The sequence below is a fragment of the Pipistrellus kuhlii genome, unplaced genomic scaffold, assembly GCF_014108245.1.
Source record: "Pipistrellus kuhlii isolate mPipKuh1 unplaced genomic scaffold, mPipKuh1.p scaffold_m20_p_11, whole genome shotgun sequence".
Classification (NCBI taxonomy): Eukaryota; Metazoa; Chordata; class Mammalia; order Chiroptera; family Vespertilionidae; genus Pipistrellus; species Pipistrellus kuhlii.
Genome location: NW_023425416.1, coordinates 18,569,592 through 18,641,680, shown reverse-complemented (window position 1 = coordinate 18,641,680; position 72,089 = coordinate 18,569,592).

Here is a 72,089-nt window from a genome sequence, read left to right as displayed (position 1 = left end):
GAAAGTGGCAGATAGCTGCTCACTTCTGCTTCTGGAGCTATAGCATCCAGTACCTAGTGCCTCCATCACTGCTGTAACTCGGGGAGCTCCAGGAGGGCAGAGGCTGTCCGTTTCATCAACTTGAGCTGAGGGCCCAGCACAGTCAATATTTGAATGAATAACCAGCCATCTCTTGATCACCAACTATATTTGGGGCACCAGGTCAGGCACAAAACTTAACATGGTCTGAGCACATGGAACTCTATAAAGGCTTAAAATCAACAAAGAATTCTTTGTCCTTTGAAGGCAGACCAGCCCCTGCACAGACTCCATGAGAAGTGGAAAATGGCAGAGCAAGTTCTGAAGTGACATTTTCCACCTCGGGAGGAGAAGAACACAACAAAAGACTAAGAATAAAATACATCAGCTCAAAAGCTGAGCAGAGAAGTGACCTCTAACCCCACTCTTTGGGTCTTTCATTGTACTTTGCTCCTTGGAGAGCAGTGAAAGTCACTTCAGAACACGATCGGACATCTTCCCATTTCTTCCCAGAGATATAAAGTGAATTTCTATTCTTTTTTTTTTTTTTTTTCTTTCTTGACCTCATGTTCTTCCCATTGATTGTGCTTCAGTGGGAATGGAAAAAAAAGAAAAAAAAGAAGAAAGAATAAAGAAAAAAGAAAAGAAAAATCACATGAGTCACCCAACACATTTTATTTTTTAAAAAATTTTTTAATATATATATTTTATCGATTTTACACAGAGAGGAATTGAGAGGGATAGAGAGTTAGAAACGTCGATGAGAGAGAAACATCGACCAGCTGCCTCCTGCACACCCCCGCACTGGGGATGTGCCCGCAACCAAGATACATGCCCTTGACCAGAATAAAAACCCAGGACCTTTCAGTCTGTAGGCCGATGCTCTATCCACTGAGCCAAAACGATTTTGGCCACCCAGAACATTTTAATCTCTTATAGTTTAGAAAAGCAGCAAGTCCTTGAATTGAGACCAGTGGGTGGAATCCTAACCACCCTCAGAGGGATGGTGTTCTATCCCAGAGGTTTAGCTCATAAAGGGAATGTCACTCTGACTACCCTAACGGTGCTGGCCAGCTTTCGTTGTTTTTCTCCTCATTGCCACATGAATAGTTATGCTGAGTTCTTACATGGAGAGAGCAGAGTTGGGAGAAAATTTGTCCTGTGAAATTATATAGGACTATTTTGCCAAGTCTGAGATTTCAAAGATTTTCAGTGGCTGGCTTGAAAGGAAATATCCAGATATCGTTCTGGAAATTTTAACTCATGCATATCTGGCCATGATGCCTAGGATATATAGAAGGGAAACCATCGAATGCCCTCATCCTCCTTTACTTCCTCTTTTCTTTCATTTTTTATTCCATTGGCCATGGCAGACTGATGCTTCTTAGCTTTGATTGTCTCCCTGGGTGTCAATAATAATGCTGTCTGTCACCATGCCCTACACTTTACTGAGTGCTTTCATCCCAGTTATGTGGTCAACTTGCTTTGAAACCCTAAGTGCTGTGTAGATGTGTGTTCTCAAAACTAGTTCATTGTGTTCTCAAAACTAGTTCTCATGTTCTCAAAACTAGTTCATTGACCAAGAAGTAACTTGCCTAATGGCATCATTATTATTTTTAATTTTCATTATTCTCTCTCTCTCTCTCTCTCTCTCTCTCTCTCTCTCTCTCTCTCTCTCTCTCTCTCTCTCTCTCTTTTTTATCCTCATAAAGCCTCTAACAGGGATCACAAGCAGGCATGATCCCATTCTATGTCCCAGCGTCTTGGGTGAGAAGTGGAGGCCAGGTGAATTGGCATCCCACGGTGCTGTCATGTGCCAGAGTCTATGTTAAATCCTCTTAGTCTTCTCACGGAAATTCTGGGGATTGGGTTCAGCATCAGGTCTAGCATGGAGGAAATTTTCTTATCTCCGTGGCACACATTTCTGAGGTATTTTTCTGTGGTCACGATTCCTTCCTGTAAGAAGGCAGCATGACACATGGATAGCACACAGACTTTGGAGACACACAGATTCAGGTTTAAATGGAGGCTCCACCACATAACACAGGGCAATTCACCTTTGCTCTCAGCCTCACCTATCTTCAAATTCTGACAGAAACTAGAAATAACAATGCTACAGTGGTTGTTTGAATAGCTGTGGATGTGTAACAGACACTACATTTGGTGGCATAAAACAACAACTATTTCTTTGTGTTCATGGTTTCTGTGGATCAGGGATTCTGATGGCCATGGTGGGTGGCTTGTCTCTGCTTCAGGATGTCTGGGCCTCAGCTGGGAAGACTCCAATGGCTGGGTGTGGGCATCTTCTGGAGATTTCTTCTCTCACATGTGTGGTGCCGGCTGGGATGACTCTGAAGATGGGCTTAGCTGTGCCCACCGATGGAGCCCACCGATGGAGCCCACTGATTGCCTCTCCGTGTGGTTTGAAATTGTCACAACACAGCAGCTCTGTTCCCAGAGGGAACTCCTGAGAACCGAACAGAAGCTGTAATACCCTTTGTTACTTAGCCTCAAAAGTCACGTGAAATAACTTTTGCCATATGGAATGTGACATCCATAAGACACAGTGGCCACATTGGGGGAAAAATAGTCCTGCTAAAGGTACTGTTTTTATTTTTACAAATCTCCAATTTCACAAGTGGCAGTCCTCAGATCATTTAAAGACATATTAAAAATTGTGAACTATCACCATAGAGAAAAATGCACACACATAGATAAATATACAGCTTAATAATTTCTTATTTAGCAAGTCCCTGTGTAATTACAGGTCAAGAAACCAATGACCATAATGCAGAGTCCTCAGGGTGCCCCCACCTTGATGCCAACCACTTTTTGCCCCATAAACGTGACCATGGGGCCAACTTCTGTGGTACTCACTGGCTATATCTTTGAACTTTAGATATATGGGATAATATTGTATGTGCTCATTTATATCTGGCTCCCCCACCCCCCTTTCAATATCAGGTTTGTCCATCCAATCTATGTTGTGTGTGTAGCCATGACTTGATATATGCCATTCTTGTAGAGTATTCCATTGTATGAGCATTTTTTCATTCCACTGTGTTTTTTTGTTTTTTTAAATATATTTTATTGATTTTTTACAGAGAGGAAGGGAGAGAGATAGAGAGCTAGAAATGTTGATGAAAGAGAAACATCGACCAGCTGCCTCTTGCACACCCCCTACCGGGGATGTGCCTACAACCAATGTACATGCCCTTGGCCGGAATTGAACCCGGGACCCTTCAGTCCGCAGACCGACGCTCTACCACTGAGCCAAACCGGCTTCGGCTATTCATTCCATTGTTGATGAACACCATGGATTGTTTCCAGCAAACAATGCTGCTATGCACATTCTTAAACATGTGTGTGTTTTTTTGCACTTGGCCATGCGTGCCTCTTAAAAGTATCGCCTGGGAGTGTATATTCAACATGAATAGATTGTGATTTTACCAATTCACACTCCCAGAGCAACACCCAGGAGTTCTGGTTGAATCTTTACCAGCACTTGGTGTTATTAGCCATTTTCATTAAAGTTTCTCCCTGAAGTTTTTTCTTGTTCTTTTGTTTGGAACATATTCCCCCATTTCCTCCTTTTGCTTGACTCTCTGTGATGAAGCGTCCATTTCTCCTAGTCTTGAAGGAGTGGCCTGATGTAGGAGATAAAACTGGTGTTCAACCTTGCCCTAGCTCTGGCTTGTCTCTTGAACCTGTGTGATTGCCCTGTTTTGTTTTTAACAGCTCTCGTAGTTGAAGGTGTGCCAAAATCAAAGGGGGGATCTCAGTCAGCACCTAGAATTCAGACTGATTGGCAGCCAGACCCCAGGCAGTAAGTGCAAATATATACAGTTCTGTGAGACCAGAGTATAAGCCCCACTGGCCACTATTGCTACCCTGTTTCCCCGAAAATAAGACAGTGTCTTATATTAATTTTTTCTCCCAAAGTTGCGCTAGGTCTTATTTTCGGAGGATGTCTTATTTTTGGGGAAACACGGTAGGCAATCTAGTGTTGACCCCCATGGGGGCAGTAGCAAAAACTTGGATTCCAGATAAGCATACAAGCTCCTTCCTGGGGAATATGGGTGAGCGAGGCAGGCAGAGAGCACAAAGATGGTGTCCTGTGTCCCCTGAGATCTTGTCTGTAGGCACCTTGGTGTGCCCCAAACCCAAAGCCTGCCCCTCGGCTGAAACTCCAGGACAAAAAAATAGTCCTCTTCCACAGAAAGCCTGGGGGTGTGGGGGGTGTCTGTCTGCTGGCTGTGCAGTGCCCAGGACGTGGCAGCCAGCCAGGAACCAGCTCCAGATTCTTCCACACGGCCCTTTGGATCTCATGGACATGAGCCCTGATGGTTTTCAAGGCCAAATGTTTTGAGGGGTTGTCTCTCCGGTGCCAGTTTTAATAGTTGGGGTGGGTGGGCACCACAAGAGAAGGGCCGGGTGTGTGAGTTCCCTCTTGACTGGGTCATATCATCTGGGGTGAGGCTTATGGTGAGGTTATGCCTTAGCCTGTCCTGCCTGCTTCTATGTGTGCCTTCTCCTATTTGCCTGATGTGAGCTGCTTTAGGTGGTTTTCAGAAGAAATTTTTCCATATGTTGTAGATTTGGGGTGTAAGAGCAAAGAGGTGAGTTCAAGATCCTCCTAGGTCCCCATCTTGGACAACCTAGAGAGCATGTAGTGGTACATTCTTGTGATTTTTACTTGTATTTCCAGGATTACTTAGGAGATTAATCATATTTTCACATGTTTAATGGCCACTTGATATACCTATTTTGTGAAATGCTTATTTCTCTTTCCATTTTCCTATTTCACTTACCGTATTTTTCGGACCATAAGACGCACTTTTTCCCCCCAGAAGGGGAAAAAGTCCCTGCATCTTATGGTCCAAATATAGCCTACACATATACTTTTAAAAAAAAGTTGTTTTACTTGCCCGGCTCTGTGTGGTCTCTGTGTGCTTGCCCGGCTCTAAAATGGTTCTAAATGCTGCTGTTTACTTTACAGGGTTGATTACATGTGTTTATGACTGTGATGTTGGGTTTTAATGCACATAAAATATTTTAGGACACTATTTGTTTCAGAATCTTGGTTTTTCTTCATTTCCCTTCTCTAAAAACTGGTGCGTCTTATGGTCCGGAGCATCTTATAGTCCAAAAAATACGGTATCTTTCTTTTACTGATATGTAGGGGTTCTTTAAGTGCTATATATCTTGATGTGATTTGTAAGAAGAAGTATATACTTGGTGTCTTTATCCCTTTCTGGCACAGAGTTCCTGGAACCCTTGAGATTTTTTTAAGAGATGAGAGCAACAAATATGACATTTTGTGTTTAAAAATACGCCTTTTAGACCACACACACACACCTGAGCATGGGGGCTGGTTACCAGAGAACCCAACCTTGTCATTAGAGGGGTGGAACTTTCATTTCCTTGGAGGGGAGAGGGGATAGAGATTAAGTCAATTGGCAATTGTTGATGATGTAATCGATGCCTCCTTGAAATGCCTGCCTATGTAATGGAGCCTCCATGAAATCCCCAAAAGACAGGGTTCAGAGCTTCTTGGTTGTTGAACATGTCAGGGTGGGTACTGGAAGGGTGGTGTCCATGGAGACAGCATGGAGGTATGGTTGTGTCCCATACCATGCCCTATGTTGTTTCTGATCTGTATCCTTTTGTAATTTTTGTGGGTAAAGAGGGGCCACATACTGAACCTGACAAGCTCAAGGGAGTTCGGCAGGGTGGGCCTTACAAACTCAGACACCTAATGGCCTGAAATTTAAACTTTCTAGCCAAAAGTGAGTCATGGCAGGTACTCAGTCATGTACCAGGCCTGTATCTTTCTTGACAAAGGTCAATCTTTGCCTTAACTGAGCCTATCTATTGTCTTTTTGCATCTAGGATAACATGCATTTGAAATGTCAGAATAAGCCGAAACCGGTTTGGCTTAATGGATAGAGCGTTGGCTTGGGGACTGAAATGTCAGAATAATCCCCTTTTTCTAGACCCCTAAGGAGACAATCTCGCACCAGAATAGGAGACCAGGGAGCACCTCATTGTTATCTAGTTCTCTCGCATATCATCTCTAATGTGTTAATTGTTAACTATTCTGTACTCACAAATGTACAAGAAATATGTCTCTTCATCCCTTTGCTTTCTCCAACTTTCCTAATCTACCACCAGTGAATTTCATGTCACCCCCCTTATGCCTCCTCCTTTAATTGCAATGTGTAAAATAAGGGGTGAGACTGCCATTCTCTAGAGCATTTTCTCAATCCATTGAGATTTTGCTCCCCAACAATTGTCCCCAGACTGGCTGAAGTAAACGCATAAAAATTCTTACAGGTTTGGATGTTTCTTATATCGATAGAATAAACCAGTGATATAGTAAGTAAAATGTTTCCAGGACTCTGTGAGTCCCTGTAGCAAATTAATCAAACCTGGAGGCCCTGGGGACTTCTGATTCACAGCCAGTCGATCAGAGGCACGGACTTGCTTGTGACTTGTATCTGAAGTGGGATGGGCAGTCTCATGGGACTGAGCCCTTAACCTATAGAGTCTGATACTGCCTCCAGGGGCACAGTGTCAGAATTGAGTTTAATTGTAGGTCACACAGCTGGTGTCACAGAATTGCTTGTTGGTGTGGAAAAGACCCACACATAGAAATTGGTTTCAGCACACATTTATGGTTGGTTACATGATCTTTGTTAGTTATATACTAGTAAGTGACACATTTCTTTCCCACCTTATAGCTTACCTTTTCCCTCTCTCAATGATGTGCTGTATATATATATATATATATATATATATATATATATATATATATATATATTTCAGAGAGGAAGGGAGAGAGATAGATAGAAACATCAATGATGAGAGGAAATCATTGAGTGGCTGCCTCTTACTCTCTTACTCCCTACTGGGGATCAAGTCCACAACCTGGATATGTGCCCTTGACCTTAATCAAACCTGAGACCCTTCAGTCTGCAGGCCGACACTCTAACCACTAAGCCAAACCAGCTAGGGTTGCTGATGTGTTTTTCTGTACATTTGTGAGCTGCTTCTTCTGTTCAATGTTATGTTGTAAGTTTTATTTACATGTGTTTGTTGCTATGGTTTGTTCGTTTCATGAATGCAATGTATTCCATTGTTCTTAATTCTAATATAGTCCACTTGTAATTTTTTTCCAGAATGGTGACTTTTTTTTTTTGTTTGTTTGTTTTTTTGTATTTCATTTAAACACTCTGTTTGTATGCTGAGGTCATATATATACTTTATTGGATTGTGTTCCAAAATCTTTATTGGGTTGCCTTTCTTATTTATATCAGGAATCAGCAAATTATGGCAAGGAAATTTGGCCCACCATCTGATTTTGTCAATAAAGTTTTATTGGAACACAGTCACACTCATTTATTTACCTATAGTCTAAGTCTGCTTTTTGGGTACAACAAACAACAGCAGAATTGAGTGGTTGCAACAAAGATAGTAAAACCTGTAAGCCTGAAATACTTCCTGTTGGCTCTTTGCAGAAAATAATCATTGACTCCTGATTTAGTTCCACAACATATTTGGTGAAAGTCAGATTTTCATGGCATCCAATGTTAAAATGTTTTCTTCTTTCCATAAGCATTCTTTCAGTGGCTACTGTGTGAGAGGCCTTGTTGAAGGTGAGCTCTGTGATACCTAGAAGAGAAATACGTTGTGTGCCCTACTTGCATGAGCCTTGTCATACTAGCAAAGCCATATGTAAGTTAAGTCAACAAATGTTTACTAAACAGAACAGGAAGGGATATATGTGATGTCAGGGATAAGAAACTTACAGATAAGTAAGACTTCCTTTTAGTGCCCATGGGGTTTGCAGTCTAGCAGTGTGTCCATGCAGAGAGGTAAGCAGATGACACCATGACCCTCAATGGAGTTGGTGCTCACAGGTGTGACTGGATGACAGCAGGGCTGTGTGGAGCCAGAGGAGTGAGAATAGGAAATATGGCCAAGACAAGTGGCAAAACCCCCCACAAAACTGAAATTCTGATTTTAATATTATTTGTAAAAAGTCTGTGAAGTCTCCCCTTCCTTGTTCCCAGCAAGCCCCGTCACATACCCTGCTCTGTGGGATGTTAACATTGGCTATGGCATTCATTAAATTAATCATTCTGGAAATTATAGGAGCTCAGAAATAACTGTTTGTCAGCCCAAATAGAGAGCTAATCCCAGGATTCATTGACATGCATCTGAGGTGGAGTGGTTAATTCTGCACACACACTTAAAGGAGCCATATATAAAAAAGAAGTTGAGTACTTCTTAGGGCTCTTGCTCACCTATGTGGTATCAGAATGGCAATACCGCACCCTTCCCTCCTGTTTCAGAACCACATGTGAGACTAGATGGCAAGCCACTGAAGTCTCTGTACATAGGGGATTCCCCACCCCCCTCAGCAGATCCCATTGTAAAATGACAGGCATGGGAGAGGTGCCTGTCAGGAGACTGTAATTACAAAAACAAGTGCTAACCAAGTCAGCTTATGAAAAGAAAAGATGGGTGAGCATAAAATGGGTTGTGACAATCCAGTAATTAATTAATGGCCAAAGCCATTTTTTCCCCAGTTGCGTGATGGATAAGAATATCCCTGCATACTATATGCGAAGCCCAAGTTGAAATGTGGATTCCTTTTGCTTTAGAATGCACTCTGATCTTCTGGCCACGGTTGCAATCACTAACGTTTTATTCTGGTTTTCTGTCTTGGTGTCTTTACAGTTTTGCTTCCCAATAACCGGATTGATGACTTTCTTTGCTTTTTATTGACTAAATTATCCAATAAAAATCTAATGATTTTCTCTTTCTGAGCTCTCCCATTCCTCATTTAGCAAGTAGCCACTTGAAATTTCTATTTCTTTTTCTGAAGGTCCCTGGGTTGGGACCATGCTCAATGAGAAAGCGACAACATTACTTCACTCATCAATCGCGTGGTTAGAATGATGACAGGTTCACATTATTTGAAACTCAATCCACCCTGTTTTATCCTCTTAACCTTTGTCCATGTAATCTTTGCAGATTGGCTTCCTTTTGGAAGTTAGAGGAGTGGAATCTTTTATCCATTGATGTTATGAGGTCTTGCATACGATTTCACATGAGCAAAATGAAATTGCAAGTGCTGTCTACCTGCCTCCTCTCTAGGACCTTGAGCCAATATTGCAGTCTGCATTGGTGAGGGAAGGCAGGGAGACTAACTTGAACTGGACAGGAAGTTGATGCTTTGAAATAAACACAACAGAGTCTAAAGAATCAACCTGAGACTGTTTTACTAACCAGGTTATATAATCAGATTGAGATTTCTCACTAGTTAAGTTTCCTTAACTAGATTTAAAACTTTTGAAGACCCTAGTTTCATCCAACTTTACAATTGAGGAATTCAAGAATTAAGAATGTCATAAACTGTGATAGCCCACCTCTGAACAGCACATTTAGTTATTGCCAGAGCTGGTGCTTCTATTCAGCATAGTGACTCTCAGACACTGCTCGGTGCACTGTGCTGCCTTCAGGCCACCAAAATTCCCATTGGAAGGACACACCTTTTATTTTTACTTTTGTACTAGAGGCCGGGTGCATGAATTCATGCATCAGTGAGGTCCAGTGGACTTGGCCAGTGGAGGAGGGGGATTGGAAGGGAAAGGATGTGGGAAGTTGGTTGGCTGGCCTCACCCCCTAGTCAAACTCCTGGTTGAGGGGACAATTTGTCTATTAGCCTTTTATTATATAGGACAACAGCCATGAGCAATTTACTATATAGGACAACAGCATGAGCAATTTTTGAACAGAATTCACAGTTTCAATAGATTATATAACATTTTTCTTGAGTGGGGTTCTTACCCCCACTATACCAACAATTCTAGGTATAGTCCTGTGTGACACGTTTTGAGTTCATGCTCGGTGGGCTTGTCCATGATAGCATCCACACCTCAGATGGTGGTCAGAAAAGGTCAGCCATGTCATTTTCTGGGAGCTGGTGATATCCAGTGTTTATTTTACATCCTTCGCCTACTTCATACAGACGTGCCAGTATTGTGCTTCCCTAAAGACTCTGTTTGCTTCTAGTAAAAGATTGCATTTTAAATTAAAGTTAAAAATCTATGGTACTTTTGGCCTTAATGGAAGAAACTGTACTGCATTTGCCCAGTTGCACAGCAGGGAAAACCGGAGAGCTGGAGAGGAGAGATTTGTTTAGTCTCAGATGCTCAGAGCTGTACTGCCTGGAAGTGGGAGGCCAGTATGGGGGAAGGTCTAATGGGTGAAGACAGTCGGTTACCCACCCATGCACTGCCTCCCACGGGACCCCACATAGCTGCCAACCTGAATCCATTAGGGAGATTTTGCTAAACCATCTAAGAAGGGAAAAGTCCAAACAAATTTTCAACCTGTATCTCCACTACTGAATGCTGCCTAATGAAACCATAGATACAAGTCATTTCAGAAAAGAAATAGAAATGTTTTACTTAGTTAAAGCAAACATTTTCCCTAAACTATAGATTATGTCTATACAGATAGTTTATTTTAGGGAGAGGAAGGGAGATAAATAATATGATAGAAAATTCCATTTCAGATAACCAATTCTAAATCTCTTGTCTGTTGTAAAAAGACCATTGATTTATAGATGTAAATTTAGAATATATATATATATATATATATATATATATATATATATATATATTTTACTGTTTTATTCTTTGGCACAAGGAATATGGTGTTTCAACATCATCTAATTGTTGTACTTTAAAAAATATTTTTATTTCAGAGAGGAAGGGAGAGATAGAAACATCAATGATGAGAGAGAATAATTGATTGGCTGCCTCCTGCCTTCTCTCCACTGGGGATCAAGTCCCCAACTTGAGCATGTGCCTTTGAGTGGAATTGAACCTGGGACCCTTTAGTCCATAGGTTGAGGCTTTATCCACTGAGCCAAACCAGCTAGGGCTATTTTGTTTTTTTGATGTAAAGCATCACCTTGCAATATTCCCTTAGATGGTTCTGTGAGACAACATATAAAAGACTGTCTTGATGAAATTCTGCTGTGTGTATGTGTATTTCTTCAAGGATGTAGTGTGTGTGTGTGTGTGTGTGTGTGTGTGTGTGTGTGTGTTTCCTCAGGGAGATAACATCCAGTAAAATAATTAGGGTTTTTATTTTGATAGATCATATTTGTAATTTATTTGATTTAAGAAAACAGCATCATTTATGTGGGAGTAAAGATGTGGCTTGTGAAAGAAATTTTAAATGTTTTCCTGATGGCTTTTGTGTTTGGCGTATCGTTATTTTTAAATTAACTTTTAGCTAAAGAAGATAATAGCATTATAGAAAGCACTGAAAGAAAAGGGGAAGTATCACCTATATGTTTCGATGACTATAAAGAAATACGTTTAGATATGTTCTATTTCCTCCTAATTTTAGGGCTTGTAATTACAGAGTCCTCCTGTTTCAGAATTCCAGAGAAACCAGGCATGTTTCCAGTCCCCCTCCCTCCCTTCCCCACTGCCTGGAAGACAGATGTGTCTCAAGACTGGTAGGTGAATAAGAATTTAGAGAGCTGAGAAGGGAAGAAGAAGGGCCACCTAATTTGAGGGATAAAGGGGGTGAATGGACGAGCCAGGATATGGAACAGAGCATGGCACATTGGGCAAACAGACAAAGGTTTCATGGAGCTGGCACTCAGGGCCCCTGGAGTGGACTTGTGGAAGTTGAGGTTGGAAAGAGAGTTTTGGATCAGGTTGTGAAGAACCTTAAATGTTCAGCTGAGGAGCTGAGGCTTTGCTTGTTAGGCAGGGAGTGGCGTGAAGCCCCCTTCAGAAGGGCCTCTGGAGCCCCCACACATGCTCCTCAAGTCCATGGAGAGCGTGGTTATGACCAGGCAAAGAAAGATGTCTGTTTCCCTCTCCTTTCTCTCCCTCTCAACACCATGTGTGAAGAAAGCAGGGATGTTCAAGAAACTGCGGATGCTGTCCACTGGCCTCTTCTAGGATCTTGAGTCACCCTTGCAGCCTGTACTGGTGAGGGAAGGCAGAGGGGCTTGCTGGGAACTGGACAGGAAGTTGATGCTTTGAAATAAACACAGTGGAGTCTAAAGAATCAAGCGGAGACTTTTACTAACTAGATTATACAATCAAATTGAGATGTTATGGAGTCTTCTCACCAGGGAACAACAGGAATTCTGTGGCAATTTCTGGAGAAGATAATGCAGTTCATATGTACAAGCCGATGAATGGAGACCCCTTCCTCCATAGGTTATAATGCTCATGAGGCTTAAGTAAAGCAAATGGAAGGGGATTTACATATTAGGGTCTTTGTTATCTCAGGAGATAACTGTTTCTAGGCGCTAATGAAGATTTTAAAAGATCAGGAGAACAGAGTTACTTATTGTTATGCAGAATCTCATCTGCATGCTGCCCAATTTTATAATGCAATAATGTTGTTTTGTTTTCTCAGGAACTTAATAATTTAAAAATCACTCTTCCCCCATTGCGCTGAAATGAATAATTTTAGTCTTATTAGTTTTTCCTTTTGTAACTTCTAAGGACTCCTCTGCAGGTCCCCCCTCCCCCCCTTCCCTCAACCTGATGAGTAATATTTCAAGTACATTTCTCTGTGGAGAAAGTCCTTTAATGGTTGCAATCTATCAAGATGTTCTTTTGAGAGTATTACTTTATTACTAAGAAGCATTGTTGATTAATCAAAAAATAAAGGAAAATAGGAGAGAGTGGAGAAGATGCTGTAAATGCAGCAGTGCCTGCTGGATGCAGGACTGACAGACAAAACCAGTACCAGGAGGGACGCTTCCATGGGGGGCGTGAGTCACTGGTTTCTCAGGCACAGCTTTCTCAGGGAGGTGTCTTTGGGAAATCTGCATTTCATCACCTTTTACTTAAAAAAAAAAATTACACACACACACACACACACACACACACACACACACACACACATATATATATATATATATATATATATATATATATATATATATATATATATTTACAGAGAGGAAGGGAGAGGGATAGAGAGTTAGAAACATCGATGAGAGAGAGACATCTATCAGCTGCCTCCTGCACACCCCCTACTGGGGATGTGCCCGCAACCAAGGTACATGCCGTTGACTGGAATCAAACCTGGGACACTTCGGTCCACAGACTGACACTCTATCCTGAGTGTCAAACTGGTTTCGGCATTATCAGCTTTTACTTTAAGGGAGAGAATGGATTAGAGAGGCAGAAAGAGATTGAGGTAGGAAAAAGGTGACTCAGTAAGTAATTCTGATTTTTGGCGGAAGAGGAGGTGGATAGAAATTTATGCTCTCAAAGCTTACATGTGGGTGGAAAACTCAATTTTTTAAAAACATATCTACACAAAGGAAATTTTTTATCACTGCTACTCATGCAAAAAACAATATCCGTTGTCATACATAGAAGATTGACATTAAAGCAAGCTAACATATATGTAGTTGTTAGAAGGAAAATTCTAGGCTTTGTCTGAAATCGCCCCCAGTGTCGACCGGGTGTTTGCCATTGCTGGAGGAGCACTACTTTTGTTCGCCGCCACCATGCAGCTTAAAAAATGGTATTAATCTCGATTCTATTGTCGAGCTAATTTTGAACAAAGGCATTAAGTCCCGAGTTAGACTCATCAATCATAACACAGGAAATGGTACTGACATCCATTATGAACTCCACAGTTGATTAGCTCCCTTGATTAAACAGTGGGGCTGCTGATGGGAAAACAGGAGCCGAGCCTGCCACTCTGTGGAGACAAGTCCCAGCGCTGAGTCCCCACGGAGTTGAGAAAAGAGACGTGAAGGATAAGAGACAGAAAAGCAAGGTTGCCTCCACAGCCACTTGGTGCTAAATGATCGGGCACCATCTTTACAAACCCTGGGGTTTTAGCCTTTTCCTTTTCTTTCTCCTATCCTCCCTGCTCCCCCGCCCCCTCCTTTTTTTTTTTTTTTAATTTTTTTTGCCAGTGGAGCAGTGGTGAGTGCTTTTTTAATTGGCTTATGGGAAGCTGTAGCAAATATTATACCCAAAGTAAGACCCTAAGTTCAAAAAAAAAATAAAAAAATCACAGCATCTGATGTGAATGATACCTGAGTGCTGACATTAACCAAATGCCACTGTTTTGGACAGCCACATAGAGAAGGGTGGAAATGCGCTGCCATGGTTTTCTTTAAAGAGCAATTTTCCTGAGAGATCGGGAAAGCAGGAGGAGGCAAGCTGATGACATTTTGATTGTAGACCGCCTTTGTGGTCTTTGATATTACATAGACGTAATATCAAAGACATTGTGCGGGTTTCTGCTTAACAAAGTTAAAAAAAATCCACCCAGGCCTGCCACTTTCTTCTTCATCTCCATTCTTTTTTTTTTTTTTTTTTGTTTATGGTAAAACTTTCTAGGAGTGGTTTGCAGAAATAGTTCTATGTTCCTCTGGCAGCTAATGCGCTTGCTTTGAAACAGTAGCTATTTATTAGTAATAAATACTATGTTCTGATTCAGCCTCAGCTGCAAGGCATGAATTAGCCTCCACTCTGTCTTCATTTCCACCTCAGTCTCCTGCTCCAGGAAGGTTGCTGGGAGGTTGCTATCTCTTCTGAACACTCAGTGCTTTTTGGTACCTCTCCCGTGTCATAGTTCCAACAGCTCTAAAGTTATTAAGATGATATTTTTCCAAGAGTTTTGAGATTGACGTGTTGCATTTCATTGATTAATTGAACATTTATTAAATGAAGTTAATGGATGCATGCATGGATAGAGAGGTAGATGGAGGAATAGCTAAATGATGATAGGTGGGTGAATAGATGGATGGTGGGGTGGATGGATGGATGGAATGGATGAATGGATAATGGAGTGGCTGGCTAGATGGATGGATGGATGGTAGGGTGGATGGATGGATGAATGGACAGTGGTATGGATGGATGGGTCAATGGAGGAAATGAAAAATAACTAACTTTTATAATGTTTGACATTACACTAATAGAGCCTTTGCTAACTTTTTTTTAAAAAAATTATATTTTATTGTTTGTTTGTTTGTTTATAGAGAGAAAGGGAGAGGGATAGAGAATTAGAAACATTGATGAGAGAGAAACATCCATCAGCTGCCTTCTGCACACCCCCTACTGGGGATGTGCTCACAACCAAGGTACATGCTCTTGACCAGAATCAAGCCTTCAGTCCGCAGGCCAACGCTCTATCCACTGAGCCAAACCAGTTAGGGCCTTTTGCCAATTTTCTACAGATTTTTCGAATGAGTTAATGAGTAATTATATCATTAAAAAATAAAACATATATAATTTTTATATTTGACTGTATTAACATAAAATATAATAAAAATAATGTGTTTTTTTCCTTTATTCTTTGTCCCCATCTCCCCCCCTGTCTTGAGCCTGCTTTCTATTTTCTCTCAGAATTCAGGTATAATATTTGCTACAGCTTCTCATATAGACTGATTAGATGGGAATCAGAGGAACAGTTTTATTTTAAACTTATGACTTTTTAAAATCACATCTTGAGATGTCGCATAAAAATTTTATGGGATAGTAGTGATATATTGTAACAATATAATAGCCACAAGCTTTTTCATTTCCCCCTACTTCTTTATTTTTTGTTTGTTTTTGACTGTCTTTATACTTATGCTACAGGGTTGGAAAATTAAGTTTTTCTTTCTTTTTTTTCTGTATCCCGTTTTAAAAGAAAAAAAATGAGAGGATAGTTAAAATTTACCATTAAAATTTACCCCTGAAGGAACTGAAAATAAAAATGATTTATCTTTGAAGCCACCTCTATAAGCATTTCTTGAAATTAAATGTACTGTCGTGAAAAAAGGACACTAAACTTTATGCCAGAATGCTTTCCTATTCATACATAGACGTAATATCAATTATGTCTTCTGTTATTGCTTTTGTAAGTATTTTGTTGCTCTAAAAATCTTGCTTAAAACATATTTTCATCTAGTACAGTGTGGATTTTATAAAAAAGCAAGCAGTGGTTGACATGAATAGATATGGATACAAAATCATTTTCTTTGCTTATATTCATATTAAAATGTGCATTTGACATTAAAACAGTCAAATAATTTATTATTTCTAAAATATACAGTTGCACTAGTGATATATAGTGACTACTCACTCTTATCCTCAGAAAGAGTTCTCTTCATTATTTTGGACATTCTGTCCCCACCACATACCACCCACATAGAGCAGGGATTGGGGACAGAATGATGAACTACATTAGTAACTCTCAATCTTGAGAATGGAAAACTGGAATCCACATATATGTGGGGTTTCTTGGTCCTTCTTCCCAAAAAATTAGAGAAGAAAATTTGTGACAATTGTAGTATCCTTTTTGCAGGAGAGAGAAAGAGAAAGGATTAAATCAGTATCTTCTTTAGCGGGCAGGGAGATGAGGAAGATGCTAACTCTAATATGTTAACAATTATTCCATGTCATTATAATTGACAAATACATACTCCTTCCATCAGTCCATCCCACTTTAATTGTACCAGGCCCAGTACAGGGCTCTTGAAAGTCAAGAACAAATCTTTTAGACTTGATTAGCTTTTCCGATTACCCCTCCACTTAGATAGACAATTGTTTTCTCCATCACGTTTTTGTTAACATATTTGAATATTAACAAATGCTGAGTTTCATTCACTTCTGTATCCCCATCATCAAGCCAAGGACGGACTCAGAATGGGTGCCGTAAATGGACTTGGGAGGATAGTGGATAGCCCTCGGAGGCCAGTTAGGCTTGGACCTGAATCTGTCACTGAAATAGTCATAGCTCTATGCACAGCTCGCTGCACCCTGAGGTCTGTAGGCCCAGGAAGTGAGTGCTTCCGACACCAATAGGCAGTGCAATGCAGCCACAGGGGCTTGCTTCTCCACCTCCCCCAAAAGATCCTATTTGATTCAAAATCATTCTTTTGGATAGGAACTATTATCTTAGAAAACTGGGTGCCCCATTTCTGGTCCCTTCACATGACTCCCTGACTTCAGACTGCTTCCCAAAGATAGCCTTTATTTGAAGGAACCCTTGGCCATCCTTCCTCTCATCCCTACCACACTCCTACTTACCCACGGCTGGAGCTCTGACTCCCATGTCTCCACCTTCTATTCTCCCTCAAGTTCAATTTCCCCATCAGTGTCTACCTGAAAATGTCAATGGCATGTCCTACCATGTTCAAGCTCAGCCCTCTCCAAACAGAACCATCCTTCTCCAGCTTCTCTATTGATACCATGTCCTCTCACTCACTCAAACTGCTCTTCCCTTCCTCATCCTTCCACTCTCGGGGCCAGAACACTATTATTCCTCCTTCATGATGCTTCTCCCAACTTGCTTTTTCATTGTCAGGACTATATACTCCTCTATATGCTTTGACTGTTTAACTCATCTCTCTGTATTTTAATATAATTTTTTACTCTTTCTGTTCTTGTTCTTCCTAGAATCCAGCCACTGATGTTTCTAAAACATGACACTTTTCTAATATAATATCTTTGATGGTTCTTTTTACCCTCCAAATAACTTCTAGTTCTTCTTCCCAAAGACTTATTTAAATTGATTAAATGATTAAGTTAATCATTTAATTTTGGCCTCATTTCCACTCTCATGGACTTTAGCCAAACTCCTCTGCTCTTTATGCCCACCTCAGGCATGGTTCCTGTTGTTTTTCTTCCATGGAAGGACAATGTTACTCAGATCTCTATGGAGACATGTTAGCTACTCTTTTAGTACCAGCAATCTCTGCAGCAGGAATCAATTTTTTCTCTCTGTAAACCAGAACTTAAGTGTGGGGAGTAGATTTAATCTCAGGAATAAAATCTGGTAGATTAACAATAGCTGCCTGGAGAGTTGTGTTGAGGATTCTGAGGTTGTGTTTAGGCTCCATGAGAAAGATTGTCAAGATTGGGAGCAGCGTCTGTCTAGAGCAGTGGTGGGGAATGCCTGACCCTCATTGTAGTATAAGACCTGTGCAATCATTTGGTCTGGTCCTGCCAAGGCATTAGGGGTGAGTTAATTAAATGTTTGACCAAATATGGCAGGCTAATTTTTTAAGTTGGAGATTTTGTAAGGCCTGGGAATGATGTTATTCGATATACCGTATTTTTCGGACCATAAGACGCTCCGGACCATAAGACGCACCAGTTTTTAGAGAAGGGAAATGAAGAAAAAAAGATTCTGAAACAAATAGTGTCCTAAAATATTTTATGTGCATTAAAACCCAACATCACAGTCATAAACACATGTAATCAACCCTGTAACATTTAGAACCATTTTAGAGCCGGGCAAGCACACAGAGACCACACAGAGCCGGGCAAATAAAAAAAACTTTTTTTAAAAAGTATATGTGTAGGCTATATTTGGACCATAAGACGCAGGGACTTTTCCCCCCCACTTCTGGGGGGAAAAAAGTGCGTCTTATGGTCCGAAAAATACGGTAAATATCCAAATGACCCTTGGAAGAAAAAAAGATTCCTCACCCCTGGTCTAGAACAAGAGAAAGAACTGAATGTTTCTTAGATGCCTTCTCTGCATGGGCAGACCCTAAATAACAACTGCTCTCTGCAACACAGGTGTAAGTTAAATTCTCCGAAGGCCACAATTATAACTTATTAATGCTTTCACATTCTCTTCCCACCTTTAACAGCTGACAAAACAAATACTAAGAAAACTGATCTTGACTGAGTGAGTGCCTGAACAAATGGCTGCAAAAGGAGGGACTTCGAAATGGCTGCTTAATGTTAAAAATAGCCTTGCCTCTCACTTATCACTTTGCACAATATGGTCCAAAGTAACTTTAGAGTGTCAGTGGTGTTTACAGCAAGGAGAGTAAACGTATAAAAAACCCCATATGTCTTTTATAGGGATGGGATATTTCTGGAGTCCTAGTGAGGAGAAATAATACATCTTACGTGCAGAGAAAGAGGGACGTTTTCTTCTAGGACAAATGACGTGAAAAACAGCTTGATTGACAGCCCAGTAACATTAATAATACCTTGCAGGTGGAGATCGGCTCTTGTTGCAAACATCCTGGAGCAATTCTATCAGAAGAATAAATATTCTTTGTTCCCAATTCAAACACTTTCAGTTGCTTCTGGTTAAGGCAATTCTTTTCCAACAGCCTCATGGCAGCCTTATTTAACAAGCATATTTCAGTTTTTACATAAAATCTCAGTCTCACATAACCCCACACCCTCCTTTCACTGGGGGTAATTTATTTGACACATGTTGTATCTGAGGCTGCAGGCAACCACATCCTGGCCTCTTGGCCATTTGGTGCACTTTTGTCCGACTCCCAATTGCCATCTAATAATACTTTTATTATTAGACTGCTTTTTGGAGAGCCCACTTTATTATCATTGTTTTCAAAGAAGAAAAGTTAGCCATGGCTTTTATAGCTCAGTTGGTTGGAGTTCTCTCCCATACACTGAAAGGTCATGGGGTTGATTCCCAGTCAGGGCACATGCCCAGGTTACGGGAGGCAACTAATCGATGTTTCTCTCCCACTCCCTCCTCCTTTCTCTCTCTTTAAAAAAAATCAATTTATAAAATGTATAAAAGAGAAGAAGAGTTCTTTCCAGTCCCCTGAGTAGGGTAACCAAAGATCCTCATGCCATTAAGGCAGCTATTAGAGTGAAGTCTGGGGCCCCACAGGGCGCACACCATGGCCAGTATGAGAGCATGCTGTTTCACGTGGCTTCCATGGTAGGCTGAGTGTGGGGCAGAAATTGGTTTTCTCTAATCTAAAGCATGAGACCTGATGGCCACTGTCCTAGTCAATCCATGCCCTGGGGGGCTTGGTCCACAGTTCCAGAAGCCACTGAAGATTTCAGTAGCGGTAGCAGTTGATCACTTGAAGGAGCTCAGTGATGTGGATCTGAGGGTTGTTATTGGCGCAGGGAAGATTCAGGACAAGGCAGGGGCCTGAGAAGACAGAGAAAGGTTAGGAAGGGAAGACAGGGAACAGGTGGACCAAGTTTTCTGTTCTTTGGGGAGTGAAGGCAGGAAATGCTAGTGAGCAGAGACAACACCCAACATTTGAGTTCTTAACGCAGCTCGAGCCAGGCATTGGTCCAAGTGCTATGCATTTCCCAACAGCCCTAGGATGTAAGTTCTTCTGATCTCCATTTGACTCACAAGGAAACTGAAGCACCAATAGGGTAACAGCTCACCCAATAGTCAGAGCTGGAAAGCACAGAGCTGGGATGTGAACCAGGCTTCCTGCTCTGACCCAGGGGCTGGCAACTTTTTCCTGGTAAATGCTATAGGCATTGTGGGCTATCCAGGCAATTCCACCTTGGTAGCATGAAGCGGCTATAGATAATAACTAAACCAAGAAGTAAGGCAGTGTCCTAATAAAACTTTATTTATAGAAAAAGGAGAGCTAGATTTGGCACATGGACTGGAGTTAATTGAGTGCTCATCTAACTCCACTGTTTAACAAAAAATATTTTTTTTTGGACTGGGAGCCCGGTCATGTGATTTTGATGTGATTTTTTTGATGAACACGTGTAGCATGACTTTTTGGGGTGAGCTAGGGGGAGAGGCTGAGAAGAAGAGGGCGGTAAGGGTTCCCGGGAGCTAGCCTGGAAGGAGCAGGAATGGGAACTGGAAGTCCAAGCTCCATATTTTTCTTGGGAGGCGGAACTGGGAGAGAGGAGCACTAAATTCTGACCAATACTGTAGGGTGGCTGTAAGTGGAAGGAACAGGTTTAAGAAGTGCCATAAAATTCAACTTTATAGGATATTCGGGCTTTCTAGCATATGTTGCAGCAGCCACATGGAATAAATGTATGTTTTTCATTATATTTTTATTACACATTTAAAGCGCATTAAGGCGCACACAGCCATCAAAGAAGAAAAAAGAGAGGAACTCTGGCTTCACAAGCAATCACATCAGTTTTCTGGAAGGCTGTATTTATGAGACAGAGAAAGATGCCCGCCTCCTGTCCTTCCCAGTTTTGTACCAGCTCATGCTTCTTCAGGGGACAATATTAATAGCTGTTTTGCTACATTTGTCTCCTGTTGAGGGAGCATTTCCCTTTAAAACACACGCACACACACACACACATGCATACATCACATCGTGGATGTTTATTCATTTACTTTTGAATTGCAGGTAATTGGCTGACCGTCTTGGTCTAAAACAAGGTGCTTTGTTGGGCTTTGAAAAAAAATTGAAAATTGTTTCAAGAAATTGTAACTTGAAATTATTTCTGGCTGGAGAAGCCATGCTCTGCTCTGTTCTCTGATGATATCTTCATTTTGAGCCTCTGGGGCTGGGCAGGGAGGGACAGCAGGCTCATCCCATGCTCCTGGGGCCGGAATGCTGCCCAGAGGCTCTCCCTGTTCTATTCATGCCAGTGCACTGTCCCTTGCCAAGCCACAGCCTTTGGGGTCACCTCTGTGCAGAGGTGGTGACTTTTTCAAACGTGTGCTCTCCTGTGGTGTGTGTGTGTGTGTCGGGGGGGAGGCTTTGCAAATTGTGTATCATCACATTTAGGATGCCACTGATTGTAAGAGGCATCCCTATTTAATGTATAACCTAGAAAGACAAGATGCTCCCAATCAAACCTCGATAGGCTGTTGATTATAAGACTCATGCCAATGTCAAAGTCATTCAAAGGGTGAAAGGAGGCAATGCAGTAATTTGCCTGCTGAGCGGGTGCACCTTTGTTTAGCACAAAGGTGCCTGTTGACCTAGCTGCCACCCCACCCTGTCAGGATAAGGTAGGCAAGTCCAGGAGGGAGGTTTCTGCCCGGCTTTGTTGGTTTTGTGTGATGAACGGCATTGCCAACTGCTATGCTCTACCGGAGAATGTCAATTGGTCCAGTTTCAAGCAGAAGTGGGAATGTAAAATATTAGAGTGAAACGGACTTCTGGAGCACCTTACATCTCAACTGGGGCAACTTTGCCCACAGGGGACACTTGTCAATATTTAGGGATGTTATTGGTTGCCATTACTGGAGTGGGTTGCTACTACTAACTAGTGAATAGAGGCCAGGGATGCTGGTAAACATGCTACAATGCACAGGCCAGCCCCACAACAAGAAATCATCTGGCCCCAAAAGTCACAGGGCAGAGATTGAGGATCCCTGACACAGTGGGATGATTAGGGGGTTAGAACCGGAATATTCAACAGGAAAACCTGGGTTCAAGTCGACTGATGGGCTTGGGCAAGTTCATTAGCTTTGCCAAGCCTCACTCTCTCTGCCTGTAAAATGGAGACCAGAGCCTTTTCTTCAGAGGGTTGCTGAGCATATTAAGTGATATAATTAAGGCAAAGGTTGTACCTTGTAGTGGAATGTTGTGTTTTTATGGATTATTAGAGAGAGAGAAGGAAGGGAGAGGGATAGAGAGATAGAAATCAATGAGAGAGAAACATTGATCCACTGCCTCATGCATGTCCTCTACTGGGGATCAAGCAACCTGACGCAAAATTTGCAAATATTTTCTCCTAGTCTGTGGTGTGTCTTTTCATTTGAAGACCAGAAATGTTTCATTTTGATAATATTTATCTTTTTTATTCTTTCATAGAACATGCTTTTGATGTCATAGCTAAAGAAATCTTTAACTGAAGCTCACAAAAGCCTTCTTCTATGTTTTATTCTACAAGTTTATAGATTTAGGGTTTACATTTAGGTCTGTGATCTGTTTGGAGTGAGTTTTTGCATTATTATGCAGGTTGCAAATGCAATTCAGTGGATAAAAGATAGTCTTTTCAACAAATGCTGTGGAACAATTAGATATTCATATGCAAAGAAAAGAACTTTAATCTATACCTGTATTAGTTTCTCACAACTAGGAACAAATGAACCCACTAGGTGGCGTAGGACAGCAGAGACTCATTCCTTCAAAGTTCTGAAGGCTAGAGATTTGAAACCAAGGTTACTCAGGGTTGGTATCTCCTGGAGGCTTTAAGGAAGAATCTATTCCAGTAAGAAAAAGAAAACGGTAACCAAGTGAAATATATTTCAAGAAAGAGTGAAATAAAGATGTATTTAGATAAACTAAAGCAGAAAATATTCATCACCAGCAGACCGTCACTTTAAGAAATTTATTTACCTCCTATTTATTCCAAACTCATCCCAGTTTGGATCCAGCCTTCCCAGGAATAACCATGGAGTCTTGAGCTCATCAAGCCCATCCCCCAGCCAAGCCAAACAGCCACCTGTGTCCCAAAGTGCCCTTTCATGTTCACCGGCCTGGAATGTTTTGACCCAGCTCTGGGTGTTCCTTAGAACTGGCCCATTTATTTATCTTCTGGGAAGGCTTCCTAACAGACTGAGGTGTTCCTTTATGTGCACATCTCCTGAACTTTGTCATAGAGCTTATTGCATCGTAGAACAATGATTCCTCAACATTTCTGGCTGCTTTACTGTCTGTTAAATCCCTCAAAAGCTGCAAACATTTAATTCATCTTAGTAGCTCATATCCTCTGATGATTAAAATATTTGAAACCGTTTTTATGGTTTTTGTATTTTTTTAAAGAAAAAAACACCTCAGTAGATAAATCACATTTTGAATATTCTTTAAACAGTACAAAAGGAGATAAAGAAAGTCCCCATGTTAACCCTCCCAGTCTCTCAGTCCAGGGGCAACCACGGCTGCTGTCCCTCCAGCCATGCAAATGCATGAGTATGTCTTACACGTTCAACTTCCTAGAAAAAAAAATCTAAGTGGGATTATGACTTACCTATGATTCTGCAATTTACTTTCTTCACTGAATATGTTTGACATTTTTTAATTAGCTTCCCCCCCAAATTTGGAAATGTTACTTTTTAAGTGGTTTTTGAGATATTTGATTATTCTTTCTCCTTCTTCACAAAGGAAAAAAATACTTTAAATTTCAAGCATGATCAGTTTGAAAACATTTGGCTTTCACAATTGTCTCCAAACTGTTTTTCCCCATTTTTAAATCCTAACATTTTAAGGCACAATTTCAATACAGTTTTAGATATTGAACTAGTTTATTTTATAAGCTTGCTGACTAGTTGACATTTTTGAAAATGATTATGAAACAACTTGAATGTTTCAAAATAATTCCCTATTACTTTGAAACATTTAAAAACTCATTAAGTTTTAAAAATATTTATAAAACACTTGAATAAAAGTGATTAGAAATTGAAGAAAAAAGCAAAGCATGTTCATTATATAGCTTTATTGTTGCAAATAATTTTTTTTCTCCTAGATTTTGACTTCTAAGGTTAGAAAATATATTTAACACATGTTAGCTATTTTCATTAGAGGAATATGAAGTATTATTATGCCATTTTCTCTGCATTGTTCCCTTTTTTCATTCATTTAACAAATATTTATTGAGTGCCAAGAGCCATAAGGGAAGACCAAACTTATATATATTTATTATAAATCACAATGTCTCCGGACTTTATCTTCATAAAGCAGTGTAATCTTCCTACCAACCCTATATAGTAGGTTGTATTAATATCCCCATTGTTCAGATGAAGACACTGAAGCACAGAGAGCTGAAGTAATTTGCCAAAGGTCACAGATCATGAGTAGTCAGAATCCAAACCGAGTTCTCAGGCCTCCAAATAACTCCGAAATCTGCTCACTGAATTCTGCACTGCACTGAGGCCATTGTGGTTTCCAGACTTTGTTCTGGTTGATGCCAAGGCTGTGGAGTGCAAGACCCTGCCCCCTCAGGGACTCCCAGTCCTCCCCTTCCTCCTGACATCTCCGTGGAATCCATAAAATCCAATAAATAGCTTCAAGATCTCTGGGCTAGAAGGCCTTTCTGATTATTCAGCTTTCACATTCTCCTTCCATGTGACTAATGCAGCACCATGAATACCAGCATTAATTCCTTAGCCTTCCAGGGGCCTCTTAAATAATAGATGATGCGAACTTGAACCCTGGCTTTACAATAGATGATGCTAACTTGGGCCCTGGTTTTACAAAACACAGCAACTAGGAAGTGATTCTTCAGGCTGTTCTGGGGGCTGCCAGGCATGGTGTTTGTTAGTATTTGGTATTTCTTCTCTGGATCCCTGGGGAGGCATCTTTCTCTGGCCTCCTTGCTAAGGGCTTTTCTTGAGCCCTGGTGGGCTCAGCCCATGGGCACTGTGACTCTCATGGCCCACGCCGGCTTCCTTGAAATATTCTCTTCTGAAAAATTCAGCCAAGTCAGTGGAGCAGCCCTAGGAAGCTTACTGACTTTGGTGGTGGCTCTAAATCAGGTTTCTTGTCTGATTTTTCTTCCTGTTAATTTATCTTTCTGAGGCATATCCATTTATGGAAACCACCTCCAATCTATTCTGGAATAAGGTGGGGTATAAATGAGGAACTCTTATTTATTTATTTATTTATTTATTTATTTATTTATTTATGTATTTATGTAAAAAAAAATAATTCCCTGCTGAGGACCGTTATTAACGCTGGCTCCCTAATTGGCTTAAAATCTTGAGTGTGTTTTTTTAATTCTTTTTTTTTTTTAAATCTTTTATAGTATTTTCCAGTTCACTTAAGAGATAAAGGAAATACAGACAATCCTCGGGTTATGTTGGACTCGACGTATGTCATTTCATGGTTATGTTGCCATCTCCCATTTATTTATATATAAAAAAAGTACCGTCATTTCATATGTATGCACATATGTGCTTTGTGTATTTTATTATTAATTTACCACAAGTAAAGGTCAGGAATTGTTATCTTCCTTTAAATTTTTTTTTTTTTTTTTTTTTTTTTTTTTTTTTTTTTTTTTTTTTTTTTTACTGTTTCACTGCATTACTGCGTGAGTGAGGGACATAGGTGCTTACGTGGGTGGGTTCCTTCTTACGGCGGAAATCACTTTACGTTACATGGCGCCGTAAGAGCGGGTCTCTGACGTCACCCGAGGACCTACCACAGGAACATATTATAATGACTTCCAGGTTGTCACACTGCTGATTGGTCAAAGTGGACGGCAAGGATCGTCATTTAAGATGAAGGAATGAGGTAAAGCAGGAGGAAAAGGAAAGAAACCTCAAGAAGAGAACTCCTAGTTGAGTCGTTATTTTGTACCAGGGACTGAGCTTTTTATCTTCTAATCCTCCTAGTAAATGTATGAGTTACTATCCCCATTTTACTGGTAAGGAACCTGAAGTTCGGTGAGGTTTAAGGGGAGAAACGAGAAGGCTCAAGTTAGGAGCTCAAGTTAGGATTCAAAGTGCTCACTAACTGTGTGACTTTAGGTAAATTACTTCTGTGCTTCAGTTTCTTCATCTGTACAATGGGGATATTAATAGAACCTACTATATAGGGTTAATGGGGAGATTTGGCCAGTGCACAGGGTCAAAGCAGAAGTGGTATGTACACTTCAAGCAAGCGTCTTGAAGGGGGAGAATATTTCCTTCTCTTTCCCTCTTCTCCTGTCTCATGATTCAAGTCTCCAACAGCTATCTTGGACCACATTCCAGCAATGGTGAAGTGTAAGTCTGAGAGATGAGTGAGTGCCTGGTATTTGTAAGCTGTCATGTTGATCTAGGACTGTTAATACCCATAAGATTAATGGGAGAAAATGAAACCTCACTTCTAAGCCTCTCTTAATTTGGATTTGAGGTCACATGCAGCAAAACCTAATTATAACCAATACATCTGGATTTTATGGGGCCACAGAGGTCTGAGAAAACAGAATAAAATAGTTGCTTATTTTTTGGGCCCTTAAATTAGATACAGTCAGTATGAGAACTCTGCGTGTGTCTCAAAATTTTCTTTTATTGTTTGTTTTTATTACAAAAGCAATCCATGCTCATTTAAAAAAGAACAGACAGACAAAGAAATTAAAATATAACAATCATCTCATCCACCTAGAAACAGTTAATACAAGGGTGTATTAACCTTCATATATATTTAAGAAAGGATAGTACCTTACAAATAGTTTTGTGACTTACTTTTTTAGCTTAATGTATTGGGAACATCTATATCAAAAAATGTATTTTTGCATTCAAGTCGTTAATGGCTTTGTTGTATACTGTTGGGTGGACATATCATACTTTAACCAAATCCCCACTATAACTAGATATTTTGTTGGTTAATAATGTGATGGATATCCTATTGCATATGGAATCTTCTCTAACTGCCATTCATGGTGATAATCTGAGCTCTTGGCCCAGACAAAGTCCCAAAGGATATGTGTATTTGTGAAGAAGGGCAATGGCTTAATTTATTTTCAAAGTTAATTTTTCAAAGTTATAATGACAGAATTAATGGCACTTTGGGTTGTATGGTCAAATAAATTAGTTTTAGTCTTGATGTATGTAAATTAAACCTTGGTATGTAGGAAGAGAAATGTTCCCTGTGGACAATGCTGGGCCCTCACCCTGCAGTTTATAAATCAAAGGTGCAATTGGAGAATAAAACACTTATTATGAAATAGAATGTCGAGTTTCTTGTTAAATGTGCTGTAGCAATTAAGTTTTCAAGTGAGATAATGCGTCTTTCTCGATGTTTTATTAACTCTGTCATTCAGTACTTCATTTATGGGAGTAACTCTTCATAGTAAGTACACATAGGGATGACTTTTCCATTTAAGTGTTCCTGTCCACCTGCTTGAATAGCAATGGAGACTGGATCTTCACCAGTTTCCTGAGAAAGAGAAGAGGGAGAAGGATAGTAAGTGGTCAGCTTGATCCAGATTGGCTGGTGTTGAGATGGAGACATATTGGGGCTCTATACCATCCAGGGCCGCTGTCTCCTATGCCAATGGCATTTTCTCCTAAATTATGGGAATGACCCTTATTTCCAGCCAAGCCTCAGAATCTAATTGATCACAACTTTGGGGTAAAAATAATAATCAGTTTTGTGCTGCTCACCTTGATTTTTAAAGTAGAAAGGGGGTGAGGGGAGAGAAACATGAGACTGTTTGGCTTCTGTAACTTTTCCAAGGAAAATAGTTGCTTTGAGGAGGTTGTTTACTTCCGGAATAAGGAGCAGTGGGTTTAGAATCAGTCAGCCCTGTATTTAAATCTGGCCTTTGCTGTTGGCCAGTTGTGCTTCTTAGGTAACTTTCCTTGTGCCTTAGTTGCTTTACTTATTGAGTAGTGGTACTAGGTGAGAGGTTAACTGAGTGAATGTCATATAAGTGAAATTGCTTCATAAGTTATAAGGCATGTGAATGGCCCTCGCCACTTTGGCTCAGTGGATAAAGCGTTGGACTGCGGACTGAAGGGTTCCAGATTCGATTCTGGTTAATGACATGTGCTTTGGTTGCAGGCATATCCCCAGTGGGAGATGTGCAGGAGGCAGTTGATGGATGTTTCTCTCTCATCAATGTTTCTGGCTCTCTCTCCCTCTCCCTTCCTCTCCGTAAAAATTCAGTAAAATGTATTTTAAAAATAAATAAATAAATGAGTTAAAAAACCATGGGACTGCCCTCCAGTGAAAGACCACTAAGAACAACCTGCAATTGAACAAGTCGTGTTCATTACTCATCGTTGTGAAGGAGAAGGGTTCATGGGAAACCATGGGGTGTTTCTGTTAGAAGGTGTTAGAAAAGGCTTAGGTCAGATTTAGCCTGGGTCTTATGGTTTGGGGGGAGGGTTTAAGGAAGTGGGGCTGTGCTGTTATTGGATGCTGTCAGGATGCTGGGGTAATTCTGTTTGATGCCTTAATACATTGTATCTAGAAGGAGGGAAGATTAGACAGAGGCTCAAGCTGTAAGTAGTAAAAAAGGAGCAGTTACTCATATTAGCCAGGACAGAGGGATGTCTCGCTATTTTTGTGGTGTCTTGGACAGTGTTGGTGCTTTCTCTGACATGCTTATGGTTTCGTTTTTTGTCCTGACCCATCATGGTCACAAAGCAGCCGTGTCTGAGTCTGATCTTTGTGAAATTGTTTATATTCAGCAGAGAACATCCAAGGCTCGCTGGCAGTGCCAGGCCAGCTGCTGGATGTTAGGGGTGGCTTCCTCTTTCTAAGGCATTATAGAAAAATGGATGTTTTACATTCACATTTGGACAAACACAGAGTTGGTGCTTCTTCATGTGCGCGTGCATGAATGTGTGAGTGAGTCAGCTGTGTGTGTGTGTGTGTGTGTGTTTTATAGCCATAGCAGTATGTGTAGCTACTGTATGTATAGCTACCATTCCATGGTGAAATCGAATCTTTTCATTGAGGCTTTGATATGGTTTTGTAGCTGTGCTAGACATTCCGGTGCCCTCCCTGAACATTTCTTCTCCTGAGAAAACCGCTCTACCGTTTTGTACCAAGTGGCTCTGATCCCAGCTGAAAGCATCTGGGAAGCAACCAGTCCATAGGTTGTGCAGTGACAGATGACTATGTGGCCTGGCTTTAATTGTTTGTTTGCATGGACCAATCAGATAATCCTCCAGGAAACTGAAAAACCAGAAAACTTACCTTGATAATGGTGAGGGCAAAAAGGCCATAGAATGCTATGAGGAAGAAAATGTGCAAACTGATATTATGAGGGTCATGAAAAAAACAGCAGAGAAACATTAGAAGCGGAGAGCCCTGGTGGAGAGAGAGTAAAGAGACCAATAGAGGCAAAGCTCAAGAAAAGCAGAGACGCCCATGATTTGATGGCTGGCCTTTGAGCTGTCTTGGGGCTGGACCACTTTCTGATTCTAACTTTGGGCATCCTATGACAAACTCCTGCCTCAGGAGCCAGCTCAGATGGGCCCCTGTGTTTTGCAACAGAGTGAGACTGGCTTATGTAACTGTCTACATACAACGTTAGAGATTAAAAACACTGTGGACAACATCTAGTCTTTGCTTCCCAGGTGAGGAAATTTAATCTAAGAAAAAAATAAAAGTCACTGTTCAAGATGACAGAACAGGATGGTGGTGAGACGTGAACAGATTTGCATGTCCATCGTCAGGATGTGCACCACACACTTTGTTTCTGGTCGCATGTGGGAGGCGCCTGCTTTCTAGGAGAGTCCTTCATATCCATGGAGCCGATGGCTGTGTACATGGTGTTTGAGGGGCACTAGGAAGTTCTCCCACTCCTTCCCTGCTCTCCCACCACACAGAATGCTAGCACCTCCCTTCTCAGATGGTTGCAGAGGTTAAACGAAGTTTTGTGTATTAAATCCTTATTGCAGTGCTTGGTGCATAGTAACCACTAAGTGGATAGTACTTACAAAAGTGTGTGAAGCCACTGTCTGTCATGTCTGGCTTCGGAGCTAGTGAGAGTGGAAGATGATGCTCTACATGAGTAATGTTGGCTAGGCTTAGCAGTTTAGCTCAGGACAGTAACCTGCTGTGATCAATACTACAGGGTTAATATTACCTATGTTGATATAAACGAACAATATCTCCCACTAGCTGACCACATGGACCTAGCCACTACATTAGCTCCTTTATCAAACACAAAAATTGTAATGTTGTTATCCCCACTTTAAAGATATGGCACCCGAGTCTCTGCGCAGCTGAGGTTAGTGCAGGGGTGTCCTCCCTGTGAGGAACAGTGTGAGCTCCCAGGTGCTTGGGGGTGGGGGGGAGAGTGTGCGGAGTTGGGGAACTTTTCTAACTTCACCGTGTTGTCCGGGACCAGCTCTCTACACCCAGGAACTTGTAAGTAAAGGGCACTGTCACCATCTGGCTGAGAGTGTAATTCTTCTCTGTCCAGGCTTAATGTCACCAACGTGATTAGCAGCTGTACCAGGGAAATCAATCGCCTCCTTGGTGAGTATCCACTCTCTCTCATTCATCTCTGTCTCTGCAGGTGGCTTGGGCTTGGGAAGCTTCATTGCATAATGAAAGCAGCCTGTATGGATCCTGCAGGTCCACAGAGGCAGGGGAAAGGTGGCTGTGTGTGACATATAAAGTTTCTTGGAAAATTTTTTTTTGTTTTTTTTGTTTTTGTTTTGGAAAGCTTGGAAAATGCAAAGCCCCATTCCTTCAAGAGGATGCATTGAAAAGTCAGGCTTATGAGGCCCTATTGCTGCTAATGAGCAAGGCATGCTGGATTTGGGAGGCAGGCTGCCAGGTACACGCTGGTCAGGAGTTTATCCAGGGTGAAGGCCACATATTTGTTTCAAAAGGATCTTTTTATTTTTTATTTTTTATGATGTGGCTCTTTAGAAACTATGTGGACAGAAGGCTTAACTTTTCTAAATTTTCTGACAGTTCTGAAATTAAACCTAGGCATATTTTTAATGCCGTCAAGCTTAAGCTATTTATTTATTTTGATCAAAGTGTTTTTATGCACATGTTAAATTCCCTTAAGAGAAGTCTATTACTAGTTTGAAATTGTATGCATTACCCCACATACTAAGAACTTAAAAACTTAATTATGAAATAAATTTTGTTTGCTTTTTCATGTGTCAAATCATATATTCATTGTTTTATAAAAAAATAAAACATTGCATCCAAAATAGAATATACTGTATATTGTATTTTATATTCATAATGCATATTAATTATGGCTATCGATATTTGCCCAGAACATCAATATGGATGTTAAAAGCTTATCTTTTTGAAATATTGAGACAGTCAAGTAAAATTAAAGCATTTTAAGTAAAGGATTGCTCTCAAGAAAGCATTTCTGAGAATTTTCCCTAGAAAAACTTATTTGAAAAGTTACATTTAATTTTGCTTTATAGAGTTACTTTTCTTTCTTTTTTCTTTTTTTAAAATGAGGATTCCACAAACAAAAAATTTCACTGTTCCTGTGTGTGTGTATTCTTTTTCAAATGTACTACATTTTTTTGTAAAGATAGACAGATGTCTACTTGAACATTTTTAGACTGATGTCTTTATAATATCAGAAGATATCTGATGTTAAGATATCCATTTACCTGACAATTTAACCCTATCTCCTGGTTTCTAACCATTCATCTTTATTTCATAACTCTATGATATTAATAGTATAGATTCATTTTAATTGGTTGCTTTGATTCCCTCTTTTCATAGAGTCTCCTTATCTTGCCAACATGACCTTTTCAGTTCTGCTAATATAAAAAAATAGCCTGTGTTAGTCTTTGGAACGTACCCGCTCTCTGTGGCCTCCAGTGTTTTTATCATGGTTCAGACTCTTGTCTTTGTGCCCGTAGAAATAAAGAATATTTTTTTTTACAAGTTTCAATGTACATGCCAAATGTACAATGATAGCAATGGTTAGATAACCATTATTGTGTGTGGAACATACAAAAGCTCTTTAAAATGAGAGTAGGCTTGTTCTCTAGCAAATATAGCTATAAGACTCAGTTTTATCCATCATTCCATGGCAGCATCCGAGGCGGAAGCTTGACTTGAACCTCTGTAAAGAGATAAGAAGAAATGGACATTAGCGAGAACCACTTGACTGGGTGGGAAGGAGTATGATGCTTAGGAAAACCAGATACGTCGTCACACCTGTGTCATGGGTATTCCATTCACTGTTTTCCCACTCACAACCCCAGGGTGGCAACTGTGGGCTAGGTTCGACAGATGTGCCCATGCACATCTATGGACATTTGTTTTGTGGCCACACAGAATCTTCTGAAAAGTCATTCGTTTGGAGAATTTCCTGCATATGATTTTTTTCCTACTCACTATCTTATTGCTTTAAGTTTGTACCCTTTCAGCCACATCTCCCCATTTCCCCCACTCTGAAGGCTTTGGCATTCTACACCCTGATCATAGGAGTTTGCCTTTATTTTACTCCACATATATTAGTAAGTGAGATCATACAGTGTTTGTCTTTCTGTGTCTGGCTATTTCACTTCATATAATGTCCTCCAGGTTCATCCATGTTGTCACAGATGGTTGGATTTCCTTCCTGTTTTTTTTATTTTTTTTTATTTTATTTAATTTATCTATTTTTTTTTTTGTGTGTGTGTGTGTGTGTGTGTGTGTTTTATGGGACTCAGTGTAAGGAGTCTAAGTAATATCCCATAGAATTTTTGCCAAACAATGAACTTGGACATACGATTATAGCAATTATAACACAACCATCACAGAGACAGGCACAGTCTTAGCTAAGGGAGGTAGTGAGAGGCAATGGCTCTTTGGAGTCATTCATTTCTTAGATTCTGTTTTTGGTTTTCCCAGCCTTCATGTACTGCTAGCCATCTAGGTCCAGAAACAGGCGGATCACAGGAAACTAATCTGGGGTATGTCTTTCTGTGGTCTAAGTTAATCTTCCAAAGTATGAGGCTTTCTGCCCCTTTACTGGTACCATCAATGTTGCTATTTTCTTGTTGGTTTCTGGTTCTACCCTTGGGCCTTATTCTGAATTTGTTATCCTGAGTCTTCCCCTTGAGGAAGATGTCTGCACTGGGATGCCAGGAAAACCATCACTCATCACACTTGGTACCACACCGTCTGTTGTGCTGGGCCTATTCTTGTTCTGTCTGATAGGCAGTGCTGCTCTGAGTTGCTTTTGGATTATCTTCCTAAGCTTCATCACACTTGGTACCACACCGTCTGTTGTGCTGGGCCTATTCTTGTTCTGTCTGATAGGCAGTGCTGCTCTGAGTTGCTTTTGGATTATCTTCCTAAGCTTCTCTTTCTCTCTCTCTTTCTCTCTCTCTTTCTTTTCTTTTCTTTTCTTTTTTCTTTCTTTTTTTTTTTTAAGTTACCTGCCTTAGAAAAAGTGTGAGCAGCTTGAAGGCAGGAATCCTATCTTTTCCCTGTCTTTGTTCTCAAGCTCAAGAACAATGCATGACACATTCCCAACACCTAAGGGAGCCTTGAGTTCCTGGTTCCCTGAGCGACCCGGTCTTGGCTTTGAATCCAGAAATATTGACCTTATCTGACCATTTCCGTGGTCTTTTTAGCTCCCTTGGCCTCACTGACCAGTAACCAAACCTATTCGTTTGGTCTCTAAGTGGGACCTGGCTTTATTGTCCAGTGTCATGTCTGTGATCTCTTAAAATCACCTCATGACTCCTTTACATCAGGCTTTTTAGCTTGTTGAGGCCTTTTAGGGAATGTACTTGTTTGGGCCCCTAAGGCACAAATTCCTTTCTTTATGACAATTTTACTTTCCTTATTTTTTTCCAAGTAGGCTCAATTTCTTCCACAGCTACTGGGCAGTGGACAAAATAGTTGCTCTTAATATCTATAAAGCCACTGTGCATATTTCAAACATCTATAGTACTAGAAAAACAAAATAAATAAGCTTTGCAATTCTTTACATTGCATGGATGCACTCTTGAGTGGATCACATCTGCATGAATTATAAATAATTGAGTGAAAAGTAAAATACTTCTTGTAGCATTCGATTCCATAATTACAAGTATCCAAATCCTTAGGAATACATCCAAACCATGGAATATTAAATTACGATGGTACAAAAGAACCTTTAAAAATTTCTTATAAACTATATCAGATAAAGGACTTATATACAGAATTTATACAACTTCATAATAAGAAGCAAAATAACCCATTAAAGATGGCCCAATATTTGAATAGGCACTTCAAAAATAAGATGTACCAATGGGCAATCAGAACATGAAAATATGGCCAGAGTAATTATTCATTAGAGAAATGCAAATGATAACCATGTGAAATAACCCTACATACCCATTTATGGCTGAAATGAAAAAGAAGGACCCTATCAAGTGCTGATGAGGATGTGGTGGGACCAGAACTCTCATACACTGCTGATGTGAATGTGAAATGATATGACCACTTCAGCAGATGTTTGACAGTGCTTTTTAAAGAGTTAGACACACACCTACCCTATGTACCAGCCATTCTACTCTTAGATATATACTATACCTAAGGCAAAGAAAAACATATGTCCACATAAAGACTTCTACCCACATTTCATGGCAACTTTATTTCTAATAGCCCAAATAGAAATGACCCAAGTCTCATTAAGGGGTGATTGTTAGTCATACAATTGAAAACTACTCAGCAATAAAAAGAAATTCAGTGCTGATATAGTATGGATACATCTCAAATCATTATGCTGAGTGAAAGAGGCCAGACCAAAAGAAAGAATACATAATGTGTGGTTTCATTCATATACAACTGTAAAAATTGCAAGTTATTTTATAACAGAAAGCAGCTAAATGGTTGAAAGGGATAGAGGAAGAGAGGAATTACAAAAGGACACAGGAGGCTTTTGCAGATAAAGATATAGATGTAGACATAGACATAGACATAAATATAGACATAGACATAGACATAGACATAGACAAAGATATAGATATAGATATAGATATAGATATAGATAGATATATAGATGGAGGTATATAGATGGAGATGGAGATATATTGCTCTTGTCCAGATTACATGTAGCATATTTCCCCTTACACTCCTCATAGATATATTGTATTTGAAAATTCACTTTCTTTTTTATATTCTCTATGCATATTATTCCTACATAAGAAAATTGCTTGGTTGCTTTTCTACATGGTTACTGAGTTATTTTTGTCCACCATAAACTAGTATTTCACAATTAATGATAATCTTTTATACTTTTTCTTTGACTCAAACACTGCATATATGCATCATTCACTTTGGGCATATCTTTTTCCCCCCATTTCAAATGACCCAGGAATTCAATAAAAGTAAAGAAGTGAGGAAAAACAGCTTTGTCTGCCCGAGATGAGTCACCCAATAAAATTATGGCTTTAATTTTCAGCCTGACCTTTCTTGTAATTTGTTTGAAATTTAATGATTTCAAAAGGAATAGACTATTCATTGAAGGATGCATTGTCCACAACCCCATGGGAGATTTTTCAAACCAAAGCTTTGAGTCTAATAACCTATTGACAATAGCAGCATTGCTCTATGCTTCCCACTTCTATTCCTATTGGTCAACTCTGATTTCAGGAATCATCATTTTCAAAGTTACCATATTTTTCGGACCATAAGATGCACCGGACCATAAGACGCGCCAGTTTTTAGAGAAGGGAAATGAAGAAAAAAAGATTCTGAAACAAATAGTGTCCTAAAATATTTTATGTGCATTAAAACCCAACATCACAGTCATAAACACATGTAATCAACCCTGTAAAGTAAACAGCAGCATTTAGAACCATTTTAGAGCCGGGCAAGCACACAGAGACCACACAGAGCCAGGCAAGTAAAAAAACTTTTTTTTTAAAGTATATGTGTAGGCTATATTTAGACCATAAGACGCAGGGACTTTTTCCCCCCAACTTCTGGGGGGGGGGAAAAGTGCGTCTTATGGTCCGAAAAATACGGTACCTCTTGTTCTTTACCTGAATTTGAAGGAGTCAAGACATAGTTCAGTGTTTCTCAAACTTTAACATATATGCAAATCACATGGGGATTTTGTTAAAAGGTGGCCTTTGGTTCAGAAGGTCTAGGGCAGAGTCTGAGCTGCATTTCCAGCAAGTTGCTGGTGTATGGATTACATTTTGTATAATAAGGGCATAGATAACACCACAATAGCTAGCATTGTTTGCATTCAAAAGAAATTTCTCTCTGCCCAGAGATAGCAACCCACCTAAGAAAAGATTTAAAGTAGAACATTCAACCATTGACCCTTTTTTTAGTCGTCACTATCAAGTGGTCATCATGGACCGTGCTGTCTCATGCTCATTCTCAAAATGAGTCCAGCCAGGAAGGAGAGCTAATTACAGGGACAAGGGAGTAAAGAGGTAAGGGATGCTAGAGTGTCTGTCTCCAATCTGTGCTCTCTATGGAATACTAAGATTGTGTTCAAATGTATATCAAGTCAGTTTGAGAGAGTAGATGGCATCTTTAGCCTCAGCAGTCTTTCAGGGGAAGGGCGACTCTGAGCCTGGGCACGTGACTGCCTATAGCCAATGAGGTGAGAGCAGAGATGACACAAGCAGAAGCTCAGTTTGGGCTTCTCTATTGGGACTTTCACTTCCTGCATCTTGATCAGTGATTTGAGAGTGACATGGTCAGGTGAGCCCACTGGTCTCAGGAGGAGGGTGAGAAAAAGTGGAACACAACCTCCTCTGGCCAAATCCAGCTTACCTAGCCAACCTCACACACTTGAGATATAATAAATGGTGGTTGTTTTAAGCCACTAAAATTTTATCTGATATGATACACAGTAATAACTACCTAACACACTAGAGTAGTGTATCTGATATAGGAGGACATAACTAGAGATGGATGGTATTGGGGGGAAGATTAGAAGTTGGAGATCTGAAAAAAAAGTAAAAACACACATAAGCAGCAGGTCAAAGAAGGTGAAACAGAATGGAATCCAGCTAGCGCCAGCCACTGACTTTTAAAATACTTTCAGTGCATGCTTGCATGGAGGGGGTGGGGGAGGGATGTGAGATATATGGAACGGGTGTAACAGTCCTCTGAGATGGGATAGCTGGTCACTGCTCTGACACAGCAGGATGCTGTTTTTCTTGCTGGGTTCTTGACTGCCTGTTTTATGGAGAGAAGATAGAGAAAAAGAAGATTGGGAGAACACACAACTGACTAGCTAATTAACTATGAACATGAATTAATTAACGTGCATTTTCTCATGTGGCTTGCTTGTGATAACAAAGCAACCTTTTTTTTTCTCCCCTCCATGTAAACGCTAGATAATGCATGAGGCTTTTGATAATCACTAGTCATTGGGTATCCAATGAAAGTCATGGGATGCCACACTCCAGATTATAGGAAGTTCTCAAAACTCCTTTAGTTATTGATTCACTGGCTCATTCAGTCTTTCAAATGTACTTAAGCTATTTTGTGCCCTCATAGAGCTGAGATTTCTGCATGGGAGAAATACATCAGTAATTTGATTACAAATGTCGTTCTAGAAATGGGGATGTTCAGTGAGTTTTATGCTTGGGAAAAAGGGGTGTTTCACATAGTCTGGGGATCAAATGACATTTAAGTTTAAATCTCAAAGGAGCAGGAAGAGCAATCTTGGCACTAAAAAGAGGATGTGCAAAGGTCTTGAGGTAGGATAATATATAGCTTATTTGAGGAAATGAAAAGTCAATTTGATTGATCAGCAAAGCATAATTGGCAGGTGCATTATCAGGCATGACTAGGTTAAGGATTTTGGTTTTTATTCTAAGAGCAGAAGAGAGTAACTGAAGGATTTGAAGCAGGGAAACATTATCAGATCTGAAGAGATCACTCTGGCTGCAATATGGAGAATGGGCTTGGAAGGGTTAAACATGGGAGATATGTCTTAGAGTGGTCAAGAAAAAAGAAATGTTGCCTTGGACTCTAGTTGTAGTAGGTTTGGGTAGGTCCTAGAGATATAAGTAGAATCAATAGCTCTTGACATCGACTGGGGTGTGATGGGTAAGAAAGGAGGACGGTTTGTAACAACTGGTGCTGCTTTTCATGGAGACAGAGGACTTTGGGAAAAACAGGGGTAGGGAATTAGCTCAAGAGTTTAGTTTTAGATATGTTGATTTTGAGGTATGATGGTAAATCCAAGGGGAAATGTGAAGTAGACAGTTGAGCATGTTGTACTTTGATTTAGGGGGAAAGGCATGAGCTGGACACATACATTCATGAGTCATTGGCACAAAGATGGTTATAAAAGCTAGCAGGAAGAGCATGAAGCCAAGAGAAAAGGTTGTAAACACTTCCTTGGGGGAAATAGCAACATTTAAAGGAGAATTAGTGGCAATGGAGGCCAAGAAAGTAAGAGGAAACCCACAAACAGGCGGTGCCATGGAAGATAAAGATAGGAGAGAGCGCTCACCTCCAGAGAAAGCAATGGAGATCAATAAACAGGAATGATACTTGACTATTGGGTTTGGCAACAGGGTCTTCATTAATAAACTTGGCAATAGTCAACTGGTGTGACAGAAGCAGAAGCCAGATTGTAGTGGGTTAATGAGGGAACTGAGATAAGAACATGCAAATGTAAAAGGCCAATTAAAATAAGAATAAGGTATATTCTCCAAGCACCCACAATTTCTGCTTTGTGGAGAAGCAGGCCTGATGTGCCTGGCAGTAAGAAAAAGCCTGCAGGAGCAGAGAAAATGTTCGTGAATAGTTTAGAAAGTAGACACTGTCTCTGCCAGTACAATTAGGATTAAGTTGCCTTGGTTCAAATGTCAAGAATTCATAATTTGGATAATAGCTTTGCTCAAAACCACCTGTAACTGTGTTATGAAAGAAAGTAAATGGTATTTGTCCTTGTGTAAATAAGGTTAATGAGGATGGCTGCCATATTCAGGATACATCTTTTAAATACATCTTTTCATAAAACTATTGATATAATGCATTGCCTTTCCGATCTGTGTTGGATATGAAGTTCCATGCAGGTAGAATTCTGACTATTATCTTCCTAGCAATCTTCAGCACCTAGAATAGCATCTGGTACAAGAAAGGGGCTCAGTTACTATTTGTTGAGTGAATGTTGTTTGCTATTTTAGGAGTTACTCTAGAACTCAGAAGACGCACAACCAGACCTTGGCAACAATACTCAAGGCTTCTGCCCCTTTGATGGTTGAGTAACTCAGTGTTGACATTTTACCAAGAAGTCCACATCAGGGAGGTTACCACTGTTTTTGGAAAACTCACCACTGACTTAGACTAGGCCGGACATAATTTTCTTTTCTGGAAACCTTGGGTAAACAGCAACTGAGTGGAATATTGCAAAGTGTAATTGTTTGCATTTGCTAGAAAAACCTTGCTATTACCCAGGCGCTGAAGAGAGCATGCTCAGAATGTGAGTGCACATAGCTGAATGGTACCTGAGGAGCTCTGAGAGTTTGGAAACCTCTCCTGCAATTTCCCCTCAATGTCAGCAAGGATATGAGAGCCGTTGTGTTTGTCTTTAACAAGTGCTCTCACTTTTTTACTTAATCAGAATTTGCATTGTTTTCTCATTACAGTATTAAAATGTGAATTTTGCTTCCATGTGCTGCGGAAATAACAGAGCCCATAACAGTTGGTTTTATCCATAGCACCTTCCATCTTAGAATCTCTGAGGATCTCATAAGCTGATAATGTTCTTTCCAAATGAGCTATTTTGTAATCACACTCTACATGATTGTTTAAAATGATTATTATTGTTCCACCTTAATATAAAAAGATTTATTTGCCAATAGAAAACTGAGTTTACCCTGGAATGCTTGTGTTAACTGCCTCTTGGCTCATCAAGGTCCATGGAAATCTGAAGACTGAAATGCAAATGTTAGTTTCTAGTTCTGTACATTTTAAGAAAACAAGATAAAGTTCCATATTCAAAGGTCGTTTTTTTCTATTCTACCTCCATGCTGAGAGTGGGGTATAACCTAGGCAAAAAAAAAGGAAAGATGAAGTGGAGGAGGGTGCTCATTTGGGGAAAGATATTATTGGCATGGAAGATGTATTTCTCTCCCCTCCTGCCCCAGGGTTTAGGATTAGAATTGGTTTTCCAAAATTGTGAAGTTTTCTCGTATCCTGTATCCCTGGATTCCCACCACTTCCTGGACACAGGCTTTTGCTTTGTTCTGATCACATTAATCAGATGTTTTCTTGCTCAAGAAATCATGCCCCTGAGGATTTCAGTGCCTCCCTTCATTGCTTCAATCACTGCCTGGTGCTTGTTGATGCTTTTCTGACAATATTCAGATTTTTTTTTTTTTTTTTGAGGTGACAAGGTACGTAATATAATGGTTGCAGGATTCTATTTCATCATCCTTCTACTCACTTTGTACCAAAACTCTACATTATGTAGGTCAAAACTATAATTTTTTTACTAGCCATGAATAGTTACTTTTGTATATGAAATCACTTTTACTTCATCAGTGAGATGACTACTTCTTAAATCAAGATTGGTAAACTTTTTCTATAAAGGGTCAGAGTGAATATTTTAGGCTTATGGGTTATAAGTTCTCTTTAACTACTCAACTCTACCATTGAAGTGTAAATGCCATCATATGCAATATGTAAGTTATTGGGTTATGGGCTGTGTGCCAAGAAAACTTTGTATGTAAAAACAGGCAGTTGGCTGGATTTGACCTGTGAGCCACAGTCCGTCAACCTCTGTTTTAAATCATAGTTCCCATAGTCTCTTCAAGTTGGACTCTAATATCCCTTTAGAGTTTATGATAATTCCCACCTTACGTTGTCATTCTCTCCCTTCCCCCATATTCAGTAGGGAAGCCTGAAACTTTTTAGGGAAATAGTCTCATCTCAGTGGCCTCAGGATCTGTATTTCCCCAGTTACTCACAAATCACATCCCATTTTCAAGTCTCTACTCAGATGTCACTTTCTTAGATCTTTTGTACTGGTCAATGTCTGGTAATTGGAAACACAGGAACAACTCTAGGTATTTCAAACAGAGAATTTAATAGAGGGGATTTAAAGGTCTGATATTGCAGAAGAGATAGGTGGGCTTAAACCAAGTTTAGTGACAGCAGGATGGCTGGAGGAGAAAAGGGGAAATAGTATAAACTAGCACCCATGCTCACTATGCCACAGAGGTGACTGCTGCCAGACTCACCACCGCTGTGGCCTCGCAGGAAGACCAGACCCTTCACTTCCAATGGTGCTCAGGAGCTAGAAGAGACCTTCTCCTGATGTCACCACTGTCAGCCATTAACTGCTATCAGTTTCACTCTGTCTGATATGGAACTGAATAAATGCCTACTCAGGCCTTGGTAGGTGCAGTTGCTTAAAGCACCACTAGAAACAAAAAGACTATGGCTTTTTCCTCCTCCTCCTCCTCCTCCTCCTCCTCCTCCTCCTCCTCCTCCTCCTCCTCCTCCTCCTCCTCCTCCTCCTCCTTCTCCTCCTCTTCTTCCTCTTCTTTTTCCTCCACCTCCTCCTCCTCCTCCTCTTCTTCCTCTTCTTTTTCCTTCTCCTCCTCCTCCTTTTCCTCCTCCTCCTCCTCCTCCTCCTCCTCCTCCTCCTCCTCCTCCTCCTTTTCCTCTTCTTCCTCCTCTTTTTCCTTCTCTTCCTCCTCTTCTTCCTCCTCTTTTTCCTCCTCCTCCTCTTTCCTGACTTCCTGTCTCCTATCAGTTTCCCAAGGCAAAGGGACCATTGGCTGAACTTAGTCACTCCTGGCAGCAACTGAATCTGGGAAATGTAGTTTTTAGGCCTCTAACTCCCTGCTATAAAGAGCAGAAAGACATTGGGTCAGTTATCAGCATGCCCTGTTCATGCTGTCTAAGATGTCAAGTCTCAATACTTTATTCATTTTCCCTGATTTATTTGGCTCCATAGCTTATATCACTGCCTAACATATTATTTATATACTTACGTGTCTATCACCTGTTTCCCCTACTACATCAACTTAGTGTGAGCAGTGATTTTTATCCACAGCTGTACCCTTAGTTCTGAGAACAGTGTGAAGAACATAGGGGACATTCAATAACCAATTTGTAGAATGAGTACATGAATCACTGAACAGCGCCCAGCACTACATCTGACAGAGGTACTGTGGTTCATGGAGCTGAGTCTGACAGCTTTAAAGTACCATAAAAAATAAGGGATTTGGAGAAAGTATCTCTCTCTCTTGCTTCTTCTCTTATCTGCACTTACCCTGTTTCCCAGAAAATAAGACAGTGTCTTATATTAATATTTTTCTCCCAAAGTTGCACTAGGTCTTATTTTCAGGGGATGTCTTATCTTTCCATGCGCTAGGTCTTATTTTCGGAGGATGACTTATTTTCGGGGAAACACGGTATATATCTATATTGTATTTGCATTTATTTTTCCTCTAGAGAGCATCTGCTTTGAAACACTGACCATTTTTATTGACATTGTAAGCTTTTCAGAAAGGGGACGCTACATCTGAATGTACTTCAGTTACTTATCATATATTATAGTGTCTTTAGAGAGAGTGTAATGAGTTTGCTAGTGCTGCTGGAACAAAGTACCACTGCTTGCATGGCAGACACAACAGACATAATCTTTCTCACAGCCCTGAAAGCTAGATCTGAGATCAGGGTGTCGGCGGGGTTGGTCCTCTCTGACAGCCTTGTGGGAAGGCTCTGTTCCACACCCCTCTCCTTGGCTGGTAGATGGCCCCCTTCTCCCATATCTCTTCAGATCATCCTTCCTCTCAATGTGACTGTGTCCAAGTTTTCTCTTCTTATAAGCTCACCACTCACATTGATTAGAGCTCACCTTAATGACCTCGTTTTAATTTATTTAACTCTTAAAGTTACAGTTTAAACTCCATTATAATTACATTTTGAGGTTCTGAGGCTTAGGACACCAATATATAAATTTGGAGGGGATATCATTCAACCCATAATAAGAGTTGAGACAGATTTCTCTCCATGTTTTATATATTGCAACCTGGGTTTCATCTTTCTAGCTTTTGACCCAATGCTTTCAGGGTTAAATTGAAGACTCTGTTTTGCTTGTATTCTTTCACATTTTATTTTTTCTAGTTCCTCCTAAATAATGGAGTGAATATGGTGACATGGTGTTTATTGTGTTGTTTCTCTGCACAAGGAAACCTCTGTATGTTTTTAGAGGTTGGAGGCCGAGCAGACCGTTTCTCTACAAACACTAGAATCTTTCGAGTGAGTTTAATAATTAGACCTCAGCCATTGCAACAAAATCCCAGAATCCCATTGGCAAGGAAAGGGACTCTGTGCCAGGTCCTGTACTTTATTTGGCCTGGTGATGAATATTTCAGCAAACTGTTGAAGTAGATTGCATAGGAAGGGCCACCTCGGCTCATGAGATTATATTGCACCTCTGGATGGTGCAACTGGTCCCGTGTTTGTAAGTTGGTGTTTCACTAGGGAGGATGCTGACTTGATAGCAGATGGACAACCAGCATGTTTGAGGTAGGGAAAGGTTCAGTATGAAAACATACTCTTCTTGACCTTGATGTCAATTGAATCTGCCATGGAACCTACCGTTGAGCTCTCATCTTGTTTGTTTGCAGTCTTGTTCTATGAACAGCCCACCAGATATCTTTTCATTCTCTCCCTGAATATTGAGTGACCTTGGAAATAGCCTAATCTGTCTTGGCAGATTGAAGATAGAGAAAACGAGCAGGAGAGACAGACCTGCTGGTTCCTGCTATTGATCAGTGGCTTGAATGAAAGCTCATTATGAGCTGGAAGGATGTGTCAGACACAAGTGTTAAGGATGGAGAACAGACCCAGGCAGCATGGAGAAGTGATAAAAAACAAAAACAAAACACACACACACACACACACACACACACACACACACTAGACACCTTTATGCCTTCCTGGGTGTAGTTTATTATCAGTGCTTGCCCTTTCTCCCTAGTCATGGCACTTTGAAAGCTGCATAAGGAGAGAGAAAGGAAGAGAGAGACACCCTTCTAGAAATCAATTCTAGTCAGTCCTATCCCCTCATTTTAGAGATGAGTGAGCTGAGGTCAAGAAGGATGAGATGATGTCACAGGGAGGTAGTATCAATTTGAGATGCTTATCCCAGGTTTGACTCAGTTGAAATCCAAGCTCTTTCTGCCACATCTTTCAGCTTTTCTCTCTGCCAAGAATCCATGTCTCAAGGTCCCAGCCTTAGGTCATGTAATGTCAGGATTCTGGCTCTAGGCTGACCTATATGGATCCAGAAACAGCCCAGAACTGGGGACACACACATAGGGTTGAGTCCTAATGCTGCTGACTCATCATACACATGAGTTTGCACACACTACTTTACCTTCTGAACCTTACTTTCCTCTTTAAAAAAAATGGACACACTAATACCTGGTTTCCTTACTTGGGATAGTGTATGATTAAAATAAGTCAGTAAACACACTTGTAGGTCTTAGCTACAATGAGTATTCTTCCAGATTGGTAATCCTATACTCTGTTCATATCTACAATATTAATGCTGCAGCCAGAAATAGTAAATCAGATTATTCCAGCAAGTCCAGAGGGCCAGACTCAGAGCTGTGCATGTGCTTTGAAGGAGTAGGAATTATGTATTAGGGTTCTATAAAGAAACAATAGAGTGTGTGTGTGTGTGTGTGTGTGTGTGTGTGTGCATGCACACACGTAAGTGTGCATTTGGGTGGTTAGACAGACTTATAGGTAAATTTTAAGGATTTTGTTCACATGATTATGGGGGATATTAAGTCTCAAACGTGCAGGCCAGGCAGGCTGGGGACCCAGGGAAGAGTCAATATTGCAGTTTGAATCTACAGGCAACCTGAAAGTATAATGTCTTCATGTACTGGGATTCTTGGTCTTCTCTTCTGGCCTTCATCTGATGTGATAAGGCCCACCCACATTATGGAGTGTAAGCTGTTTTACTTAAGAGTCTTCCAATTTCAATGTTAATTATATCTACACATTCCTTTCACAACACCACCTAGGCTGGTGCTTGACCTAAAACTGGGTGCCATGGATCAGTCAAGTTGACACATGAAAGTAACTACCACAGGTGGGATTGCCACAGTGGAGCATTTGGGGAATGGAGGTTGGATGTCCTGAATGCACAGGTGGGGAGAGTCCATGGAGAAAAGTGCAGGGGCCAGAGGAGCAGGCAGCATCAGGGTGACTGACCCTCAGCTGCCCAATGCCAGGCCTGACCTAAAGCACTCATTTTGCTGAGAACCAGCCTTATCTTACAGCCTGGGAGAAGCCAGGTCTCACTTCTCTTCCATCTTTGTTCAGAGAAAGCGTAAAGGACAAGGAGAGAGACTGCCCCCACTTCCTGACCTTACTGCCCCTGCTCTTCTCCGTTAGCTCTCGTCTTCACTGGTTTGATTTCAGAGCCCCTTTTCCCACTGCCCCCACCCTCTACCTGACCTGTGTCACCCATCAAAAGGCTGTGCCATGGTTAAAGGGTCAAAGGTCAAAGGCCTTTTGTGTCTACAGGAGGAAGAAGGCCTGACCTCAGGTTCCCACGTAGGGAAGTTGCAACCACAGCCCAAATGCAGGCAGGTGTGGAGAGAGAAAATCTGAAATGTGCCTCCAGAGGTGTACACGTTGACCCAGAAGTGCCCTGTGTCCCCTGCTGCCAATATATCCCACAAAATGTCATTTCTTTAAAGGTCACATGCTCTATTGATTTGTAATGTCTTGTGTGTGTGTAGCAGATTCCATATAACAGTTGCTTATTGGAGAAGTGGATGGTTTACTATGGGAAGCAGGTCAGGCCATGCTTGTCAAGGGGCATTTTCTTTAAGAATGTCATAGTACATAAGCTACCAGTGATAATTCTGTGGATTTAGTATTGTCAACTAATCATGGCTTTGCATTCTCCTCCTTCCCTTCCTTCCTTCATCCTTTCTTCCTTTTCTCCTTCTCCTTCCCTTCCTTCCTTTCTTCCTTCTTTCCATAAATGTTTATTAAGTGTCTACTATGCCAGGCCCCTGTGCAATGGAATGATATAATTCTAGTGAGCAAAAGAAACATAGATGGATCGTTGTAGAGTCTATATTTCACAGGTAGAGTTGAGAGCTGTACATCAAACACATAATATCACAAGCAGTTCTAAATTATAAGTGGTGTGAAGGGAAGGTATGGGGACAGAACAGCTTACAGTGGGAGGGAGGGGACTTGATCTGGCTCATGCTGTGAAGTGGCAAAGAAGAAGTGACCTTAGAGCTGAGAGCATGAAGAATAGAAGAGCTTGTTAGGTGAAAAAAAGAGAGAGAACATTTCATAATAGGGGAAAGGTATATGTTGAGGCCCTGATGTGGAGGGAGTTGCTTCATGTGGAACACAAGGGAAATCTGAGAGGGGGTGGGGAGTGGCAGTGGGGGGGGGGGTGGAGAGGGGTGCAGAGCTAGGTAGGGGCTTTCCTTTCACATTAGATCTATGACGGAAGTGGGGGGGTGTTAGCAGAGGGGTTGGGTTCTGGAAGACCGCCAGACTGGCATGTGAAGGTCAGATGGTAGGGCTGGAGAGGATGCCCCCAGAACTATAAGAAGGCCAGGTGAGCGAGGATGACTGTGACCTAGCTAATTTCTGTGACGATGGAGACACATATTTGGAATTTAGAGAAATTTAGGAAATAAAAGCAGCTAACAATTTAACTAGCTTTATGACCTTGGATAAGCAAGTTAGTTAACAGCCTTGACCTTAGAGCACAGTGGTGCTACTATTACCTGCCCACATTCTTTGTCCTTAAGGAGTTATCTGATGTCTACCTGTTACGCTGTAATTTACCCTGCCAAGCACAGGTGTGGAACAAGAACAGTAGGTGGGCCCCATTCACAAGGGACTCAGTGTATGAGGAGTGGACACTATCAGGTGCTCTTCCTACAGTATGACAGGCACGCAGTCCAGGTGAGTAGAGAAATAGAAGAGAGCCGGAGAAGGGCACCCAAGTTCTGGGAGGCCAGGGAGAACTTTCAGGAGGAGGTGCCATCCCAGCCAACTGTGCATGATGGGTAGGAGATTGCCAGGTGAAGGCCTCCCAGAGGATGGAAGAAAGAGCACCTAGAAGTGAGGTTATACTTACAGCAGTGGTTCTCCCTAAAATGTTTGCCTCCTAAAACGTCTGGAGACATTGATGAGATGCTCACAACAGGAATGGGTGCTACTGATATATAGTAGTCCAATTCTATTATTTGCAACCAGTGTCTTTCACACAGGCTAAGAAGTTTCTACTTTATTTTAAAAAATATATTTTTATTGTCTTTAGAGAGTAAGGGAGGGAGGGAGGGAATCAGGGCCCCTCCCTATGACATAATTTAACCTAAATTACTTCTTAGCAGTCCCGTGTCCAAATGCAGGTACATGAAGGATTAAGGCTTCAACATATGAGTTTTGTGGGCGACACAGACATTCAGTCCATAACACAGCACAAAGCTTCATTTGTTCATAGCAGGAGGTGTTCAGTGAATGTTAAGCAGCCATTAGCATAGCAGAGCAGTGGATGCTCAGGGGCAAGTCTTTTTGACCTGTAGCAGACGGCAGGGGTGCAGATAACCAGTCCCATCTTGGAGGATCTTCAGGTCTCCACTGAACTCTCACTTCCTCGGGAAAAGAAAGTCTTCCATGCGCCCCTGATTGAGTGTGGCTCCCCTATTATTCACTTTCACAGGACCCTGGCCCGCCCCTTTATTGCATTGGGTTCTGCTTGTAATTAATTATTGACTGTCTGTCCTCCTGTTAGCCTCGAAGTGAGATTTCCAGGTGCAGAGCAGAGTCGGGCTTGTATCTCTGTGGTACAGCATCTCCTTCCTGGGCTTGTGCTTGTGAAATGCATGAATGAATGTTCAAAATCCAGACGCTGGCCTACTCCAGGGAGCTGACAGGGACATTGTTGGACATCAGCAGGGGTGTGTACCTGACAAAGCAGAAAGCTTTAATCTTAGTAGATGATTCTACACCTGAAGAGGAAAACCAAAGCCAAAGCCAGGTGAATATGTAAGGCCAACGTGGTTGGTGTGCAGACACAGGCTGGGAGCTCCTGGGACCAAAGGGTTCGTGCCCACGAATCTGACTGACCTCAGGCTGCACCCAGAGGAGGAGCTCAGGCTGCAGGCAGGCTGCTGCTCTGGTCAGGATGGCGGCTCTGGGGCCAGATGTGGCCAGCTGGCTGAGGAAGGGCAGCGGCCTTCCCATTTCGGGAGAGCTGATGCCGATGGTGTGCATCTCTGTTGTGTCATCAGGATCCTGGGCCTTGGGAGGCATTTGCTTGTGTCTTTGCTTTTCACCCACCTGGTTCAGAGCCCGCCCTTATGTTCCCCTGCTCCTAATACTGATTGAAGGGACACAGCACATGTTTGCTGAATCGGATGGAATGGCTGCATTGGCTTTGACAGGAAGATTGAAAGCTTCCCTGGTATTCCGAGGCAGCAACAATGACTACCTTCCTAGGACCCCTCAGATGGACACACCTTCCAAAGAAAACATAGAGCCCCCCATCTAGACCTTACAGGGAAGGGATGACACCAAGCATTGGTTTTCAGATGTTATCGTGCCAGTAGCAGAATCTGAAGAACTGGCTACAATACAAATTCTTGGGTCCCACCCCCAGAGAATCTTAGTTAGTAAACTGGAATGGAGCTCAGGTTAAGTGGCTTTCGCACAGGCACTTGGGTGAAAGGAGGTAAGCTGTTTGTGAACCTCACCTAGAACAGCTAGCACACGCTCACCTGAGGACCCTGGTGACGTGTAGATTCCTGTTCAGTATCTGGGGAGAGGCTGACATTCTGCATATCTAACAAGCTGCATATCTAACCCGGAGGCAGATGCCGCTGGTCCATGCACCTCGCTGAGTAGAGTAGCAAGGACATAGAAAAGTCACTAAGGTGACAGTTGAGTGAGGGTTCTGCTGCCAAGCAGTCACAAGTTTGAGTTCAACTTCACCATTTCCTTGGTGACCAACCTCTTCCAATCCCCGAATCCTTATGTCTCAAATGGGAACTGGTGCAGAGATGACCTGTGACCCAATACAATCAGTCCTTATTCAACATCGTTGATAGGTTCTGTGACTTTAAGCGAATCGATTTATAATGAAATCAATTTTTATATAAACAAGAGTTAAGTTCCTACAGCATCTCATCAATGTTATAATAAAATGACATTGATTGAAACAATGTTTTTCAAGGACCTGCTGTATACATAGAGCATTCATTATATGCCTTGACATGCCATTAGTTCTCCATGAACCTCATTATGTTATTATTAGTAATAAATCCTGCTAGCGCAATGCAAATTAGTCTGAGACTTTGTTTTATAATCCCTGTCATTTCCCCCACTCAGTTCTTTTCTATGAGGGCTCAGACCATTTTTTCTATTTTATATTATACAACATATCTGGAAGATAAGAAAAACTAGACAGTTCCCTACCAGATACCAGCTCATGCGGTGTTCCAAACATAACATGTTCTTAACAAGATGTTGTCACATTAATGAACATCAAGCCCAGCCAGTGTGGCTCAGTGGTTGAGCAATGACCTATGAACCAGGAGATAATGGTTCGATTCCCGGTCAGGCATACGTACAGGTTTCAGGCTGAATCCCCAGTGTTGGGTAGCAGGAGGCAGCCGATCAATGATTCGCTCTCATTGTTGATGTTTCTCTCTCTCTCTCCTCCCTTCTTCTCTGAAATCAATACAAAAATATTTTTTTTTAAATGAACATCAAAGCATCTGGCTGAGGGGCTAATTTATCTCACCTGGCTCCAGATGTTGGCCATTATATTTTCAGAGAAGGTGCACCAGAGCTGGGTTGATTCAAAATTGAGAGGCCCCCAGTGAAGTGTCAGCCCAGGTTGGCTGTTGGACATCTTAGGAAATAGCAGCCTGTGGATTGGCTGAATCGCTTGGACTTTAGCTACTTGCTACATACATTTCAGGTGTACCTAGTGATATACTAGTCCATTGTTCTCCATAAATTTTATCAGAGCATCTTTAAGGCTTTTTTTGGAAAAATCAAAGGCTGTGAGGTTAGAGTGATGTTTACTCAGTGGGCAAATATGGTAGCAATAATAGGTAAGCCTTCAGCCTCTGCCTTCATTCAGACCTGGGTTCAAATCCAGACTGTACACTTTACTCCTATGTTACCTGAGTTCGCTTGCCTAACCTCTCTGCGTTTCATTTTCCTCAGAGTGCCACACCTGGGACTTCCCTTCCCAGCTGTTGGTGACCTTAGTGTCATGAGTCAAGTAGTGGCTCCTGCAGACGAACTGTGCTGGTTTGGGCCATAGTCCATGCCCTGGGATGTGTTTGACTCACAGCATACTTTTCTCATTTGAAGTTTGATTTTTATATAGACTGCCTGCATTGGAGTGAGAAGAACTTCTGATGATTTTTAAAAAAAATCCTAACCTGAGGATATTTTTTCCATTGATATTTAGAGAGAGTGGAGGGTAGAGGGTAGGGGAGAGAGAGAGAAAGAGAGAGAGAGAGAGAGAGAGAGAGAGAGAGAGAGAGAGAGAGAGAGAGAGAGAGAGAGAGAGAACACCCAGGACCCTTCAGTCTACAGGCCAATGCTCTAACCACTGAGTAAACCTGCCAGGGCCTGATAATTTTTATCTTCTTTTAAGACTGTAGTGTATGTAGGCTCCCTTGATCATGAGGTGACTCTTTGGGAATAAAGGTTAAAGGGTTTGAATGAGGCAGGGTATCGCAGCTGTTCAATACAAGCAAAGAACTCTCAGGTACATCTAAATCACTGGTCATGATTCCACCTCCTTTTTTCCAGGTGAGAAGCTAAGACACATAGACAGCAAATATCTCCTCCAAGGATAGTCAGGTAAGGAGTGGCACATGGGAATTGGAATCCAGTTCATCTGATCCCAAAGAACGTGTCTTGAAATGGCTCTTTCCCAGGCCACCCACAGGATATTAATTTATTGGTAATAAAAGAAGAGTCAATGACTCCAGTTAATCCCAGGAGCAGAAATTTATCTCTCTGCCTCCAACAACTTGATGAATTAGAGGTCATGTGTGAAAAATGGCATTTATGTTATAATGAATGTACATAATATTGGCATCACAGTCACTGTCTAATTACAATTAATGTCTTTAGTCCTGATTGTTTTGCAAATGCCCTCATCTACATGGAAAGCCCTTGTGGTTCTCACAGTAAGAGCCAATTTTTTATGATTTATAATCCCCTATCGGTATATCTGATGAACCAATTAAGGAGAACTTCAAAAACATGCTTCAGCTCATAAGGTCTGGGGCCAACAGAAAAAGCAGCTGCAGCCACCTCTGAATCCCACACTTAGCACACCTTGATTGATTGTTGATTGACCCACTCATTTGCATTCATTTTTCTCTCTCTTTTGACAGATCTCATTTTCGATTTTTGCAACCTCCATAAATATCTCCAGCTTCGAAGAATAAATGATTACCGCCCAGACCCAGAAAACTTACTTCTTTAAAGCTCTGTGGCTGTTTTTTTGTTTTTTTGTTTTTTTTCCCTTTTGTGTGGCACAGGGATGCTCACACTGACTGCCAGCTAGTCAGTAGGTATGTGAAATGGGATTGAATTTACTAAATATTCATTGGAGCTTCTATTCTGTGTTGGGGTCACACCTTCACTGGAAATACAAATATGAGTAAGCAAGCTGATAGTGAATTGGTAATTGCATCTGTTATGGACTAAATGGTGTCCCACCCCTACCCCCAAGGTCTATATGTTGAAGCCCTAGCCCCAGTGTGGCTGTCTTTGGAGATGGGCCTTTAAGGATGTAATTAGAGTTAAAAGAGGTAATAAGGGCAGGGCCCTAAATGAATTGGACTGTTGCCTTATCACAAGAAGAGACCAGAGCTCCCTCTCCATGTGTGCACAGAGGTAATGCTATATGAGGACTCAGTGGAAAGTGGTGTCTGCAGGCAAGAAGAGAGTCCTCAGCAGAAGTCAACCCTGCTGGCACCTCATTCTTGGACTTTCAGCCTCCAGAACTGTGAGAGATAACTGCCGCGGAAGCCTCCCAGTCTGCAGGATTCTGTGATGGCAGCCCGAGCAGACCAGGGCAGCTTAACTTATTCTGAGCGTGTGTTCTGGATGAGCCACTGGGCTGGCCGCTGAGGATCAGAGAGATGAATGAAGCACAGTCTCTGCCTCTGAGGAATAATACACCACATGTCCTAGGAGGTGAGTATGGGGGTCAAGTCTGAGTGTGTGGAACAGGCATGGCCAGGCAGAGAGGAGAGTGGGTGGCGTTCACATAGGCGAATCTGGGTTGGTTTGGAGGGGCAGACAAAAAGAGCTTTCACAGCTCCTTGTTTAAGTTCTGGGGCTTGTCCCCTGATCTTATAATTTAAACTTCCCTCCTGGTCGTGTCCTTCTAGCCAAGTCCTGCTTTAGCAGAACGCGGTGAAGGGGTCAGTGATGGCAATGAGCCCAAAAGTTCAATGGCAGGAACCCAGAGCATTTTACTCACATCAACATCATCTACAAAATTCGAATTCTCCCATTAGATTTTTTTACAGCTGAGGTTCCGAAAATCAATTCATCCCTTCCCTTCCTGTCTGAGTGGAGGGGTGACTATTTTGTTTTTAGTTTTCTGCACCTGGAGTTAGGACGGGCTAAAAACAAGGTTTCCCTCTGAATGGCTTCCTGTGTGCTCTAAGCCTCCTTAGTCCTCCATGCCTGTCTGGATGCTTGGGGACACTGCGTAGGATGCGGCCGGGAACCTGGCCTTTGAGTCAGATGGGCTGATGAAGAGTCCTGCTTCCACCAGCCAATATCTATGTGGCTTCAGGCTGGTAATGGAATCTCGTAGAACCCCAGTTTGCCCATTAAGAAAGGATAATTGTGTACCCAGGATTAAGTCTATGATGCTCTTATATAAACTATTGTGCCTAAGCCTGGTGCATGGTAATGGCTCAAAATCTATCTTTGTCCCATTTTAATTGGAAGAGGCTGACAGAAATATAATTGTTGTTATTACACAACCATTGTGATCCAGGCCTAATGTATGTCAATTTACCCATTGAAGTTGACCAAATCCATTTCACATGTTTTTCATAAGGACACAATGCAGCAGACAGACCTCTGTCTGCATTAATGAAGGTGTTCAGTAAGTGTGTTTTCTTCTATTCCTTCTCGTTAAAACAGATATTGTCGGTACCTTGGCTGCATAGGTGAACAGTCATTGTTCTTAACTCCCACCCCATTGGCTATTCATGAGTCTCATGCATTATCCTCTCAAAATGGGTATGGAGGGGTCCCCATTATCAAAGCTCTTTTAAATGTGATGCCAATGAGCCATATTTGGTGACGAAATTTTAAATGCCACTAACATTTTCATTACTTTCAAGTCAAAGTGATATTGGTGAAAATACAGGCAGCACAGGTTTCTGGTATAATGCTCAGCTCCTCAGTGTGACGGAGAGCCTGAAATCATCAGGTTTCCTCTGTTTAACTCAGGTTAGGGGCCACCGGGTATTATACAAGCTGTGGTACCTGTCCTCAGAGCACCCACAGTCTGTCCAGGAGCAGGCAGGCAGAAAACACTGCATAACGGAAATAAAATGATGGGCTGGGTGGCTTAGTTATTTAATTTTTACAAATGGTGAGCATCTACCCTGTTCCATTCATCCCTCAGACATCAGCCTAGAAAGTCAGTTCTTCCTGGAGCTGTCCTGGGCCACAGGCCCTGTGTCACTCACATACACACACACACACACACACACACACACACACACACACTCTCACTCACACACACAGGTCATAAATCCATGTCATACATGCTTATAGGTCCTATACTTCTTAGCACTAGTCTGTGTTCACTTCTCAGCATCATATCCTCTATGTGTGTGGTAGGCATTCAGTGCAGACAGTTCAAAGGCTAACAGGGGTCAACTAAATAAGGTTTAGGTTGATGTGAACCAAAAAAACCCCCCCAAATCCCAAAAGCTTCAATTTTCATAGAAAGGTAGGTTTATTTCTGTAGACACATACTAAATACAAAGTGCTGAAATGAATGAGTCATCGTTAACATAAAATAATAGAACATTTTAATAAAAATTAATATTTTTTTGAACATTAACTTACCAGACACTGAATAACTGCACAAATTAATAAGCGTAACACAAATAAGCCTATTTTTCTTGTTCTCCGAATATGAAATATTTCCTGTTGTGCACAGCAAACAAGTCAGTCCAAGACTAATGACATGGCAATTGGCTGCTAAAATATTCGCTGCTAGTATTAGTGGAGAGAAATGGTGTACCTGCACACAAGATGCATAAGGGAAATGAATGCAACATGATTATAGTAATCAGTCACTAGCAAATGTTGTAGTTTGTTATTAATAATTATGTATAACATGATATTGTAAAAATTAAGGTACGAAATGTTTATTAAATGTTTCTTACATACCATTATATTGGCTGGGTCACAAAAATATTCCTTGTGGGCCGCGAGTTTGACATGCTTGCTGAGGATGATGGCACAGATTCTTCTGACCAGTGGTCTTTTCACTTCTTGTGACAATGTCACTTTCCCACCCCTGATTCTCAGGGGTGTGCCATGCGGGCTCTAGGGGCTTCTTCGGTTCTAGTGGCTTCTTCAGGATCTAGAAAAAGTTGGTAGGAGTAGGCTGATGAAACAGCAAAATTCAGAGATGAAAATGTGTATGTCCAGTAGGGGGAGCTCCTTCATTTAGAAGTCACATTGGTCCTTGCTCAGAAACTGTGGGTTATGTTTTCCCATGAATTTCTCTTAGAATCACAGAATTTTAGAAATAGAAGATAACAAAAGTCACCTAGACCAACCGATACTGGACAGAGGATCTGGCCCTAGGGTTGGCTGGTACTGCGTGGGTTCTTGATTTTGTGTAGGAAAAACTTCCTAACACGAATTGAGGTGAATTTTAGAGGACATTTATTAAAGCTGGGGACAGGGACACAGGAGGGGCCTCACATAACAGGAGAAGAACTTGGTGGGGAAATGAGCACAGGCTGGGCTGCTTTGGCTCACTCAGAAGTCAGAGAAAAGGGGGCCTTGGGGTCTCTTGGATTTTAGGAGATGCACGCCTGTGGGAGAAGGAGGAGGGAAGGGGAAAGACAAGGGCATGCTCCCAGGAGAGAGAGCTCTCCTGGGACCTCCCTTTTGAGGGGTTTTAGAGGCTGGGTATTTAGGGGAGGTCTTAGAGGAGGATTTCAATAGAATATTCATTCCCTTTATGCTGATGTTCCAAAATGATATTTATTCTCTTACTTCATCTGTCCTTGGGTGTGGCTGGCAAATGCACAAATTACATTTCTGCTGTCTGTCTTCCCGAGTAGGGTGATTTAAGCTATTTATCCTCTGGTTGGGAGGAGAAGTGCAAACTATTTACTTTTAAGTGTCCCTGGTTTAGCGAAGATTAGGTTTACCAGATGGCTGCACACTGCTGGCATCGGTCACATTGCCCACTTCCTGAACTTGACTATTAGTGTAAGATTCCTTGTGTTGGGGAGAGTGATAGAGGTGGGTCCAGTACTTCTTCCCAGAGTTGGTGACAGTGACATATTGCTGATGTGGTGATCACGGGCAGTCAGCTTGACCCCCTTGAGGGACCTGTGGGCCTACCCCATGTATACTGCTCTCACTGCCTAGACTAGGGGTGTCGAACTCAATCAGAGAAGGGGCCAAAATCTAAAATCCAGCCTAAATCGCGGTCCAAATGGTTTACTGAACAGTCCTAAACTGTCATTGTGATGGAAACGCAGCTGAGTGCAGTGATGACAGCGCGGTGCGGGCCACATTGCAAGGCCTGGCGGGACGGATTTGGCCCGCGGGCCTTATGTTTGACACATGTGGCCTAGACCATGGGAAGATGGAGACCAAATAGGACATGGCGGGGGTGGAAGGGGCGGAGGGGAGTGGCAGGGTGCAGGCTCTGCAGAGGCAAGCAGAATATAGATCAATGGGCATTAGATGAGATTAGCTCACAGATAAGAAGTTAAGGAGTGAGCCGGGCACTAATTGGGGGTGAGGGTGGGTGCAGGGGTCTAGGTCAAGCTTATGACTAGTGAGAAGACACCCTTTGGCTCTTTGTCACCAGAGGCCACATCTCTGAGAGGGGCTTTGCAGAGACTTCACTAGTTTAGAAACAGAACTGGAGTCCCTCTTCCCCTCCCACCTCCCTCCTCCGTTGCTTGATTACCTCCCCATAGTAAGTGCAACATACACATAGCTGTTATTTCCCTGAAAACTTGGTTACAGTACCTAATACTGCTCTTTAAAAAACAACTTTCTCGTTTTCTATTTTTAAAAATAATTTGTGCCATGGTTTGCCGGTGGATAGCATGCACGGCTGCAAATAGAGACATGCCCAGGGGAGAGAAAAAGACATCACTTCTTCCAACGCTGGAGATTTAAAACCCTGGGGATGAACCTTCGAAATCACAAATCAAAATATTCCATTTCTTGGTAGCGCAGCTGAAGATTAAAGTACCGTAAGTACTTTGTAGAATAGAATCAATCAGAGGACCTTGGAATTCTAAGAGTCTGAAAACTTGGTCTGAACTACTCCGTGTTCTTTTGAAGCACCCATTGTGCTGCTATAGAACTCTCTGCCCCGCAGATAATGAACTGATAAGAGATCGTTCTGGAGGCCAAGCCTGGGTTATCAGGAGGGACCAGATGACCAGAGGGGAGTGTGGCCATATCTGCCGCAGGCAAGCCGGGGTCAATAGCTGCCTATTGTATAGCAGGTGGCACGTGGCCAGGTGATTCTCAAGGTGTCGAGATGGTCTGGGCTGATGGAATATTGATCTTGTCAGTTTCCATGGAATTCAGTAGTGAGTTGCAATGAAACAAGCTTATATGTAGGTTTCTAGATGGTTTCTATCCTGTTAATTCCTCTTTGCATGCAACTTTGCTTTCAGTTCTGAGATCTGAGAAAACACATGTTGCCTTTCTGAGAACATGGACCTTTATGGAACTTTGGGAAAATGTGTTAAGGGAACTACATTGCACCTTCGATGTCCTACCTGCGAGCACTGCTGGAGTGGGAAGAACTCAGGAAAGCTGTGCTTTTCAAACCAGATGGTAACCAAGCCGTGTGTTGCTAGATTGGCTCATGCCTGCAGGGCGGTATTTCAGATGTTGGTAATCCAATCCGAGGCAGGAAGAAGAGCTTGAGCTTCCAGTTTAGGTGGAATGCATGCTCCCTGTGTCTTTGCGACTCCTGAGGTGGGACCGAGCTGTGTGAATGAGAAGCACATTTCATTTTGTTTCCTGGTGTATTATCAATTAAGCAATTTCCAGAGGCAACAGCACAGATGGCATTTTACTTAAGTGTCACAGGGTCGTTTTCTACCCTTTGATAGAAGGGGAAACCAGAGCAGGCACCAGCGAGTCTTCTATGTCACCCTCTGTATGTTCTTAGGGAGCCTACTCAGCTTTCCTTCTGTGTCTCCCTGTGAACACAAGGATGGCAAAGCGCTTTCTCCTTCCGGGTTCCATCCTGGACCCTCCACATCTGCTCACTCTGATCAAAGGTTGGACATAAAACCATATAAAATGTTAAGAGCTAATCCTTTTAACAAGGCCATATTTTTAAGGTGAATATGCTTGATGGGATCAAGTATCTTCTTAAGACCCATCTTACCATGTATACACTTCCTATGGACTGAATTGTGACCCCTAAAATTCATATCTTGAAGCCCTACTCCGAAATATTTGGAGATGGGGTCTTTTTTTTAAATATTTTTTCTCCCAATTTTTAAATTTTTTATTGATTAAGGTATTACATGTGTCCATATCTCCCCATTACCCCCCCCCCCCCCCCCACCCTACTCCCATACATGCCCTCACCCCCCAGTGTCTTGGGTCCATTGGTTACACTTATATGCATGCATAGAAGTCCTTCGGTTGAGAGGGGGGAAGGGAGAAGGAGAGAGAAAAACATCTATCGGTTGCCTTCTGCACACCCCCTACTGGGGATTGAGCTCACAATCCAGGCATGTGCCCTGACCGGAAATTGAACCTACAACCTTTCAGTGCACAAGACAACACCTAACTAACTGAGCAGCACTAGCCGGGGCTGGAAATGGGGTATTTGGGAAATAATTAGTGCCCTTAGAAGAAGAGATACCAGAAATCTTGCTCTCTCTGCCCTTCATGTGGACACAGAGAGAAAGGGACTGACTACAAGCCAGCAAGAGAGCTTTCACCAGGAACTGGCTGTGCTGGCTCCTTGATCTTGGACTTCCAGCCTCTTCGTGGCTTTCTCTTAGCAGCTTTCAAAATGCCAGGTGCGCCACATTCTGACTTAGCCTTTTGCACATGATCTCAACAGATGAAAATATTTGGTACAAACAGCTACTGATCATATGTGGTTCACCTGGTCTCAATCACTGCTTCATCTAGGAGGGTGTGCATCAGGCCAAGGGGACTTGCATTAGTTTTTGTTCTGTCCCTAACAAGAGAAGGTCTCTGGGTTTCCCTGTGGCTTTCACTATGGCCAGGAGTATCCTAGGGCTGGGAGTATCACTAGGGCCAGGAGTATCACTAGGGCCAGGAGTGTCCCCCAGTTGGTTGTTCTGGGTTAAGAACTGTGTTTGCGGTTTCTACCTGCTCATCTCTGGAAAGAGCTCAGATGCTCAGGCAAGCTTGCATTTTACTCATGTGAGAGAAAGAATTACTCTGAGTCTTCCTGCTTCTATGAGCAGAATGAATATGTTGAATAGAAGTTACTTCTTTTATCTTTTCCTATTACAATATTTTTTTTTCTGATCATGAGATTTACCTCCTCCTTCTAATATCTATTAACTGATTTCAAATTCTTTGAAATCTAGATGCATTTAAAAAGTAATTTGGCATCATATACTTAATATTACTAATAAATTACCTTAGAGGGCTTGGCATTCAGCTTAAAATAGGATATTATTTTTTCTCCTGTTGATACAGTTTTGACTGTATTTAAAGAGAAAAACTTTTTCAGAGTTGATTTTTTAACTCATTTTTTCTGAACCTTCCAGTGACTTTTCCATACTTTTTTGAAGTTTCTTTTATTAGCTTTTCATGTTGTCCATGATTGAGAGGACTGTGGACAACTCCCTAGCACTGAGAAAAGAACTTTTCATTGGACTGTCTCCAATCCTGGCTGTCATCCTTGGCATATCACCTCTGAGATGGAAAGAGACATAGCGCTAAATATTCGGTTTATTATCTTTCTGAAAGTTCTTGTCTTTAATTTTGCAGTAATAAACAAATTAAGTGAAATGAATTTCAAACTGATCATACTATATTACATAATCCTAATTGATTCTAACCATCACTGATGGAGAGAGATAATACATTACTTTCATTCATTAAGATGGCAACAATTGGGAGTCTCAGTCCTTGCAGGAAACGAAACAAATAAGAACTCACAAAACCAAAGACAAATAAGATGCCTAAATAGATTAATCGGCGATACCACTTGCTACTACAAAACTCTGGCCACATGTTGGCCATCTACAGAAATGTGGGACTCGCCCCGCCAGGGACTAAAAGCTTGTATGTATTTGAACCGGCAATTCTTTCAGGCTTTTGGAAAAATGCAGATAATGGTCTTTTGCTCTTAGGCATACTGGCTGGCCTAAGAATTTAGAGATTTGGTTTTTTAATCTTTTCCCTTATCACTACCGCCTGAAGATATCTGGGCCTTGAAAAATGAGTGGGGCTTGCCAAGCAGACCTGGGGAGAGGCCTGCCACAGTTCACATTCAGGGTAAAGCGTGCTCAGAGTTATCTGGAGGTGAAGCTGGCGAGGTGTTGAATGCCACCCAAACCTTCCTAAACTCTGTGCTTTAGGCAGGGAGAGCCATTATGGTCTATAAGTAAGGAGACAAGAGATATGGTTGGGTCACTTTGGCAGCAGAGTGGAGAAAGGATGAGCCTGTGAGAGACTGTAGGCAGGAGCTATTACAGAAGAGAGATAAGATCTTGATAAAGAGGACTCAGCACAGAGATTAAAACCACAATATTTAGTGGCAGGTGGCCTGTGAACTAGTGTGTGTATGAGATACAGCCTGGGAAAGAGAGAGACAGACAGAGATAGACAGAAATGAAAAAGAAGGAAGAGGGCCCTGGCTGGTGTGGCTCAGTTGGTTGAGTGTCATCATCCTAAACACCAGCAAAGTTGTTGGTTCAATTCCTGGTCAGGGCACATGCCCGGGGATGTAGGTTCCATCCCTTGTCAGGGTGCATACTTGGGGTAATCGATCAATATTTCTCTCTTCCTGTTTCTCTTTTCCTCTCTCTCAACTCAATAAAAACATATTAAAAAAAAAAAAAAAAAAAAAGAAAGATGGTGGAGCGAAAGGTGGAGGGAGGAAAAGAAGAGAAGGAGAAGAGAGACCAGCACATTTCTGAATTCCTACCTTTGGTAAATATTTGGCTGATAATTCCATTACCTTTGCTTTTCTATGTGCACACACATGGAATGAAAAACTGCTAGATGCCAGGATACCTTATTTTACTCAGTCATATGTTTAATGTTTTAATCAGATTAAAATGTACAGGACTTCTTTGCTCCTCAGCATCACATCTGATCTTTGAGCTCTTCTCCTTCCATTTACCTTTGATTATTAAGTCCCTGATCCATTGTTTACTACTTTTGAAAAATATATTTTTATTATTTATTTCACAGAGGAAAGTAGAGGGATAGAGACATAGAAACATCAATGGTGAGAGAAAATCATTGATTGGCTGCCTCTTGCATACCCCATACTGTGGATGGAGCCTGCAGCCCAGGCATTGAACTGTGACCTTTGGTTCATAGGTTGATGCTCAACCACTGAACCACACCATCCAGGCTGATCCATTGTTTATTAAACAAAGGTTTCTGGCATGCTTCCTCTGTGCCAGGTGGCATTCTGGAGGCTGGGGTCAGGAAAGGAAACAAAATAAAAATTTCCTGGTCTTCCTCATGGGGTGACCCCTCTTTGTCCTATTTGAGTCTTAGATTTTTATTTTATATCAAACTCACATTTGAGCATCCCTGATCATTGTTCTGTTTTCCTTGGAAGCAGTTAAGATCTAAAACCTCCTGAAGAATAAATCCATCCCTCAGTCCCTCTTGTTTTGTTTTTTTCCCAAAGAGCCTCCTTCATGGTGTTGAGGACTCAAAGCTTCCTGTGGGCCTTGCTGTTCATAATAGTCAGGAATTAGCTCTGAGTCCCCAGGAAGAGCAGAGGTTGTGGCTACTTATTTCTGTGGCAGGAGGTGAGAATTCTACGATGCAGATAAAGAAGGGCTTCTCTCATCTCATCTTCCATTCAAAAAAGAGTTTTGGATTAATTTAAAAGTGCTAAGTTTCCAAAAGACCTTTGCAGGAGGAGTTGAACTGGGACTGGACGCCTCCAGCTCTAACACTGGAGGATCCCTGAAGTTGGCGGAGGGAAGGCAGGAGAAGGGGCACGTGTGTGTGGCCCTTGGGGTGGGAGGCATGTCTCTTAATAAACTGCACATCCAGGACCCTTGGCTGCTTTGTAAATAAGCAAGGGAAGCAAAGTGTGATGAATTGAGGTGCCTGCTGATGTCCCGGCGCCTGATGAATGTAGAGAACAGTTGTCTACTGCCCTAATGTTTCTCTGCAAGTTCCGTCTCATTTCTCCCTTTAATGAGGACATTCTTTATGCCTAAACAAAACCCCTGCTGTCAGGACTCAAGCCTGTTACCTCTGCTGCCCTTCTCTGCCAGGATTCCACTAGGAGGGAGGGAAAGGGGGGCTGCTACCTAGTAAGAGAGAGATTGTCACCCACCTGGAGGGGTGTCCTCTCGCCCTGGCCAAGAGCTCCTAGTTTCCCCAGTAGGTGGACAATGTCACTCCTCACTCCCTCTCTTATGTCCGCAGAACCCCAGCTTATGCCAACACTGGCAGGGAGCTGGGTTGATTCTGGTTCATTGCATACCTCTGCACTTGGCTGGGCACAATGCTAGCCATGGACTCAGAGGTGAATAAAGTGGCATTTAGTCAGTAGAGCTGATATAAGAAACTCCCAAATATCTAGATAATTTTTTTAAGTTGTATTTTTAAAAAATATTTTTAATTGATTTTTTTACAGAGAGGAAGGGAGAGAGATAGAGAGCTAGAAACGTCGATGAGAGAGGAACACCGACCACCTGCCTCTTGCACACCCCCCACCGGGGATGTGCCCACAACCAATGTACATGCCCCTGACCGGAATCAAACCTTGGACCTTTCAGTCCGCAGACCGACGCTCTACCACTGAGCCAAACCGGTTTCGGCTCTAGATAATTTTTATAAGAGTTTATTTGAGCAAAACTAATGGCATATGCCTGGGAGCAAGATCTTAAATGCTCCAGAGAATAACAATTTTGCAGCTTCCTTTCTTCACTTGAAATTAGGGAGAAGATGTATGGAAGATTGGAGAAAGCAAGGCAGGGATTGGGTTACCAGGATATTTAACAAGATTATATGCTCTCTTGAGGTTTAATATCCCATTTGAGGGGTATTCTTTCTGGTACTTCAAAACTGTGTCAACCTACATGGATCCACAAAAACAATGGACAAGGCTTGTTTAAGGCAAAGACAAACCTTTTACTAAAGGAATTATATGCCTGAGGTGTGACTAACCACCATGACCTGCCCAATTAGGAATGAATTTATGATCAGATCACCTTGTGAGGTTCCTTTCCATAAACCCTCCCCCCCATTTTTTTCATCCACAGTGGGTTAGTGAAAGAGGGAAAAATGTATGGCCACATGGTAAATGTTACCAGTAGAGGAATGTATAAAGGAAAAGAAGAGCAATAATTCCATTGGAAGATACAGAGTAACACCTACCTTCAAAGAGGTGGCATTTGAATTAGGACTTTAACGATGAGTGGACTTTGCAGAAGTCCAAAGGAGGCAATGATAATCCATGTTGAGAGACATCAAATGCTTGGGGGTGCTTGACAACCCAAGACTGTGGATTAGTCCAGGAGCTTGCATATTCTCTCCATTTGGTTGGGGCTAATAAGAGAGACTGAAATGCAGACTGGAGTGCCATGCTGTGCAGAAGCATTGGATTTGGTATTTAATGGTTTATCACAGGGTTTTTTGTTTTTAAACCGGTGCCAAATGGAACTGATTCTGGTTTTAGAAATGCCTCTCTGGTAGGTATCAATGCAGTAACGCAGGTGAGTGATGATGTGGACCTGCCCCAGGGACATACCTCCAGCCTGATCCTCTCTCCCCAATTCCAGTCTCTTTTATCCAACTGCCTGCTCAATGTCCTTCTCAAATATCTCAAAATCATCTCAAACTCCACGTGTCCAAGACAGAACTACTGATCTTCCCCTCTAACCCTGCTCCCTCCCCAGACTTCCCCATCTCAAATGCAGCTCCATCCTTTCAGATGTTCAGGAAAAAAAATCTTGAGCTGCCTTTGATGTTCTTTCATAACAACACCATCCCCATTTAACCAATTATCCAGTCCCTTGGCTCTGCCTTCCTCATCATTCTAGTTGCTTCTAGATCATTATGGGAATTTGCCAGGAAAAACACAATAGGTTGAGGGTGTGGCTGCTATGCAGAGTTAAGGCACTGTGTTCACCATTGATAAATTTCTAGAGATTTGAAACAATTTTTTCTTCCTGGTAAAAGTGGGGGAGACACCCTTACAAATGGAGATTTATGTTACAATGTAAATGCTCTTATAAAAGTCAGCTTTTACTCAGTTTTTACATCTCCCGTGTCTGCTGTGTTTCTTTTAAAAGAACAAAATCAAGCCCTAGCCAGTTTGGACTGAAGGTTCCCAGGTTCCATTCCAGTCAAGGGCATATACCTGGGTTTCAGGCTACATCCCCAGTAGGGGGTGTGCAGGAGGCAGCCAATCAATGATTTTCTTTCAGCATTGATGTTTCTCTCTCTCTCTTTCTCCCTTTCTCTCTGAAATCAATAAAAATATATTTTTTAAAAAATATAATAACCAAATCAAAAGAAAAATGAAACAAAAAAAGAAAAAAAACAACTAGCTCAAAATAATTTTTATGACAAAGAGGTATATTTTGGAATGTCATAGTTGGCTCCCTTTACTCCCTATTATATCCTAGATCACCTAGAAGAGAGCCTGGCACAGAAAAAGGACTCAATAAATGTTGGGTAAATGAATGAAGGGGAGTTTTCTGGGGAAAAAAAGCTGATGTAAACCAGAAGAGTAGAAATTGCAGCTCTTGTCCTCCACCTGGCTTTGGGCATGGAAAGAAGAGTATAGAATGAATCTGGGTTCTGATTCCTTTACCCAAATAAAGGGAAGGCAGGAGAAGAAATATATCTGGGAAAATTAATGAATTCTTCATGGGTCATATTGAGTCAGAACATGTGAAATATTCAAGTTCAATTACTTAGCACATGGGTTTTGCTCAACAGGGAGGTCAGGCTTGGTAGGCGTCCACTATGGGGTGGATGATTTCCCAAGGAGAAGGAACCAAATGAATGGAAAGAAGGAGATGGAAAGAGGTCAGGAAGCATTCACCTTTATAGATACACTTAGGGTAAGCCAGCATATGATGTTCACTATTCCTGGGTGCACAGTTTGGTCTCCTGGCATACTCAGACACCTCTTTGAAAACCAGAGAAAGAAGCAGACGTGTGAAGAGGGAAATAGTGAGATGATCAGAGTACCTTTTGTCACATAGTCTTGGGTGAGTCCATGTAATGCTTGGGTGGTCTCCAAACATCCTTGTCCCCAACTTCCTGAATCCTACCTGCAGCTACTATCTCAAGCTTTGGGGTGATTCCCTTTTTAGGATGGCAGACAACAGAACCCTACCCAAAAGCATTAAGAGCGCCAGCCAGTTATTTTCCTCTCTGAGTTGTCATAAAGGCAATCTTGCCTATATCGTATGCATTTCACATTCCGTGACCCATTTGAGACAATTTGCTACAAGGCTTCAGCTTCCCATTTCTCTGAACAGTCAGAGATCACTTAAATGAATTTTGTGTGTTTGCAAGACCCAGTGATGCTTGCTTCACCAAATAACTGTTCAGGAAATTCAAACAAAAAGCCATTTGCTTTGCTTTTCTCTTTCTTTTTTCTTTTTTTAGAAACTTCTCAGGGAAAAGGCAACAACTGTATGTACAAGGCTGTATATTAGCCTCAGAAGCCAATGCTGATTAGAAGGATTGGGGTTTGGGTTTGCATTGGTCACCACATCTGAAAGTCAAAGACCCTGAGAGATTACTGCATTTGCATCATGATGCTGTTAGCAGCTATTGTTAAGCTGGTTGTGCCCATTCAGATCTGTGAGGATCTATTGAAATGATTATTTTTAAAAAAGGAACTGAGTTGATTTCCTCACTTCATGTGAGGGTGCAAAGAAAATATGGAGTGTGTTTCTCTTTTTCAGCTGAGAGAGGATTTTCTTGATTGATACCTGTTACCTTCAGGGCAGATCTTCCAGACCTCTGTGGGCTCAATAAGCAATGTCTTCCCTTCTCCAGCATCTCCAGGCATCTTCCACTTAGGCACCAGGGCTGTCACGATGCACTCTGTCTTCCCAGCACAAGCATAGCTTTGGCAAATGGATAATGTCTTGTGCTTGGGGTCTGTCTCATAATGATAGCAATGACAGTGACAGTGCTGTTGTTACTGGTGGTAGTGGATGTATTTGTTATTTAGTATGACAATAATGCTGCATATCATATCACTCTAAACTCTGTGATTTAATATGCCACCTACTTATTCTTGCTTACCTATAGATACATTACCTGATGGATGACTAGTCTAGGCTGGGCTAGCGGGGTGGCTGTGCTTCAAGGTGCAGACCCAGATGGGCTTGATTCCTTACTGTAGATTGAGCTCAGGGTTACTCTACATGTGTTCATTCCAGCTCCCAGACTAGAGGAGCAGCAGCTACCTTGGGGAGTGGGAGTTCTTTTCAATTTGATGATGGAAGTATAAGAAGGTAAGCCATGTTGCACAATTTCTATTGCATCAAATCTGCTTACATGCACTGGATGAGGTGAGTTATATGGCCAAGCCCAGGACCAGTTTCTCCAAGGGATAAGGAAGCTGCTCCCATGAAAACTAAGAAAATCATATGACCAAGCCTATCATCAGTCATGAAGTAAGTATATGTCATCTGTGAGAGAGGAGGAGGGAATGGATATTTGCCAAACAGTATTATATTCTTCCATAGCCATCTATCATTTGAGTTTAAAGTCTCAACACAATCATTCATTTTCCTCTGCAATCAAATAATACTGACTCCTTACCATGTGTGAAGCACTGTGCTAAGCACTGAGGTGATACTAAAGAAGACCTAGAGGAAATTGGGAGTCCACGGATCCTGGGATCCTGCTAGGAGACCTAGCTGCAGCCTGATCTGTTGAGATGGAGAGAGACAAATTATTGTAGATCTTGGGCTTGGGAGGGGAGGTGGTTTGAGGTTTTGCAGTGAATGCAGTTGGCATTTCCAATATCCCAGAGAGTATTCTCTTTCTACTAGTCTCTTGCCTTCTGAGAGACACTAGGTTTAATTTATTTGGTTTAGAAAGAATTTGTATGTTTAAGAACCTGAGGGTAGTTGACTATAACCGTGGCCAATGACTCAGGGTAGTTGGCTATAACCGTGGTTGGCAAACTGTGGCTCACGAACCACATGTGGCTCTTTGGTCCCTTGAGTGTGGCTCTTCCACAAAATACCATGGCCTGGGCAAGTCTATTTTGAAGAAGTAGCATTAGAAGAAGTTTAAGTTTAAAAAATTTGGCTCTCAGAAGAAATTTCAATCGTTGTACTGTTGATATTTGGCTCTGTTGAGTAATGAGTTTGCCGACCACTGGGCATACTAAATAAGAGTTTCTGAAACTATAACTTTGTCAAATCCAGGCCTCATCTGCCAGGATTCTGAGGCCCCCAGAGTGATGGCTGACTTCTCAGAGAGTTCTAGGACTTGTCACAGATCCAATGGGATCAGTGACCTAAACAGATGCTTCCAGAACTCGTTAAAATAGGTAGACGAGATGGTTAGATAACGGCCTATGTCTATTTTCTGCAGTTGTGACATGTGATACATGTAAACCTAATTTTTCTCTGATCATGAATGATGCTCAAATGTATTTTTGAATCAATTCACATACTTGCTGCTTGCTGGTGGCCATTCCTAGTGTATTTCACAAGAAAGGATATTTCTGAATAGTTTGTCCACTTGAATCAGTGGGACATACATGTAGTTCTAGGAGACATACTCTTCCAGGGAATAAAGAGATTGGAAAGTAAAATAACCAATGAAGGGAAGCTTTCATTAAGTCTCCCAGCAAAGGGATAAGTAAAGCTTGGTGAGTATCCCATGTGGCAGTAGTCATCATCAAAATATAATACACAAATATGATTGAAGAAGCATTGTTTTTTTTTTTTTACTGATTTGGTCAGTCAACTAATTTTCAAAGTTTCACTGGATTTGGGCTCAGAAGGTCTCGTGTCAGCAGCTATATTTTTGAACACTTATGTTTCATATTTAGCTCCACACATAGAGTGAACAAGAGTAAACACTGCACAATCTGTGATGTCACCCAGACTATTTGTCAGTCTTTGCAGTAAAGTAAAAATAAAAGAAGTTCACCAAGGCAATGATTTTTAGAGCTATCCTGGTGAAGTTTTCTCCTTATGGAATTTTCTGAGGCACAAATGCAGTGGCCATTTCTGAAATCTTCCATCTAAGGTTTTCTATAGAGCAGGGTCAACAAACTACAGCATTAGAGCAAATTCTTTCCTGCCAACCTGGTTTTGTATAGAATTTCACAGGAACATAGCCCGATGCATTCATTTACCCATTTGTATGCCATAAGAGTCTATAGACACAAGCAGCGGACCCTTTTCAATTAAATTCAAATTATGGTGACAGTTAACTGGTTTCAGTTATGGCTGGATCCATGGGCTCAAGGGATGTGACCAGGAATCTTTTATTCTCTTGCTTCTGCTTCCTGGTGTATTGGCTTTGTTGCTAGGCAAACTTTCTGTTAAGTGGTAGAAAAGATGGCCAATGGCAGACCTGGGCTTATAGGGTTTTTAGTCCTTGTAACTGCTAAAGAAAAGACACCCTCTTTCTCCAAAGATGTATTATAAGCCTTCTCCCCATTCCATAGGATTCTGATTGAACTGGGTGCCCCACCTGGACCAGTTTCTGTGTTCAGGAGGGTGAAAGGCTCTGCATTGAGCATTTTGGGCTGTAGCTTTCTCCTCCACTCTTGGAATGGCAATAGAAGGGCCACGTTTGCAGCCCTACCAGTTGGGGAAATCAAAGGGAAATTGAGAATTACTGGAAAGTTTGTGGACAGCCTAGCATCTAAGAATTGTTTGGGAGGTTTATATTTCTAGTATTTTAACTTTCACTGTTATTTCTTCCAACTTCTGTATTTTCCACCTCCGGGGCCTCTGTTGCATCTTGCAGCTCCCATCTCCTTCTATGATGACTTTGCTCCATGCTGCTCAGAAACTCCTTTCTTTTGTTCCCTCCAAGTTCAATTATAGAAGCTGTTGTGTGCTGCAGAATTTACTATGGGCATGCAGTATTTTAAGGCAAAAATAACTCAGCACCGTATAGTAAATTAAAAAAAAATTAACATCAGTCCTTATTCTCAAGAAGACTTAATGATTCTTCACCATAGTGACATTTTTTTTTACTAACTGTGGGCCGCCCCCCCCCCCCCAATGTCCCAGCTTACCACAGCATATTGATCAGTTCTTCCTTTTAAGAGTTTTCCTCTCATTAGATTCCAGATTTCAGTATCCCAAAGTTTGTGCTCCATTTTGCTTAGGATGGCTTTATTTTCTCCACCCTGCCTCAAAGTGGGTTTGAGAGAAATTTATATTCCCAAACTTGTTAGGGAGCTCTGAGAAACAAAATGCATCCCTGCAAGATCATCAACCTTGGAGTACAATCAAAAGTTTTGAAACTATTGGGCATTATCATAATAGTTATAGTAGAAGAGAGAAAGGAAAAGAGAAGGGGGCTGGGAGAGTTTTATTTGCTTTCATATCAATATAATTCTATACATTTGGAAATTTCAGCCTTTGTAACTGGTCTTGCTTATAATAAAAACATTACTCCATTATTAGGAAAGTGTGTAAGCCTCCGTGGCTAAAATCAGGGGTCATGTGCTTTTTTTTTTGCAATGAGAAAAATATGTATGTATCAGGCAGTTATTGGCCCAATAAGTTGAAAGAAATGTGGCGAAGATCTAAATCCAACCCATAACCTAGAGCCAAGTTGAGGAGTCTAGGAGGAGCACATTCTCCTTCAGAGAGAGAAAAATGTTTATTGTTGTAAGAGCTATTAAACTTTCAGGGATGCTTGTTACACAGTATTATTGTAGTAGAATCTGACTGATACATTAAGACTGAAAGTCAAACCTAGTTTGTGGCCACAGCACTTGCTTTTGCTATACCACTTCTTCTTCTTACCTCTAAGACACTTATTTTTGTCTTAACATATTAATGATCTTTTTTCCCCCCTCCTGTTATTAGACTTTCAGTTCCTAAAAGACAGGAAATTCATCTCTCTTGTGCCCCTGACTTCCTAGCATAAATTTCCGTGCCTTGTTGCTATTCAATAAATATTGTGGATAGATGGTAAATTTGGGCCTCATTTTAGTGATAGCTACAGATGGAAATTATGTCCTAATTTACCTGCTGTTAAGTAAATGTCACTGGTCTCGGGTGGGATGAGATTTAGAAATAGGATTTGCACAGATTTCTCTCCCAAATAATGACAGAGCTCCTGCCTGACAATACAAAGAATGGGGTGATTTGCTTATACTACTAATGATTTCACCATTATTTCCCCTAGTGCAGGATGAAAGGTATTTTGGGGCTTATATAAAAGCATTCGTGATAAGTGTAAGTTACTCCATAAAATGGAAATAGTTTACAGATAGTATTCTCTGCCTCTTCCCCCCACCCAAAAGACATTCTGTCTGCCTAGAAGATTAGGGATTGTTTTTATTACTTAACTCTTTTTTTTTTTAATTTCCTGATTTTAGTCAAGTAGGCTTGTTTAAAATGGCCAAAAAGCATTACATATTTTTATGTAATAGGCTGTTACACATATGCTATTTTATAACTTCTGGTGTTACTTCCCTGTTCTAACAAAAAAGCATATCACATTTAAAAAATGGAAAGAAAATACAAAAGAAAACTGTAGTGGCTTGCTTAAATTCTCAGGGTCACACATGAATCAAGTATTCAGCAGATCAAGGTGAAACCATTATAGGTCAGAGACAGGTAGGAGTGGAATGGCTAAGATGAGTCAACCCACCCAGAACATTGTGTGCTGATGCTTTGTCTGATCCTGAAATAACTGTGGCTCTTTTTAGCCCAATGGTAATAAAAATAGGGAAGGCTATTTCAGACAAAAAGGCTCAAAATAGTGCTGTGATCATCTCTCATCATATGATACCAGAGAGAACAGCTGTAGAAGCCTCCAGTATGTTCAAACCATCTCTGTTTTAGCAAGACCGAAGGACCTCAAGGGACCTCAGAAGAGAGAGGATGGAATCATTTTAACATCTGGCGAAGGTCTGATAGATTACTAAGTGCCTTGGTTACGCCTCAGTGAAGACTTCTCAGAAAAGTCTCACAGTGACTTTCATTTCCACAAAACAGGGACAAGGTCTAAACAATGTCTTTGTGACTCTTTATGTGACGTAAAGCCCTTTTACTCCCCTCCAAGCCTTTAAGGATAGAGTTTGGTTTAAGGTAGATGAGTTTCTGAGACAGAGATGACAGGCATTTCAAAAAGCCTCTTAGAGTGTTAGGATGTCACAGTTCAGGTCGGTTGGGTTGCCTTCCTGTGGTGCTATGAGATGGTTCATCTCCGAGGTTCCACTAGTCTTGCTTCTGACCTTCAGTCTTGCGGAACTGGAAGGTCACTCCTATTGCAGATATTAATCACAGCGATATAGGACCATTCAAATCTTAGTGCACAGATACACGTTTATGTGGGAACACGGAGCAGTCAGGGAGACTAAATATTCATATTTTCCTAATCAGCACATCTGGGAATCTCTGATCAATCCCTGTCATTCCTTCAACAAACACTGGGTGCCTGCTCTGTGCCAGGCATGCAGGAGATCATGCTAGACGCTGCAGTGTTGTATGAACAAACCACACAGACCTGTGTCCTCGGGAAGCTTCTGTCGAGGAGGTGGGACAAGTCAACAAACAAATGAAATAGTCTCAGATGCTGGAAAACAGTAGAAGCTATTTAAAATGGGATTATGAGAGTAAATGGGGGTGAGGGATGGGAATGCTACCTGTGATTCTTGATGGTGAGCAGGTTCCTGGGTTCATGTCTCCCTGAGGACCAGCTCTAACCCTATTAGTAGTTTGACTATGACCAGAGCCTCCCAGTTCCGTTGCTTGTTCATGCAGGTGCCAGTTGGGCTTCTGTGTTTTTCAGTCAGATCCCTAATGTACTTTGTGATTAATAAAGCCAAGTCTGGGCTCCTGAGCCTGGCATCTGAGGACCCTCTCAAGCTGGCCCCATTAATGTATGCAGCCTATTCCCACTGCACCCCAAATTGCCTTTCATTTGGCCTGCCCCGGCTTTGACACAGCTTGTCCCCGCCAACACGCCTACCTCACACAGGAGAACAGGTGGAGTGGCTTAGAAACTTCGACTGGGACCCTCTAGTGCTGCCCATTCTCTAGCATTCCCCCTGCCCAAACCCCTTGGCCAATGTCCCGATTGTGCCTCCAGACCTCATTCATACCCTCCCTCCTCCAGGAACTCTTCAGCTAAAATTAATTTCCTCCTTGTCATTGTATACTGAGGCTCTGTCAAAGCACTTAATAAAATTTGCCTTGCAATATAATTACTTATATTATGGGTCTAATTGCACCACCAGCATATGAATCCCCAAAGAGTGAAGTCTATGCTTTTTAAAATTTTTATTTTATTT